Source organism: Pezoporus wallicus, unplaced genomic scaffold (assembly GCF_028554395.1).
Source record: "Pezoporus wallicus isolate ANWC-B61680 ecotype Strahan unplaced genomic scaffold, APGP_CSIRO_Pwel_v1 contig_749, whole genome shotgun sequence".
Lineage (NCBI taxonomy): Eukaryota > Metazoa > Chordata > Aves > Psittaciformes > Psittacidae > Pezoporus > Pezoporus wallicus.
The window spans coordinates 5,339,561-5,411,649 of record NW_026641327.1 but is presented as its reverse complement, the minus strand read 5'-3'; the positions used below and the strand labels follow the sequence as shown (position 1 = coordinate 5,411,649).

The 72,089-nt window shown below is 39.9% G+C and overlaps 1 long non-coding RNA gene across 1 annotated transcript; it reads right to left on the bottom strand.

The window, feature by feature from the left end:
• Positions 1–26,310: 26,310 nt before the first annotated feature.
• LOC130606605 (uncharacterized) lies at positions 26,311–70,616 on the bottom strand. The gene is made up of 3 exons (XR_008974024.1): positions 70,438–70,616; positions 34,486–34,651; positions 26,311–26,348 (listed from the first exon to the last, which is right to left on the bottom strand). It is a non-coding gene; the product is annotated as an uncharacterized LOC130606605 (long non-coding RNA).
• Between the last annotated feature and the right edge of the window lie 1,473 nt (positions 70,617–72,089).

Below are 72,089 nucleotides of genomic sequence, written 5' to 3'. Positions count from 1 at the left end.
ATGGTTAAACCTCATGAGGTTGGCATCAACCCACCTCACAAGCATGTCAAGGTCCCTCTGGATGGCATTCCTTCCCTCCAGCGTATCAACCAAACCACAAAAGAAAAAGCTGTTTGGGAACTACCTGATTCTCAGTACTGTAAGGCACAACTTTTCAAAACAAATATTTCCAAATTTCTTGCTGGACTGAACTTGCCAAGAACAAATAATCCAACCAAACAACAAAAAACCCAACTCTTAGCCAAGTGCTGCCAGCAGCAGTTACTTAAGCAGTTCAGATATCTGGTAGTTCCTCTTATGATTTGTCCAGTCATGGTTTAGGTCCCAATCAGTCACCCAGAGAGACTTAACTACACTCATGAAGAGTCTTTACCAGCAACAGTCCCTCAAATTCCAAGGGAAGAAAGAAAAAATGTTTTTTTTAGTTGGAGCAGAAAGAAGCTGAGTGGGAAACAAAATAAACTTGGAAAAGCCAATGAGTGATAAATTAATATGATCTCCTAGGTAAGGCAATCCCATCCACAGGATCTCTTGGCAATGTGTCAAACCTCAGCCTTTCTCTCACAGCTGTGGTTGGCTATTGAACCAGCATTTCGGTACAGCCGTATCCTTCATTCTGTGCTGTTACAGTTGCAGTTTGCTGTTCAGGTTCAGCTCTTGGTGCTAAGAGATTAATGGCTCTGAATGTACTACTTAAGGTTATCTCAGCTGCAATGCACATGCTTTTATTTGCTGATAAGTAAAAAAAAAAGGAATCCCTCACTGGAGGTCACCTCTTGATTCAATTGCTGCCTTCCAGAGCTTCAACACAAGCAATCTGTTTCCTGACAGCCCTCTCAAAAGCGCAGAGGCTCAGAGCTGAATCTGCAAGGAGGAAACAACAGGTGTATGAAAACACTTAAACAGTCCTTTAACAGTGGTGCAGATCCAAGGCAAAGAAAAAAGCAAGAGCTACTATATTTTTTCTTCACTTAACTTGCTTTCCCATGGAAATAAGGCCAATGAAATATTTGTTTCTGTCTATTTCTTCTAAGGTTTTTTGCCCCTTTTCTTTCTCTTGTCTTTACCCACAGTAACTTCAGAACCCAAAAGTATAATTGCAGCATAGTTGAGGTCTCTGAGGTTCCTACAGACTTCTTCAAAAAAGGCACATGAGGAGAGCAGGAATACCCTACGTGCAAGGGAAACACAGCAATGGAAACTTGTACTGTTTAAGGCACCAGAAAATCCACAGAGGAAGAAGCTCTTAGCCATAGTGACTAAAGTTTATAGTCACAGATCAGGGAACTGTAGGAAATCAAATACCTCTTGATTCTGGTGTTATGGGCATATTTTGTTCTGCTTTTCAATGGCTTATTCTGAGCACATACAGGACAGCACTACTTCCTCAACAAGGAGAAATACTGTTTCTGAACCAAGTCTGACATGTAAATGTGTACAAGGAAGAGAAATTGCATAGGTGCCAGCAAGTATAACCTTCCCTCCATCTCCTTTGTTTCATGGAGCTACAAAGCTGCCCTGGGTCCTTCTCCTCCCTGCTCTCGAACAAATGCAAACAGCAACCTCCCTGCTGTTGAGCTTCAGACCACACATCACATTCTGGAGGAAAATACTCTTTTTAATTAGCTACTTCACTGAAAAAATAAGGCACAAATGCACCAAAATAGAATGTGCCAATTTGAGAAGTACAAATAGCTACAGAGGAGTTCATACTAAAAAGAGAGCCAGACACAGACAGGGAAACTTGGTGCAGTTCAGAAAACATTAGTGACCAGTATTCATAAATAATAATGATGCAACAGATCTCCAGGATCCTCCACTGACCTAGTGAGGCAAAATGGAAGACTCATTCCTTTGTCCTGTATAGGATAGAGATCCCACACACAGACAGAATTAATCACAGAACGTGGATGTTGACAGTGCTGGTCACAAATTTTAAGAGCCAGACTGTGGACAGGCATCTCAGCAGAATAAGAGAGGACAACCCATTAAGAAGAAATACAGCTTCTTCAGGGTGACAAGTCAGCACAGGATTTCTATTTTGGGCCCCATAGTCAGCTATGCAATATGTCATGATTACCACCTAAGTTGTAACAGTGTCTTGAGTGAGGAAGCATGGTTTGGCTAAACCTCAGGGAAGTGACATTGTGAGAAGCAGTGCTTAATGGGGGTCTGAATCAAGTCTATGCTTCATCAAGGGCCCACAGCCATAAACCATGTCTAGCTGTTATGATTTGTGTTGGTTATCTTTTTTTTCTCCTGGAACAGGGCCCTTAGATATACTTCTGCAGCACACCATGAGTCAGAAGAGATACATCAGAATTTTTTCAGTAAAAACTTACTAAAAACATGCAAAAGAAAAGAAAAAAAAAAAAAGAAATGAATACAGACTGCATTCTCAGACCCTGATAAATAAATCTCTTTCTCAGCGTTTGCTTTGGCAGTCTTACAGTATAGCATGCCAGACCAGTACCTCCTAGTAATCTGTTAGAATGTTTTTGTGCTTATGATATTTTAAAGGCATTGGTATTTGGGGGGTGTTGGGAAGGCTGAGGGAACCAAGAAGAAGAAAGGAATATGTACATCAGCACCAGCTTGAAGTGCCGTGGTGTGGCGAGGATGTTTGGGCTGGCACCAGACATGAACAGCCTTGCCAAATCCCATGCACTGGAAAAGCTAGACCCTTTCCAGCTACTTTAACTGGGACAAACAGGAACTGTGTGGCCTGGTAGTCAGTGCTGAGGTGTTGTCTCCACTGTTTTCTTGTGGGTTCCACTGTGGTTTTCTACCCCACATCCTACTGCAATTTTCAATCCTTCCCACAAAGCACTGTAACTCAAATAATAAATCATTTTACAACCAGATGTAACTCAGTCTGGGAAGGGTAACCATAAGCAGCAGTTTCCCTGAGCAAAAATGTTCAGCTGTGTTCACTGTAAAGCAAAAAGAAACCTTTCTGATCATCTGTGCCTGGGCAGCACAGCCAGAATAGTAGAACTCAGCTTCACACCCACAGAGCCTCCTTCAAAGACTGATGCTGAAATCCTAGTGAGATGTGCCAATGTCTATCTCCTATCTCTCCTACAGAGAGAAAAGGGGTCTCTTTGGCTGTCTGACAGTTGAAAAGATCCTGATGCTGGCTTTTTTTTTACTTGACAGATGTATGAGAGAGGCTGTCAACTCATTTTCCATAAAGAAATTAAGTCTAGCATCTTCCAGCACACATGGAACATGAACAACACGTTGAACCCCTACATCCTTTTTTAAAAAAACTATGTACTAATTCCACCAGTATGAACCTGCCAGATCTAGCCAAAATGTGGACTGCCCGGGTATTTTCTATGATGCTGAATGAATGAATTATTCTACTTAGTGCAATATCTCATCATGATATTTCACTGCATCAGGCCATTACATTTTATGCCTCTGCATTCAGGACTTAGAGAGAGTAACTATCACTGCACCTCAACCATATTAATACTACACAGAAGTCAGGACACTTCACTTGATTAAAAAAACAGCCTTTTAAGCTGTTCCACAAGGGAAAAGAATGCATTTGTACTTCTCTTGGTCAAAGCATAAGCTCACTATTTGATTGCAATTTGTGTGATAGCAATCTGCTAATATTTGTATAAAGGTCCTTGAGGAATCACAGAAAAAACAGCACAAAGAAAAGAGCAACATAATGCAAACTTGAAGACATCTGGTGAATACCCAAGTAGCAGGAGAAGTGAAAATGATTAATGGTCTAGTATCAGCACAACAGCACAGCTGAAGTAGAATAGCTGGGATTTAGAAAGCAGGGCCATTGACACACAAGGTGAAATGACCATGCAAACACTGGTTGCTGAAAGACAAGATATCAGGAAACAAAACAAAGTTACTGTTGCCTGTAACACCTGGTACTAAAAAGCCAGGGCAGGGAGACAACATGTAGATGAGAGAGCAAACCATGGTAATTATTCCTCCCCTCTCATGAAAATGCAGCAGGGTTAATTTTGTTCTGGAATAAAAACTGTATGCTATTGAAGGAGCATTACAGGATCAGCTCAATATCAAACCTAACATCTTTTTCCTAAGCACTTGGCAATAGAAAAAAAAAGAAAGATCACATGAGATTTTGCAAATTATTGAGTGGTTTGGGGTTTCTTTTCCTCAAATGGGCACTGAAATAGGGGAACAAACATTTCAAGTATAACCTTACTAATAAATAAAAGCTTTTGTTCATTCTAAAAATTATAGAATCTAGATGAAAAGCCATGAACTCGGACAAGTTCTGAACTTGGGCTCATACGCTGAGCAAAATTCAGATCCGGAACACAGGATGTGAATGCTGCCTCAACTGTGTCATTTCACGTTCTTCTAAAAAGCACACCTCATGAGTTTTCCATGAGGTGAGTTCAAACAGCCAGAGGCAACAAAATATAATTCACTTAAATAATTAAACAGCATCCTTCTAGCTCTCATTTAGAAGAAAACCTTCTAAATGCAAAACAAGTGGAACTGATGTACCTATACTTTACTATGCTGGCAGCCAGACTCAACATGATTCACAGTGGACTTCAACTTCTTTTTGGTGGCGAAGGTACGTAATGAAGATTTAAAGGAAATGGGACTTCATGACAATGCAAAGAGTGGAGAAGCTGCCCTTTTACACATTAGTTTCACATCTCTTCCACCACAGTTCTCCATGAAATGTTTTATCTGATGTTGCCATACATTTTTCAGACTGCTGCTGGACCCCTCTTGGATGTTACAGATACCTTTGGTGCGGTGACCATGGTAAGCTTCCTACAGAACACACAGGACTCTTGAAGAGGTGACACACAAACTTTAACACAAAGGGGCTTACGTAATTTAAAATTGCATCTTCTTTGTTACAGATGTACATACAGCAATCTACCACACAGTCCGTTTTCAACAACCTGTTTCTGTCTCTTGCTATTTTCTATGATACATTAAAAGAAAAAAAAAATAGATAATAAAGGTGTTTTTAAAATGTAAATTATTGACCATCAACAGCAATAGTTTTGTAACCATCACAGTGATTTTGTTACCTCAAAAGCTTTTAAAACACTTTTGTAATGCAGGCACTGTGGAAAGAGTTGCTTTTAAAGTGAAACCCAGCAGCTTATCTTTTTCATTTCTTATAATTCTGCTTTGGCCACTCTGCTCAGCAGGCCTCTCTGCCACTGCAGGCAGTGCAGTGCACAGCAGCACTCGTGCTCAGTGACTGGAACAGCCGTAATTACATCACCTGCTTTTATGCTGCCCTGCAAGCTTGTTAGACCCCTTAATGGTGAAGGACTTCTCTCCTTAAGACCTCTTCCTCCCTGACCTTCATTCAGCAATGTACCTGACTTCAAGATCATGAGTCACAAGATCCACCAATAAAAGAAACGGTCTTTGGAGAGACTGTACCCACACTGTGGGTATTTGCTGTTTACACGTCTATCCCACACTATTTAAAATAATTTTCCCTCTAGTGCATAGAATCATAGAATAGTTAGTGTTGGAAAGGACCTTAAGATCATCTAGTTCCACAGCCCCCCCCCCCCCCCCCCCCCGCTATGGGCAGGGACACCTCACACTAAACCATCTCACCCAAAGGTCTGTCCAGCCTGGCCTTGAACACCACCAGGGATGGAACATTCACAGCTTCCCTGAGCAACCCATTCCAGTGCCTCACCACCCTAACAGTAAAGAACTTCCTCCTTATATCAATATCTAATCTAAACTTCCCCTGTTTAATTTTGAACCCATTATCCCTTGTCCTGTCACTACAGTCCCTAATGAAGAGTCCCTCCCCAGCATCCCTATAGGCACCCTTCAGTTACTGGAAGGCTGCTATGAGGTCTCCATGCAGCCTTCTATTTTCCAGGCTGAACAGCCCCTATTTTCTCAGCCTGTCTTCATACGGTATGCATATTCATTTTATGTGAAGTCATAGGAACAAAGTGAAGTTATAAGTTTCTCATTTCTGTACTAAATCTGTTTTACCCATAAAGTATGCAAAAAAACATACGCTGAAGCCTTTAAACCAAAAGTTATCTAGGTTCAAACATTCTTAGCTTTTACCCACAAAACTGAAGAACTCAATAAAACAATCTTCTCTTTTGTAGCTGCTTGTGATTTAGATCCTGAGTTTTCTCAGACTCTTACACAGAACATACAACAGAGGGAAGCTAAAAAGCAAGGTCCGGAGCTGTTAGTGTGGTAAGCATCTCATTTGATTTAGTCTCCTATTCCATGTAATCCAAACACTATGAAGTACCTACCTCAAAGTAAAGGCACTGTTTCACACAGAACTGATAATTAATGCGATTTTTAGCCTGGGGTAAGGATCTGACAGCACACTCCTTTTCCAGACAAGAAGGTGACCTGTGTCTGAGCAGGTAAGAGCTAGTGGGGATCATGAGACAGTTGAGAAATCAAGTGCCTTGTGCATAAGAGCTGGCGGGCAGACCTCTCTGGCTGGCTGCACAAGGCTCCCCACCCTGACATTCAGCAATCCTCCCACAGTGCATTCAAAGACTGCTGAAGGCAAAAGCTACTAACATAGCCCTCTATTCCTAGGTTTTCTGGCAATCATCTTGTTGATCCAGTGACATCACTTAACACTAACAGGCTGATTCTCCCACATGGGGAGTGCATACACTAATTTCTGCTCTGTTTTTATAACCACTCAATCAGAAAAGGTCTTTCCTGTTTATATTTTATATGCTGTAATAGTAAACAGGTATTTCTTCGATACTGGCAGAGTTTCTTGCAGTCAGACTGTAATGGGGTCAGTTACAGAATAGTGTGACTACCCTTTGTCAAGGGGGATGTTTTTCACTTGGGCCGAATTTAACCTTAATCCTACCTAAACCCTGTCTTGCTTCGTAATTCTTATAGCTGTAACTTATCTAGATTTGATATTTTGAGTCACAAGGCTGTGATTATGGAGAAGCTAACTGTTGATGACAGAAATTATTATCATTTCCTTGTTTGCTTATCTTTTACATCAGCAAGATTTGAGGGAGAATTTTTCAAAGGCACAAAAACCAGAGAAGGCTTTCCTGCATAGGAGATACTTGAAAACTGCTGCTGCTGCACTTTAAATTTAGCTTGTACCCTGACTCTCACAGCTTTTGAACGGGCTTGGACTTGTGATCAATGGTTTTGCTTTTAAAAATCTCACCATCACCATATTTGGAAATCACTTTCCTGGTAGCTAAGGAGAATAGGGGTTAGTGCTTGCTTTGGAGCCTGGAGAGCAAGGTTCAGTGCCTGCCCCCTCCCTGACCTCCTACCTGATCTTCAGCCTGTTATTTGGGTCCTCCCTGTCAGGGTGGTATTTTTCAAACAGTGCTTCTAGGGGTGCAAGTTGCAAGGGAGGATTTCTAATTACCTTGAGGAAAGCACAAGGGCGGCATAGATATACTAAAAGCTTATGGTTGTAGTACAGCTTATATTGGTTCTTGGTTCCCAAATTAAAAACAACTTCAAATACATTGACATAAAGCTGTTTTAGCACAGTATCCACCAAAGAAATCTGGTAGAGGAGAGTCCTTAGCCCCACTTTGCTTCAGTTTGCATATATAAAACAGTGCTTTCTGCCCCATAACAAAAGCCACAACATTGCATTGCAAAGCTTCTCACAACAATCCTGGACTCAGGTATTGCCAGAATAATCCCTCCCCTTATCTACCCCTCGTTGTTCACTTCCACAACTAAGCTAGCTGCAATTGGAAGGCATTTCTGTGGTTCTGTTGAGAACTGATCTGACTTTAGAACATCTCTGTACTTTTGACAGATCACTTTTAAGAGTGACCAGCTTCCAGAACAGGTTCACAACTTGGCCACACTCTAGCTAAAAAGACACTCTAAAACAGAAGGATAAGTCTATCTGTCATGAGAGATATCAACATGTAAGAGAGTCTGCCACCCAAAATATTGTATTTGTGGGACTACAACCCTAAGCACTCAAGAAATGAGGGCCATACCAAGTAGTCTGTTGAGATACCCGTTTCAGGCTGAGAAACTTGAACTGCCATAACAAAAGATTCAGCTGGACAGGGTGCTGAACCATCTTGTCTAGACTGCTCTTGCCAAGAACATTTGAATCAGCTGATCCTCAAGGAGGATCCCTACCAACCTGGTATGCTATGATTCTGCGAATGATTAGCTGTTCTTTCCTATTTTTTTCTGAAACTAAGCATCATGTTCAAATAGGGATTGATTCAGAACCCAACCAGGTAGTTTCCAAAAAGCATTCTGAAATAACATCTGAATACCAAAGGCCAGAACTGATATTCAGATATTGCTAGGTCTTAGAGTTAAACCAAGCTAATCTCAACACACTCATCATGAAGTGATGAACACTTTAACCTCCCATTGGTATTCACAGCATGTGCAAGTTTCTTCATTTCTATGAAAATCTCCTATACGGGAAAGCATTTTGCTGCTTTCATTTTAATCATTCCACTCCCACCACCAAATTAAGCTGGGATTTAGACAAGCATTAATACTTACTTGGGATGTTCTGCATGAACCAATTTACCCATATACAGCCTTTTTCTCTTCTTTTTTTTTTTTTTATGGACAAAGGCATCTCTACATGAGATGTAGGCAATGCTTGCTTTGAATATAGGAACATAATATACTCATTCTCCATTTTCCACTACACCAGAGAACCATATAAAAAGAATCTGTTACGGCACCTATTCCAGCTGTGCTCTTTCTGCAGTCCAGAGAAAGTCTACAGTGTGGTATCTCCCCCTGTGTCTCTGCCTCATTCCTACAAAAAGCTGACAAACATTTACATTTTTCATTTCACAAGTCTGGCAAAATGAAAAAAACACTTTGCAAGTTCTTGATAATTTTTCTCAGACACAATGCCATTTGCTGAACACAAACACGGCTTTTAGAGAAAAAACTCTTTCTTACGATTACACTTTGCCAAAAGAATACTTAAACTAAAATTTACGTGTGAAACAGTTACAAAGCAGGACATCCATGCCAAAAGAAAGATAAAATGAGGAAAACAAAAACACCTTGATTCTCCTCATGCTCTCACAGCTGCACCAAGACTGTTCAGCCAACACTGAGCTTCATTAACAGCATCAAATCACTGCAAAATCAATTAAGGATGAAAATTGTTAGTGAATCCACCTGTGTGAATGTCTTAGGCGAGAAGACAAGCCAAAAACTGCAACACCTGCAGGAAGCATCCTTTCTGACAATCACTGGATGTGAGAATGGAAGAGAAAAAAATTACAAAAGATTAGATGTCATCACTTCAAACTAATCTAGATCACCTTAGTTATAAGGAACCATTCACCTTTTTGAACAGGACAGAGCACTGCTGCTTGCACTACTTAAATCCTTTCACAAACAAGGACAGTATACTTCCCGGTTTAACGCCTCAGGGAATAGCTGCCTTTTATACAAGATTTGAGGTGTGCTATCAACAGTCTTTTGATGTACCTGAAAAAATGTTGCACATTTCCTCCTACATTATCCTCTTACAGCTCTCTCTGCACTAACTCAGCTCCATTAGCAGAGGTTCCAAGAGACCCTCTTTCTACCTCAAAAAAAATCCCCTCCCTTTTAGTCTTGTTACCTGCCAGCCTTGCCTCTTCTTCAAAGTTTTACCTGAAACTTACAACTGTTCTCATCCTCTGCCTTCCTGTTTTGCCACTTAGCTGCTGTACTTATTTTTGCCTCAAAGGAGAGTTTTTAAGTCAGCTCTTGAAGTAAATCCTGTGGGGAATAGGAGTCATAGCTAGAGATTAGAAAGAAACCCTTTAACCAATCTGCCCTTAAAAGGTCAGTTTTCAAATGAGTTACAAGTGTCATAGATTTTCATACTGCTCATTCTAAACCCATCTGTATTTTCAAAACTAGAGCAGATTCTTCCTCTGATGGATGACAGGGTTTCTGCTTGTTTTGCAAAGGATGCCTGATGAATGAAGGCCTGTCTGAGAAAATATTATGATGATCCATAGCCACAAGAAATACATGCCCAGAAAATCTGATTTCTAGTGGCCAGCAATGCTACGCTGCCTCTAACACCGAGTCACACAACACTGTGCCTGGGAACATGTACCACCTTGGACGTCGAAGTGATCTGGTCTGTAGAAAGCAGCTGCACATAAACAACAATCCATAAAACACTCCAAGAGAGGTTTTACTATCCTAGGAAATCTGGAAGATCCATGCCTTTCACAGCTCACTTCCTAATGCTTCTGACGTTAAGTCTCTGCACATTGACTGCAATTAAGAGATCTTCCTGCCATGTCCTGCCCCCATGATAAGCCTGTGCTTGAGGCTAGGCTCACTACCACAAGGGACAAAAGTCTACTGCATTGTCTAAACAAGCAGAGACTATGGAAGGACTTGCCTCCTGTCCGTGTAAGATTATCTGTTCACCTCCAGTGTTTCCCAACAACTGCAGAGTACAGCTGTACCAAATGTATACATTTTTAGAAATATGGAACTAAATCAAATCCTATCTGGTGGCAAATCCTTAAACCATATCTAAACAAACTGCACTTACAAAAGCTCATCATTTCTAAATGAGAGCAGAATCCAGTTTGCCTTGTAACAGGAGACAGAAGAGTAACATTTCTCTCAAGTGATAGGAAAGCACCTCGCATCAAATAAACTGTTCCTCACTGAACACCTACATTTAAATTATATATATTAAAATGCCTTGAGACTGGTAATGCTATGTACGTAGCAAAAAAGATTCTCAGGCAATTTAAGCATAGCTCCCTGTAAGTGATGGGAAGCTTCAGAACTGCCTAGAAAATTTCTGATAAACAACACCGGAGAAAGAGAAATGATAACAGTATATACACATCCCAAACAACACTATGCAATATTGTGTCACTAACTAGGTATACAGTCACAGGTAAACCAGAGGAAAAAGTCTGCCTCCATCAACAAAAATCATGAGTAGAATTCGGAATCATGCACGTTCATACTAGAGAAGTATAGGTTTGCATTTGGAGTTTATCAGGGAAAAGTTGTCATCAATACAAAACTTTTAGTTTCTAATGCATGTGAATTTGAGAGTCTCACTGAATCCACCAATGTTTCCTTAAGAGTGCACACAACTCCTGAGGCCAAAGGCACACAAAGAAACTTAAGTAAAAGGACAAAGCTCTTTCCAGTCAGATTTTAAGGGATTACAGTCAGATTTTAACCTCATCTAGGGTCCCTAGAATTTTCCAGGCTTCTTTGAACATCTATAGTCCAAATAGTTCTATAGTTGTATAGCATATCTCTATGTTTTTGTTACATCTTCCTCCAGTTTTTATGTTGGTAATGCATAATCCACCATTATGTGTTATTTCACAGGCACAGCCAGACTCCCTGGTATTAACAAAGGACTAGAAGTCTCCTGGTAAGAACCTTTTCTTTCTGTCTACCACACTACTGTATGTGTGTATGTACGTGTACACTGTTTGACAACTACATTTTTAATGTAACGCCTTGATTCTTTCTGCTCAATTCTTCCTTTACCTGACCCAACTACAGTGATATTTACAATTTAGCCTTTTGCAATAACTACATTTCTAGCTTTTGTCTGCTCAATGGTTTTTCTTTTTTAATTATTAGTATTTCGCTGATACCCTTGGTATTGCACCTGCCAGAACACAGACAACTGTCAATATGTATGGTCCAGCAACTTGCCCTTCACTTTCTCAGTATGTCCTCTAGGACTACATTCCTGTACATATGGTTTCAGGTCATGTTAGTGAAATATTTATTTGCATATTTCATTGATTTTTTCGTACCTAAGGAAAATGTGCCATGGTCACACATCGATTTTTCCCTTTGGTTATAATTAGGAGAAAGCTTACCTTGTTATCATCTCTGAAATCCAGACATCTTCAATGATCTAGTGAAAGTTTTTCTGTGCTTATTTATTTCCAGATTAAAATTAAACCATTGGATAATTGTTAAGGTGGAACCAAATATCACTAACATCAGCAAAAATACTTTAATTATTATTTTAAAAGAAAGCCAAATAGAATTTATAAAAAAAAAAAAAAAGGAAAGCTTATGTTAAGGAAAGCCTTTACAAAAACATAAATTCTGGAAAGCATAAAAATGCTGTAATAGGGTTCTACACAATCGCTCATTTTTGCCATTTACATTCACCTGTCTCCCAACACAGACTACTAAAAACCATGATCAGTAAACTTTATATATTTATGATTAAACCACGTCATGGCCCATTTCAACCATGCTCTACTCTGTGTACTTTGTACATCATTTGCTGGTACACACCACAGACGTGTGCAACTAGACCCATGCTGCGAGTCATTCTCCAGTAGCAACATGAAGCTCCTTTACCCCATCTTAATACGTACAACAGTACAGCAGAAAGATAATCCAATCAAATACTATAAACCATAAACAAACACATAATGAACTAAAACTTCACCTACATTTGCCAAACACAGCTTATAAGGTAGAACAGTCAAATTCATTTTCTAGGTGTTTCAGCTGGCAAACACTGACTCAAGCTTTCCTCTGGTCTGTAAAATGGGAAACCTAGTTGTGCAGACAAGGTAGGGCTTATCAGCAATACTTCTTTGCTCACAGGTATAGAATGAATCCAAAGCATGAGTGTAAACAAAGCAGAGTTTCAAGGAAAAAGACAACGGGAAATGGAAAAAGCCAAACCAAAATTGTACCTATGGCAATCAAGCCAAGATCTCTACGTTCTTTGTCCACAGCTACAAACTCAGTCTGCTCTTCACAGCTGTAGAGGCAAATGTTCCCTGTGCTCCAGTTACAAATCAGTATTCTTCCAGCTGAAAGAGGGCCAAAGTTCTAGACAGGTCTGTTCCTCACCATTGAGGAATACACTGTTTCTGGGGAATTATCTGCTGGAACATTATCTCGCCTCTGAGGCTGGATAGGCACATTCTCCAGCTGCACCTCTGTTGCTTCCAGAGAAAAAAAAAACATTTCAGGTTCCAAGAGCCACTTATACATTAGCCTGATCCCACTCATCAGTCGAATGCTGACCAAGTTATCTAACCTCCTCACAGCCTCTCAAGTGTTGCAGCTCCCTAGAAAAGTTGGTGGCATGCAAGACTTCAGTAGCCTTTACTGTAGCCTCCTACAGAGGGCAGGAATCTCTCCCATTTCTTTCCTTCTGCCTAGGCCAAAACTCTTTAACACAGTCAGAGCAAGCTGTGTTCAACAGAAAAATTGAACAAACTTCTCAGCTCCTTGTCAGGGTCCATGGATGATGAAGTCTGATTTCAATTCAGTCTCTCAGATGCCTCATTAGCAAATAGGAAAAGAAGTATTTGTTATTCTGGGTAAGTCCAAGGAAGGAGCTCACACATGACAAAGAGGGTAAAAAAAAAAGCAAAGAGGGTAAAAAGAAACATGTTCATTAGAAATTAATGGGTAAATGAAGATGACAGAGAGGACAAGCCTAGTGGAAAATGCAGCTTCTTCCTATTGCTAGCTGTTTGACCATAACAACAATTGCTTACAATGCCTCCCCTGTGACTGAAGCTTATGCACTAACCATTTTCAGATTCTGCTGTCTACACAGCCACAGATACGATTAAGCCCAGCCATTACAGGGAACAGCAAACTTTCAAATATTCAGGTCTCTTGGTATTAACAAGTTTTGCACCTGAAATACAAAACAGCTTCTCATATTTGCCACAGACGTACAGCTATTTTTGCACATACTCGTAAGACCAGAAGTAAGATACATGAATAATGCCATATAATTTTGTTTGCTCCCTGTTTCTACATTCATTAAGATTTGTGACATTGGAACTCTTTGGGTTTTGTGGTTGGTTTTGTATTTTTTTTTCTCCTCTGGTCAACACCGTATCTTTCACACTGCCATTTGTTTCCCAAAATTACTCCCATTGTCATGGACTTGAGATTTAAAGCTGAAGACGACAGAAGCATTTCTGAACACTATGTATGAAGGGGAGGAAAAAAGAAAAACAGTTCATAAAGAAAAGGTGGCTACCACCTTAATTATTGAGAGCTGCTACTTCACAAAAACAGTGAGGGGATTTAAGAAAGTGACTAAGTCACAAAATTCAATTTCAGAAGCATCATGCATATTAAAACTCATCAAAAGTTGCACTTGACAGTGGGAATTGAATGTCTTCACAACTTCTGACTTTTTTACTCTGCATTTCTCAGTCTGGGATGATGGTTCTAGCAGGAACCTTGAGCTGATGTCAGGCCACCTGCCAGTTGCTTGAATTTCTTTAGCTTTTGAGACTCAAGGTGCCATTGTTTATAACTCATCTGCCTTTTTCTGTGGATGAAGACGTAAACATTCTCTGTGAGTTGTCTGGGGTTTGGGTTGGTTTTTTTCTCTATTTTGCTACATTACCTAGTACATTATCCAATCAAATTAAAAATCAGAGTACATGCTTCAAAGTCATGACAAAATGATCAGCACACTCTACTGCCATCAGACACAAGTTTCACTTACTTATCGCTTCATTTATTCATTGAAAATAACAGTCTGTGCTATCATTCAGCCCAGTTATATGACAAGAAGAACATTCAAAGATTTTTATTTCCCAATTCATATGAGGAATTGGCATAACCCACTGTGTATTGCATATTCAGACAGCTAAGCAAGTCTGAACACACAAACACATTTATGTATTATGTGTTTATATTATATGGACAATACTTGCTTAGAGGGTCTTACAGATACACAAACTATTTATCAAAATAGTTTTGTAATTTATTTCAGTAATGAGCCCCTTCATGAAATCACATGGAAGTAGAGAATTAAAAAAAAAAAAAAAAAAAAAAAAAAGTTAAAAAAAAAAAATCAAACTTCACATATGTATGGGCTTTTACAAACCACTCACAACACAGATACTCCAATCTCTACTTTACTTGCCAAACAGGGCAGCATTATGTACAATCTGCCATACTATAAGACAAGCAATATTCCCTCCCCCTCACCCATTTGGTTAAGTATCAAAATGAAGAACATTTTTGTATTTATCTTTTTGCTAGATAAATGCAAGCAGATGGAGAAAATATTTTTCTAGGAACTTCACTTTCACATGAGATCATCCTCATGTTAACCCTGCACTTCTAAGGTGTTGAAGTTTCTCAATAAAACTTTATCAATCTCATCTTCTTTTGTTAAACAAGGCTGAAGTCAGGTGCAGTGTATTAAGGTTCACTTACATCTTGAACAGGACCAGAAGCTACTTAAAAGTTACAGAATAATTACAAAATAATCATTTGTGAAGACAAAAGGAAATAATATGGACTCTTAATAATAATTTCAGGGACTACACTATGCAAATCCAAAGGGATCTGTACTTTTAGAATAAACTGACAAAAGCTGAAGATGCAGTGAGATATTATTTGGAAACTAACATCTAAATTCAACCACTGAGAAGGGCTTATCATGCTCTGTTTATGAGTGCTTTGAAGGCAGACTTTACTTTAGAATGGCAAGAAAACGAACAGGGAGATCAAGAGAACTAGTTGGACCTATACGAAGGATCCTTAAGGGGAGTTCAGAAGGATAGAGGGCTCTCTGGAAGAGCAACCTCAAAAAAAAACAGAATATATCATGCATTTTCATGTTCCAGCAAGTGCTGCAGTAAAGAAAGATGAACTGTGTTTATCATGCACCTATTTTAAACCTAAATAAAATGCCCCAGGACCACAGTGATTTGAAAGCACCAACTCCTCTCCAGCAAAAAAATAGGCTACGTATGGAAGACAGTTGTCTTCAACGGACATCAACATAGTAATTTGGCCTTGTGCTTTGAAGACACCCTCACCATTAGTGAACACCACCCTTTAAAAGTCTCCTCTTTCAGAACTTGCAGCATGAAAAGCTTCCACCAGATTCTGTTGTTGGTGATTAAATGTAGGTGAAGTCCTTTCTATTTGGCTCTTGGCAAATCATGAGTTGTAGATGCAGCAACCCAAGTTTCTGCTTTATCCATCTCCAACTAGAGCTGTTTAGAAGCTCCACCACCAATCACTTAATGTTGTGCTCCACTAACCAGCATCTTTGTCCTTCACTGATCTTGACCAGCCTGAGAAAGATTATGTCAACAATAAAAGCTTAACCATTCAAAAGGAGGTAGCAAGAACATGCTGAGTAACCACACCAAGAACTTGTCCCTAATCACGTCCACTTGGCTGCTCAGTCTCATCACTTGGTATGACAGAGCTTTTGGAGCAAGTATCTGTTTAGAGAAGCTAGTGTATCTTCCAGCTGCTGAATTTCATATGTCTGTTTCTGCACACCCATCCTTCATGCTGTATGCACTACCTTTGTGTATTTAAAGTTTGCATTTCTTAGGTCTTTGCAGGGGTGCCCACCTACTTTGCATTAATTCTTGTGAGGTAAAATTGTGTTATCCATTGAGCTCCTAACCATTGTGCTTGTTTTGTACTCAATAGAAGTGCTGCACAGAAGCATCCATGCTTGTTCCACAGCTTTAAAAACTAAAGCAAAGAAGTTTCAAATAAGCCTCTGCATTGGAGCACCAAAACTTTCTGGGTGTGGCTTCTTTCACATTAAAAACCCTACTTTTGGCACCCCATATTTTTGCATTATTGTCTAGACAAATGAACAAGCAACTTTAATGTACATCAATATTACCTTCAAAAATATCCACTAATCTTTCCCCAAACACTCCAAATGGTTTCATTAGCAAAGGAAAGTGCCAGTCCTGTAACCTGATGAAAATGTTAGCCCATAAACCCCAGAACCCTGCTTGCCAACAATGGTGTAGTCTCCAATCACCCTGTTGAATATGAGGACACTACTAACAGACATCCCAACTTGTGTTTTCACCAGAACTTGTGGGTGCTTTGTATCCTCTAAATCCTTAAACACATTTAGCGATGCATTAATTGGCTTGTACTCAAAAATCCCATAAACTTTGCATTACATATTATTGCCAGAGGAGGAAGCCTTTTTGGTTCACTAGACATTTGCAAAGTCATCTCTCTCAAGCAGACTTCTTGTTCCTTCCAGATTTTCAGTAGATTTGTCATAAAATTAGGTTAACTGATGAGGGATCAATGGAGCTACTCTGTGACAAAACCAGAGGATTTGTTTGTTAGTAGTACCCAAAATTATTTTGTTTTGAGAAAACGCTTCGATATTCAGTATTTCCTAAAGGGATTTAAGGATAAAAAAAAATGTATTTCCAATGGTATTTTGTGTTAGCCTGCTAATACATTGCTAAAAGGTGCCAGTAAAGTCTCTAGTATTTGAAACAAGGCAAGCAAACCAATTCAACTCACAGCATGGAACTAACACGTTGAAATGGCCACATTATCTAGACTTTTAGGAGAAATTAATGACACCAAACTCTTAGGGTTGTGATCTTAATCAGTTTTGTAGCTGGACACTTGCTTCCTTTTTCAACTCTGACAATGAAAGTATTTTCTACAAGTATTTTTTAATACATGCTTAAAAATACCGTGGAGAAAGAAAATAAGTGCTGCTGTCAAAGTATATGAAATCTTACGTGGTTAAATCACTTACTATTTTCAAAATTATTTGTCCTTATGTATTGATAACCAGAAAGTGTTGTCATCTAACAGCCTAACACAGTGGTTCTCATATTTAATTTTTGTAATAACAGTGCAGTACAATTATTGCAACAGGGTCAAGGCACTCATACTGGCAATAAAGCTAATACTTGCCAAATTTATAATGATCTTACACATGTATGCCCAAACCTGGCAGCTGTCCAAAGGTTAAGATTTGACATTTGGTCTAAGCCATATCATTCAAATATCATTCTCATATAATGCTGTGAAAAGTAAGGAAAAAAAGTGCAAACACAGAAGAGAGGCACAGGAAAAATGGATAAAAGGGCACAACTGTATATGTGACTAGAGGAAACATAAGGCAAGACTGGCAAACTGGGAGAAGAAGCGGTAATATTTCCTTTCTGTATGAAGTCTGTTTCAATAGTAATAAAAAAACACTCCCAAAAACCAGTCCAATGGTGTTTGCTACATATATGTGCAAATGACTTGAGGTATTCTGCCAACCAAGCAGTGCACTGCTGTAGTTATTCTGCTAGCAGCACTGGTAAGAGCCACTTCAAAGCCAGACTTCTGTTTTGCTGTGCATGAAGCCCTTTTGAAAGTATTGATGTTTACTAAACACCAAAGGAAAGCACAGGATCTTCTCTTGTAGCACACAGGGATGCTCAGTATTAGAATGCTTGCAGGATTTGTGACCTCCCAACAAAACGTTGTCTGCTTGATTTGATGTCACATCTTCCTTTCATAAATACAAAATCATTAACTATTACAGTTATAATACTATAACTTTCTGGCAAGTTTGCTCACAGGCAGGGCATGCTGATGCTTTGTAATTTTAGTGGTAGTCTCCTCAGCGTTGCAAGACAAGCTTTTCTGTTGCAAGACAGAGCTCAGCTAAGCCACCCTCCAGGTACGCCTAGTGCAGAAATAAAAAGTTAGGTATAAATATGTAAGGAAGGGCATTGTCTTACCAGAAAAGTAGGACAGGTCTCCAGACAGAACTCTTCCGTGTCACTATGGGTAAGTTAGAGCACTAAGCCCTAAAGCCACCACTATTTTGAACAGGCAAAAACACATTTACTGTAAATAAAGCTAAGTTAAAATTTGGGGAAATCTTGCATTCTGCAGCTGCCTACAAAGATTGAAAACAAGTTCCTGCAGTGCTCAGAGAAACCATAGATGCACCATTCCTGGAGACAGTCAAGGTCAGGCTGGATGTATTTCTGGGGAACCTGATATAGTTCAAGATGTCCCTGCTTGTTGCTGGGGATGGGGAACTAGATGACCTTTAAAATGTCTGTTCCAACCCAAGCTATTCTACGTTTCATAATCTTGAACAGCCTAGGGAGTGGCTTAAAACAAAAAATTGTTGTTTTTTTTTCAGTGGAACAGTTCTGCTGGGTTTCTCCTCACTAATATTTAAACTGAATTAAAACATTATTTTTATAAGAATTTCAGCCAATTTGATACCAAAATAATTCTTTCTTCCAACCCACTTTCCCCTTCCAGCAGCTAGGGAAAATATTTTCCTCCCCTGAAAACTGCATGGGTGAGAAACTGTCTTTTCTACCCAGCATCATCTGGATGTAAAGCTTAAAATGTCAACAGGGCACAAGGAGAACTGCAGCAGACCAACAAGTAGATATGGAAGGCTAATGTTAATTTGCATACTCATTAAAATTCAGCATGCTTCAAACAGATAGAAGAAAATTGAAGTAGATAATATATAAATGCAGTAAAAAGTAACAACAGGCAGAGATGGCCTAAAACCAGAAAAGAAAAAAAATTACTGCAGACATCATGGGAAAAGAATAAGTTCAGTACTTCCAGTTGGAAAACTGAACAATTTGAGAAAGGAACTTGATATAACACTTTAAAAAAACCCACTTTATGTGGAAATCCTGGAAATGCGTCTAGACCAGCAGTTCTCCAGCTTATTTGCACTGGAGCTTCATCCATCAACAGAAACTATGTCTAGATCCCAGCCCCATCATTACTCAGAAGATGATCAAAGCTGCCAAATACGCAAGACTCTCAATGAACCATCACTGCCCCCAGCACTCCAAAAATTCTTTCCCAGTTTGACTTTATGCATTGAGACAATACGAAACAGTAAGGGCAAAAGAAACATTCTTAGTGCAAAGGTGCCCTGAAGCTCCTCTAACTGCTCTAAGAAACATTTCCTCAGTTCAGGGGGAAGCATGCACCAGACACATTCATTTTCATAATTACCATGGAGACCTAAAAGGCATCTGGTGTTCTTTCACATACATGAACATGCAGGCAACCTTATAATGTGACAGTCCCAGGTTTACAGGCACTTCATACAGGTTTCTCAACCTTTCTGCGGTATTTATACCAAATTCCTTCACGCAACTCCAGAATCAGGCACATGGGAAACATTTTTGTTGTCTTTCTCCATGTCACTGAACTGGTCTGCACAACAGGAAGAGGAGAGGTCACTGGGATCTCAAAAGTATAATGAAGCCTGACTAGAATCAATTTTATCCTTCTTACTTTTCATATTGGAATCAGTCCAGAAAATAAAAAAGTGCACTGTACAAGAATTGTACAATATCCAACAAGGAAGAGTAAATTTATTCAATCTCTACAGTTTTATGTAAACTCTGCAGCTAAATAATCACCAGAACTCAGAAGAATATGTAGAAAAGTTGGAATGAGTCTGATTATACATGTGGTCTGCCATCAATGTCCAAATGTCAAGTGTACAGAAGCATAAAGCCATCCATTACAGAAGTACAAATCTTAACCGCAGAAGGAAGAAAAAACCAAATCCGACAGAATGTGCCAATATCAATATTTTATGCACTGAACCACAGGATACAGCAACAATGTTCCACCAGCAATTCTCACCAATATCAACCACACATTCCTTCTAAATCAAAAAAGGATTTTCTGCATCTTGTTTTATTATTGCAATGCAGAACAGTGTAATGGAGAGTGCTTTACAGGCTTAACAATAGGTAACTTCTGCAATGCACCATCTAAGATACTTCTATGAGATAGCTATGGTAAATCCAAGAATTATTTCTACCTTCAATGTATTATACATGGCAAAGTCTCCATAAACACATGCTGGTGCTACAGTAAAGATAAAAGATGCTGCTAAGCATGTGGTAGGAATATCCTTGGGTAGGTATACAGAAAAAGCAACTGACACTACAATAAGGTTGATTGGGTCTTTAGCAATTATTTACCCATCAAGAAACATGCAACCAGCATCTACCCAATGAACTGGTACCTTATAAATATTCGCATAATCACGAAGTCTCTCTGATGATGCTCCTCAGGAAAGAGTCATGTTCTACAACAAATCTAAAAATGTGAGTGGGCCTTCTCTCTGCCTTTTCCTTTTTCAGGCCTTCCTCCTTATTTACAGTTTTCTCCTTCTTACCTTGCCCGTCTTCCCTTTTCTAGATACAAAGTTAAGACTTCATGGTTTACTTTTAAATCTAGCTTTAAATTATTAAAATTTCATTCTTATAATCAATATTAATGCCATCCAGCAAAAGAAAATTAACACTGATCTGTGTACTACAGGTAGTGATTTGGAGCTTGCTATTTCCACAGAGGGCAGAGGTTTAATTTTGTGCTGTAACCTTTGCCATGAAAGTATGTAAGAATTAAACCAATCCCATGAAATTGTTTCTCCTGGCAAATATTCTTTACACAGTAGGTTTCACTCAACTCTAGCCTAGCACCTTGTAAAAATCACACAATCAAGTGGCTCCAAGCAGATACACACATACATACATGCAGTCACTGAATAGAGGCCTGAATCAGGTCAAGGAGGTGTCTGCACTTCACAGCAAGATGCCCAGTGCCAGCTGGAAACACCAGGTCAGCTGAAGAAGTGACAGTTGCTGCAACTACAAGTTTCACTACCTTTCATCTCAACCCACTTAGGAGTTTTCAGGATCAAGACCCATATTCAAACTCCAGGTCAGCAAAACAAATCTTCTAAAACAGAGATCCTTACAGGAGATCATCAAATCTGTAAGATTTGGGAACAGCAGATGCATTTGCTTATAGAAGTTTTCAGAGCAACTCTTAACAGAAAGTTAATCCAGTGTTCATTTTACAAAGGGCTTAAGCACAAAGGGTTACATCCTAAAACACCTGTGTTTAAGGATGAAGCTACAGTGAGAGTTCAAAACATGGTAACTCTCAAGCCTGTAACAACAAGGTACCAAATCAGCAAGATTCAGATCAAGCCTACACAAGCCACTTCTTAATTTGGCAACTCTTATGACTTCAACCTCATACTCCTAAGAAAGTAATATCCCCACGTCCTCATTCTGTCACTCCAGATTTTAATGGCGTACACAGTTTTGTCAGTTAGATTCCTGACACACACACAAAAGGCAAATGGTTTGAGAAAAGCAAAAAAATATACGTCTGTCTCTCCCCCTTTTCTCAGCCATTATTAAACAAAAAACTAACAAACTGAATCCTAGGGATTTTATTTTTATCATATTGTTGGGAGTCCTGATCTCTTCAGAACTCATTACAACAGCAGAAATAAGACAAGGTGCTCTGTTTCACAAAAACATGCACTTAAAGACTATGAAGCTTCATTGATTTATTTCTTATCCAGGAAGATGTTCCTATAATTACCATTAGTGGTACAAACAATACTCAGAGCCCTTGGCTCCCAAACATAGTAATTTTACTGTGTTGGATGACCTGTGCTCTAGCAGCTATCACCAAGCCTGTAACAACTTAGGGGTAGATGCAGCCCTGCTGTCTTAACACTGTAAGCCAACTGCAGAACTGACACATTGAACATCCAGAACATAATTCAATAACCTCAAGGGCATGCAGCAAATCATAAATATGTATAGCAAATCAAGCTTACAACAGTATCAGCATATACAATCTGAGCTTGGTTTCATTCAAAAGTCAAAAGCAGCTTATTTATATTTTTCTACATCAGTAGAAAGATTTTAGCCTGCCAGAGTATTATAAGAATCTGAAGTTCTTTCACAAGAGAACACGTTCTAAAACTATGTGCGATAAATTTGCAAAAGTGTGTTTTAAGAGGTTTAATTCTTGAATTAATCAAAGCAAGTGTATCACAGAGAACTCAGAAGTAGAGCTGCAGAACGAAACAAATTCTTAGTTCAGTATTTGAAATGGGAGGGTATGGGGTAGGGAAATCAGTTTCAGGATGACTCAACCCAAATTTTAACTTTCATCTGATATAAAAACATTTTGGTTTGGGTTGAAACATGATTTTTTTTTTAACTTTTGGAATGTTTTTCCATTTCTTAATATTACGTTTACTACAGCTTTCTATTAAAAAAAAAGATTGTTTAGAAAAATAAACCATTTTTATTTCCTCACTGTTCTTGTCATTTTGACTGCAGATAAAACTGTTCAAGTTTCACCAAAATCCACAGGTGGTTTTGCTGAACTCGAAACTGCATCTTTTGGCAACAAAGCTCCATACGAATATTTTTTTTTTTTTCTTGTCTTTAATGTTCACCTTGTGCTACCAAGTCATAAATTCCCAGTGACAACCTGCCAACCTAACTCACTGCAGGCAGCATACACACAGGTAACATTATCGGCATAGTGCACTATATCAGTTATGGACTCAATCTGACGATGTGTAAAAGCCAGTACTAGGGAAGCAATAGGATTATTTTTTCCTCTCTCTCTGACTGAATTCAATTTATTTGTGTAACCAGGATGAAAGAGGAGAGGAGTGAGGAGAGGAGTAAGGAGAGTTCCCCAATATTATTTTAGCCAAACTTGTTGTATATCTGAATTAAATGCTGTACTGGGTGGAGGTGGGAAGGAGAGGAGGAGTGTGGAAGGGAAGGCATGAGAGAGTTATGCATATGGTATCTGGCCCCAAAATTTGGATTTTGGCTGTGCAGTTCAACAACAACTACTGTATGTTATTCATTACTTTGCACTCTGAAAACATCTTCCCCCTTCTCATTAAAAACCATACTAAATACAAATAAATACAAAGAGCCTGTTGAACGGAAGATAATCCAGTGGGGCAAGACTGCACTGAAGTGTGCAAACCCCTTGATCCAAAAGCAGGTCCAACATCCCTTAGGGATCAAAATCAAATTAGTTGCCAACAGCAGGAACATCTGCACCTTTCAAAATGCATCATGGTCCTTTCTGATGTTTTGCAAAATGCCACAGGCTAGGCAAGGTCTTGACTCAGAGGCCTCACAGAGAATGAGGTGACCTAACTGGTGAGCTGGTGATCACATGGAGGGGATTGTCTCCTGTGAGTCACTCCTGAACTTCCTTCAGTTTTGGGTGCTGACAGAGACATTCTTGACTATGAGATCTGAACAGCAGTTGACTTACCTGAACTTTAAAAGCCCATATTATTTTACAGAGGTCATCATTTTGTATTGTTTCCTTGGCCAAATGTCACACATAGGGAACTATATTTCTCTGACCCAAGTTCTTGCTGCACTTTTCAACCATCCGCTCTTGAAGACTTTCTACCAGTTGACCCAGCTGTGACTGCTAACGGTGATTCCATGATTCTTTCTGGAAATTACTGTGGCTCACTACTCAGTAACAGTTACAACACTCTCTCAATCCTCATCAAAGAAAGGCACCTCTATACAATTAAGATGGTTTGTGTGAAAATAGATGGAAGCTGTTTGTCACATCTTTTTCTCAAGAATATTCATTGCTCCAGGAGTTAATCCATATGCCCTGTTTACAAGATGAAACACCTTCTCTCATTCTTTTTCAACAAATATCATGAAAATATATTAGATTGTTGGGAATTATACAGAGATATTTGGCAGACTTTTCAGGGCTGTCAAAGATAAATTGAATATGTGGTTCTTCTACACATTGAATTATCTAAATAAATAATGTATTAGGAAAATTTCACTTCTTAGCTATGTCTGATTCATTCTCTGATAAATATATATGCATTTGCACTGATGACGGTGAGGTTGCAGAACACACAGAAGAAAATATGTCCTTAGGCTGTTCCTGTAATATTCATGGTAGAAAACTGACCAATAATACTGATATAGTGAAACAAGCAAAAAACACCTCTTGAGGTACAGGAAAGGGAGTAATTTATTTTTCTTGTTTCAGCTTTTCATTATGTTTGGTTTTAGTTTTATCTTGTAAAGTTTTAACATGGGAAATGCATAAAACCAGCAATAAACCCTTTATCAATTGCTTCTCACACAGCACTGCAAAACACTTTCCAATAGCTTATAATTTACAGAAAGCCAGCACTAGGTTTAGAAAGCCAGTTGGGTTCCTACTATTTCTGGACATGTATCTGGCCGCCAGATACAAAGTCACAGCATTCATACAGCATGCAGAAACCTGTTTATATATGTGGACATCTGATCAGTCTTAACATACACTGGTCTCTGTAAGCTAAGAGAAACTACAGAGGTGCTTACCTATAACTTTGAAGGAGAACTTCATGATCTTCTACAAATTTTACCTCTTTTAGACATGGGAAAATACAACCTTTTGTATTTGTGTAACTGGTATCACATAGAAGTGTTCAGTCTCACAAGGAAGATATACTGCCCCCTGCACTGGAACTACTGTGAAGTCACTGATTACTGACTGTTCATATCATGAAAGAAAAGTAAAACTACAGTTGAGAAGACTGGTCCTTTTCAAATAAAGGAGGAGGGGGATGACACCACACCTTAATACCTTAATTACAGCAGAGATTAAATGGTCCTCTCAGATGCATTTCGTGATATAACCATGCAACATTCAACTAATACTGAACTCACTGTGTTCCCCTTAAAGATGCGTCATGCAATTAACACAGTAGATCCCACTTTTGCCAAAGAAAGATCTTCCTTGAACGTTTTTTATTTCAGTTTTTCAACTGCAAGTGATAATAAGGTATTTATGCCTTTGACCTGTAAGAAAGGGAAGTATCGATGCAAAGATGGTTTTAAAAACAATCTCTTACTACTCACGAGCAGATGACAACTTTCTTTGCTGGATGACATAGAAAGACTTTTCATGTTCATCAATGGCTGTTGCAAAACATGTTCCCCTTACCCAATTGGCATACCCATAATGTAAGTAACAGGATTAAATGGAAAATTCAGATTTGACAACAAAGATTTGAATAAGCAAGCATAGCAAAGCACTGCACAGATCATCTGTCTTTAGTCTGTGAGACCATCTTCAGATTTCCAGGACAGAAATCTGTTTAGTTTTGCAGCAAAGCAAAAAAGAGGGTAGGTCTACAACAACACCATGCAAATATGCTCTGGCCAGGCTTCCTCTGTGTTGGTGAAGTATCTACAGTCCACAACACCTTCCTGAACAAAAAGTGTTGGCAGGAAAACTGAGAGGTATCTTGAAAAATTCAACATAAGCTAGCCCAAATCTCAGTGTTTCAGAAGCCAAAATAGCTTTGATCAAGCAACTCACCAGCCAAGACTCATCTGGCTCGGCCTTTTTGTCTAGTGTGAGGACTGTGAAAGATGGAGCTGAACAGCAGATGAGATCTGATTCTAGGTGTTGCTCATCCAGCATTAAGATAAAACCCAAACATCTGGCTGCACCTTCCACTAAAACACACAAGAAACATGAATGCTTCTAACAGAAAAAAATTAAAAACTAGAGCTCCAAAATGTATTTGCATTTCAATTGCATGCAAAACTTACCCAGGTACTCACTGATTAACTTTCTATTCCTTTAGCAATTAGAAAGATGAAGTGTATTCGTGCTGCAGCACTGACTCATGAAGCCAGTGGTGATAAGACCCTTGGTGGAGTAAACTTCAGCCCTTACTCCACATGCCAAAGACACAGAATTTGTCACAGGTACCTTATATTGAGCATACAACAGATGCCAAATAGCTGTTTTTCTTGTATTGCATTATTTCCCATATTCTAAAAAGTTTTGTTATGCCTCAGAAAAGTAGAGCTGTTCCTGATTAAAGCATCTTAGACTGCTTGCCGTGCAGAAGCCTAAAAAACACCCGACCCCCCAAAACAAACAAACAAGAATTTGAGTAACTCTTCAGTGTTCAGTTTTCTTTTTCCCCATCTGTAAAATTAGAACATTGATTATCTGTCTTGAAGGATGACCATGAGAGTTAGCCATAGATTTAAAAGGATGTGCAGAATACCACATTCAGAAAACTAGAATTATTAAATTGATAAATTGGCAAGATAATTTAGGATTGTAATAATTTTATTTCAGATTAAAAAAAATAAAAAAAAAAAATCACACTACTTAAAATTCTCTCTTTCAAAAGAATTCCCATCACAAATTCCACTTTCAAATTTTACAGCAAGGCCTCACCCCTGCCTACATTCAGTACGGATTTAGAAAAAGCCATATAGAAGAGAAAGAATCAAGATTTCCTTTTCTTCTGTGGAAACTCAAGTTGCGGGATTTTTATGGAACGCAGAACTAAAGGAGACACTACTATTTCTGGTGCAAGTTTCCCAGAATAGTACTTCAAATGAGACCTTGGGCAATGCTTTTTCTTCCAAGGGAAACAATAGAATCAGATGCCTACACATGTGCTCTACCACTTGAAAGAGGGCTACAGATTTATTCACATTTTGGAAATGCCTTTCAGATTTTATACTTTTTTTAAACAACATTGCCAATGGGAAAACACACGAAAGTGCTGCCATCTTCAGTAAAAATCCCCCGCAGCAGCCGGGGCACACCTGCTTTGGGTACAGACATTTCAAAGCTCATCCAGCCCAGTAGGGTAGGCTTGTAGTCTGAGAAACCTATCAACCTCACCTATCCACTTTTTGTCATCCAGTTAATTAGCTGCCAGCATGAGAGTGAACTAGAGAGATCTTTTGGGCCAGAAACTGACATAATGTGGTGGCTTGCCAATGAGAAAATCTGGAGAGGTCCCATTTTCTGTCATTCTTCCTGCATGGCTATTGGAAGTGGGAAAACAACATCATTTTAACAAACAAATTACCAATACGAACCTGAAGATAAATTTCAATAGGCCAGCACTGGTTGGGACTGTTCCCTAGCATACAATTATAAGCTACCATCAAAAAATTGTGACAACCTGCAGGTCTGTTAAGAATTCTCCTTCCTGCTTAGACCATTGATTTGTCCATAAATAGCTGAAATCATCATCAACATTGTTATTTACTGGACATGAGGAAACACAGAGTGTCTGTCTCTCAATTCACTCAGTTTTCATGCTCTTTCCATGAAGGATCCTATTGTCTAAACACATTTACATTTGAAAATATTTAACATATTGTCATGATGACATTTAACAGAATTCTTGCTTTCCTTGTGCCCATGCAAGCCAGGCTGCTGCCATTCCTGCCCCACACACCTCCCTTCAGCCCAATAAGCTGACCAGTTTCAAGACAACACGAAAGGAGACAGAACCTGTGAGAGTGAGGACAAGACAGAGTGGTTAGCAGAACAGGGCAGTAGCCTGTTCCTCGCTGAGCCTTCCAGAGTGACAGAAAATGAGCACCAGTGATGGCAACAGCCAATAGCTACATGTCATGGGAACACGAAAGAGTCAGGCTTGGGTGTTTGTTACCTGGCCCCAGGAAAGACAGGGTCTTCAGCCACTGCAGGAAAGTCTCTACTCCTCAGGAACATGTGAGGAGACCCCCCAGCCCAGTCCAGGAGTGTGCGCCTCACAGCTGGATCCACTGCACTGACGTGCTGGGTTCTTGGCTGGAATAAGGTCTCCCTCCCACCTGACACAGAAGTCATGCCTCTCACTAACATTAGTTGAAGAATAACCTGTCCTAAACCATGGAAAATGCCTGTCTAGTATAAATGAGACTACCACTACAGCTGAACCTGTCAACCTAGTGGTGCACTCTTTAGACTGATCTAGACTGAATAACTTTTTCAAACCCTGAATAGCTATCTAAACTGAATGTCCACGGGTGGTTTTTTTTAGTTTCCCTAGTCTCTTCAGGATAAAATATGAAAACATGATTCTGGCAAAAGCGGATTAGTCCAGCACTAGGGAAGTAAAACCTGTACACTGAGTGATTGCTTTGGCTCTGAGAAAATTTAATCCTCTCCCACCGATTCCTTTCCTCTTTTTTCTCACATTAACCAAAAGCTTCATATCTGACCACACTTTTTCTGTAGGTTTTGAGCTAAGTTAAGTTTTGGCAACCTACAATTAAAATTACAATTAAACAGCATGATTAATGCATGTCCATGCCTGTAAATTATCTAGAGAATTACTTCAATTAAATATCCACCAGTTACAACACAAGGAGTACTACAATTAAACCTCTATCAAGAAAAGTTTAATCAATAAAAAAAGGATTTGTAAAAGAGTCTGAGTAACTAAGATTTATTCCCCTTGTAATACTTCTTTTTCCCTCCTCAAGTGACAGATGCCAGACAATTTAGTCTCTGCTTTAAGAACAAGAATTTTAATTTAATTTTATGTTTAAATGGTCATTAATTCCAGATTTTCCTATTCACAGAGGAGACGTTTTATGACAGTGAAAGAAAGCCTTCAAAAAACTGAGAAGGAAAACACATAGATATACAGATACATTTTAAAAGGATGACTAGCACTGCTTTTTGCCTGCTGACTTTTTCTAAAGGTCTTTCTTAGTTATATTTGCCTTCCTACACAAATCTTTGATTTTTATCTAGTTTTAAATTATCACATCTTAAAATACACTGTGAAACCTCTGAATGCCCATTTCCTCCTAAAGCCATTCAGATTCTCAAGCAACATAGACATGATATTCAAAGATGTATATATTACCAAATATATGTGTTACTTAAAACTGTTAGCAAGTTGGTAATTTTTTCCAGTTTGCTATCACTTAATAGGAAAAACGACAAGACATATCAAAACTTCATGCTTGCACTGTTGATTTTTAAGCTTTTGGCTGTGTACCTCTACTACACTACAGCTACCATATCCTGAAACTCCTACATAAAAACTATGAACTTCCATCTCCTTCTGGAAACATACTCTACAGAACTTACTGCCTCTTCTACTGTGAGATGGTGAACTGCTCCAAGGGTCAGTGTCCAAAGTTTCCAGTATGGCAGATCATATAGCTTCATTCCCATCACAAAAGCCACAGTACACACACTGTGCAGTAGGTCAGACTTTTTCCAGAAATGCAGTGTATGAACTACAAGTTATACCTTTGATACAATAGTACCTTTGAAAACATCAGTAGCCAGGAACAAACCAGGTGTGTTGTACCAGCAGAGGATGAACAACCCAGGAACCGGCTAAGCCTGACTACTGCAAGGCCATTCTTCATGAGTTGACACCCATATTACTTTGTAGGTATGCAATTATTGGTTAGTAGCATAGAATCACAAAATGGTTTGGGTTGGAAGGGGCCTTAAAACTCATCTAGTTCCAACTCCCCTGCCGTGGGCAAGGGCATCTTCCTTAGACCATGTTGTTCAAACCCCATCCAGCCTGGCCTCGAGAAGCCAGGGCAGCCACAGCTTCTCAGTGCCTCAGCACTCTCATAATGAAGGATTTCTTCCTAATATCTTACCTAAACCTACCTTCTGTCAGCTTAAAGTCATTTTACCTTGTCCTGTCCCTACATTCCTTTTCATAAAGTCCCTCTCCAGATTTCTTGTAGCCCTCATTTAAGTACTGGTATTGTCATTGTCTGGCACTTCACTTGGCTGAGGAAGCTTGCAGTGCTGAGAGACTTGGGCATGGCTATGATTCTTCCCTAGGTGGAAGGAAAGTGCTATGTGCTACACAGGCAGAAAGACAATCTAATAGTTGTTGATAATTAGGTTTTTCTAACCCTGACTTTTCACAGGTAACATACTTTATATTACATATATGTATATATCATATCTGTGTTTGACTCATTTCATTTATATTTATTTTCCCCAAATGAAAGAAACTGGATGTAAGGATTCGTGGTAGTGAGGATAACATTTGTGCATTCTCCTGGTGAGGAGAGGGGACAAGGTGTGAATAAAACCCTAACACAAACCACAGCTCAAATCTCTGGAGAAAGTAGTAGGCTTCTCTTCATCTCAGCCCTTGAGTGAGGATGAGAGAGAACGTAGATTATTGTCTATCACAGAACAGGAATACTTAGACAGAAAAAGGGAAAACCTTTACTTTTCTAGGGAACGCAATCAGTCACTGTGTTTTACAATGCCAGAAAGGGTGAGTCAGCAGAACTCTACAGAGGAGAACTACCTCTCATTTTTATGGTCAAAAGTGATAGTGACCAAGCACAGAGTTTATACAAAGTCTACCAAATATGTGTCTCTTTCTCCTAGAGCTCCTTTTCTGAGTTACCGGCTGGGCTTAAACCATGACACCCAAGTAGATCTGTTCATCACTGATGTGGGTGAACTGGAAAACCCCAAAATCCTTACAGGCAGCTGTTGCACACTCTGCCTCACTCTTTCAGACTCTCATCTAAACATCCAGGTAAACTTGGCAGAATATTTCATTTCCTCCTTTAGTCAGGGAGGATATACTTTTCTCTATTTACTGAAAAGGGACTGAGGATTTCCTGCACTGCTTTATGCTAATGACCAATCTGTAACCAACCCTAAAAATGGCAAAACACGGTAATGCCCAACCAGAACCCACAAGGGTGGGTTTCTTTACATTTAACAGTGAATGAGTTATTCCAGCTTTAGTTGACAATACCTATTTCAAAAGCAAGCATCTCAATGGCAATATTGAGTATACCAAATAAAAAGGATTTTCTGAATGACATACCCATTTTTCAAAGCTCTCTCTGGAGGGTGTCAACCCTTATACACCGTTCAGCAAGTACAAGAGCTTGCTGTTCATTTCAGAAAGCAAAGTGCAGACAAGGGGATCTTGGGATAGAGGAGATGTATCCATCAGGCAAAAAATAAGTGTTAAAAATGGTGTATGCCTAACAAATAAAAAGGCTTCCGAGGTATTTTACTGTATCATGGAAAAAAAAAAAAATCACAATTAAATTTTCATGCCATACATTCCCCAGCTGCCATAAATACAGGAGAACTAGTGGGATTTGGGAGTTTTATTTCATTGCTTTGGAATAAGAAGTTTTAAGTCCAGTACCCGCTGCTTAATCTGCCCCAATGCATATCAACATGATCTCCTGCGCTGTTTCAATTGAATCATAAGTAGTATTTCTACATCTCTAACAATGCTTTTGTTTCTAAAACAGACAGTTCCAGAAGTTTAATAAAAAAAAAGGCCAAAATCTTGCTACTTTTTCATACAGGCACACCAATGTCTAGAACAGTCTGGAAAGGACCCACCCCATTCCTCCATGCTTTGCTGGGTCCTTAAGTCATTTGCTGTATTGATGGCATGGGCAGACAGCCACCCTCGAGCCTTTCTGCAGGGAAGACAAGCACACTGTAATTGGAGATGCAGATTAAAGGTCTGGCCCCCCCTGACAGCTCCACACACCACCTATACGTGGTAGTGAAGCAGAACATTTGCAGGAAAATACTCTTTTTGAGGGATAACATAATTGCAACGATCAGACCACAGCCCTAAATTTAAAATGTCATTGTCATCATTTCTGAGCTCTTCAGAAACAACTAGGAGCTACACAATAGGTGACAGTTCCATACCAAGAGCCTAGAGTATTTTTCCCATTCACTGTTTTAGGAGAAACACTCCAACCTCATGCTGTAAGGAACAGCGGTAAGGATCCAAAACCTTACGTACTGAACAGACATACCACCTTACTGCAAGGCAGACACATTCAAAGGAGCAAACAGGGTTGCAGACATTGGCTTACCATCATTTTTCCTTCATTTGGCTAGAGTACAGTCATTCTGCTAATTGAAACTCCTACCACAGTGTCAAACAAACAAATCAGACGAAACACACTTTGCCAGTATTTTGACACATTCCAGGCCTCCTGCTGTTAGTTACTGTCTGCATATCCTGGGGCACCAACAGATGTAAGGTCTCATAAAAGCTGTTTCCCTGATTTCATGTCCAAGAAAAATTAATAGGCTTTATCCTGCAATGTATGCACACCTGGCAGATTATAAAAAGACCACAACCAACCAACCCATCCCCTTGCCCACACTGGATTTTGGAGTCTATAAAGGTTTTTAAGCTCCTCCGCACTAATTCTCACCTCTCACAAGCTACATACCTGAAGAAGGGCTGTGAATGTCAGTTTTTCCCTGCCAAAGATGCCAGAAGCATATATCTATTCTTCTCCTCAAGAGGATAACATGGGGAGGAATATACCCAGATAGCTAGTGCTTAATCAAACAGCACCCAAAATTGCTGCCACCAAGCACTGCTCCAAAATAAGTTCCGTTTGTTGCACACACACATTTCAAACACTGAAGAGTACCTGGACAGGCTACAAAGGTTCTCTTTTAAAACTGACCATGGAAACTAGGGAGGATTACAAAGTGTCACCAAATAGCAACTTTGGCCCACAGCGCCAAGTCAGAGCCGGATCCAAACCTACCCTAAAGGTTTAGGATTTCATTTCCTCAAGGACACCTTGAGATGCTAAGCATTCAAGATGAGCATCCAGCAGCATTTACTCCTCCTAGTAAGGTTAGGTCCTGGCATATCTTGTGAGGAAGGAGTCAGCCTACTTCAGTTGTGCCAGCTGAATTTCTTTCTCCAGAAAGACTGATTTATCTGCCTCTGGAATCAATGTGTACTTTTTCCTCTCAACATTTCTGATTAAAACAATGCATATACATGTCTACCATTTAGTGTTCCCTTACGTAAGTTTTCAAGTAATGTAGCACAAGAAAACTCAACTGAAAAATTATTTTCCTTCTTTTTTTTCTTTTTTTTTTTTTTTTAAATTTGGGAACTAACTTAATGCCCCCATTTGGTCAACAGCTATTCTGCTTAAAGCATAGCTTTGATGCGTGTCACAGCTCCCTTCTCACACAGATCCTGACACAATTCATTTAGATGTCGTCCCATAGAATACCAGGGTTTCACCTTTGTTTCATGTATTCTCACTTGCTACATTGCAATAAAAATCCAGAAGGCTCCCTCAAAGTCAGGATTTGGACACTTAGCAATGATTCTTCATATATGCTGACCCCAGTTTTTCTTACGGAGCCATCACTGTTGACATCACTTTACCAGGTGATGCTTTTAGACCACTTGGGCCCATGAAACTGAAGAGAGCAAAAGACAGGTATGATATATCAATTTCATGTGCAGGCCTGAACATCTGAACGTACTATTCAATCCTCTGCTCTCAGGTTTTCTCTGCTTCCCAGCTCCCAGGGATTCCTTTTTTACTGTACACTGTGAACATAACTGCACTGAGCCATTTCATTTGTAACCAGCCACAGCAGTAACAGCTGTTCATTCCAGAGCCAGCACAGACACGCTGCACCCAAGTGGCGCTCTGAGCACTGGCAATTTTGCTACCCAAATCAAAGGCAATAATAACATACAGTATGTGTTGGGGAGATGCCAGGAAAGGTCTCACCTGATTCAGAGTGGTTCAGGATTGTAACAAACCTTATTGTCCATTGCACTAACAATGAACATACTGTAGGGCATAATTCTGAATTAAAGTAGAATGAAAAAATTATGAAGTTTGTCCAAACTAGGAGATCAGAAAAGTACATGAAACGTAACAGAAAAAGTGGCTAAAAAAGAACGTGAAGAGTGCCTTGGAAATACTCAAAGCTAAACAGTAAAAACTCTCTTAACTATACTAGGCCAGCAAGGGAGCTGGGAAAATCTTGATTATGCTATAAAATGGGGACTTGGGAATGATAAGACCGCAGCCAAGAAGCTCAATATGCTCTTTTTGGTCAGTTGTTACTACAGAAGGCATTGGAAGTATCCCACGTTTTATGGCATTCATCACAGCAGACAGCTCGGAGGAGCTAGATCAATTTAAAGCTAGTACACAGGAAGTACTAAACCAAATAGACAAACTGGATGTTAGTACATCACCAGAAGTGGATGGCATTCACCTGAGAGCTCTGAGGAAATTCAGATGTGGAACTGTAGCACTGCTGGCCAAGTCTTGTAGCTGATAACCACAGAGCTGCTATGCCAGAAGACTGCCAATGGACTCACATTTACAAAAAAGGCTCCAAAGGCATCATGGAGAGTGATTTCCAGCAGCAGTATGACAGTCTACAGTAAACAGAAAGCATAAAGGGAAACTGAATCTGTGTCAAGGAGTCACCATAGCTTCTGCAAAAAGCAATTCTGCTTCTTCAGCTGTCTGGATTTCTACAGGATGTCAGTAAGCATGCAGGTAAACGGGATCCTGCAGATAAATGCATTTAGATTTCCAGAAGGCCTTGAGTGGGCTTCCACACCAAATTAAGACACCATACAGCTGGTTTATAAAGGCTCTTTCAAATGTGAAAAACAGTTAAAAAGATAAGAAAATTAAGAGCTTAGTTAACAGAAAGTAAAAAAAAAAAAAAAAAAAAAATTAGGAAAGCAAGTCTCCAGCTATTGGGGAAAGGAAATGCAATCACATTTAGATTACAGACAGTTAAATTACTTAAAGAAACTGACAGCTCTTGTTAGAACTAGCACTGTGAAACTGGTGAATTTTCCATTCCGAGTGCTGTAGAAGCAAAAAATATTTGCTGGTTTAAATCTCTGGATTAACATTTACTTTTCTACTTACTTCATCAGTTCCATTAAGAAAGGTGTAAATGACTCTAGAACTGGGACATCACAGATAGATTTACATCCTGTAAATCTTACAAGTACTTATATAGGTTGATCTATTGTTGCTGTTGATAGCAGAAGACACACTTAAGCATTAAAGCTATACAACTCTGCAAAGTAATACACTCAAGCTGGGTCACTCCGAGTGTTACCAGGCTTTGCATGCTGTAACACAATACTACCTATCCTGCCTCCTTAGATTCAGCCAGAACAGTAACGCACCATTTTGGCAGTGAGCTAACAGATTCAGTAAAGCTTTTGAGTGGAGGTCATTAACAACATCAAGTTCATTTGATACTTCAGTCATAGCTATCCCTTCGGAAGAGCTGCAGCCATCTATCTTTTTCTCACAAGTAAATAAAAATGAGGGACTACAAGCTAGTTCTGCCAGTCCCAACCCTCAGTTCTTCTGAAGCCAAGAAGCTTCCTGATGAGTGAATTCTTGGACTTGCCTCCATGCATTACCACTTAATAAAAGACCCCAAGAACTTCATTAGAGCACAGCAAAATGGCAAAATGTTTAGGCTGGACCCAAATAGTCTTTCTTATTCCCCAAGTATTTTCCAGTAAAACATAACAGTGCAAGAGATTAAAATGAAACATTTCAGAGCTCCTGTTATCCAAATTTTCTTAAAATTTGTATTTAGTTACCAATTTCAACCTCTCTTTTCAGATCCCAGAATTTTTTACAAATTGCTAACTCTAGCTCCAAACCAGTATTTGGATTTGTAATTCACATCACATAGTAGGAAAACAAGTAAAAGGAAATACAAAGGCCCAATTCTTAAGTGTCCATGAATTTCTCTCCTAACTACTTCACATGACACCTAGGGTCAACCGCCCAGTTTTAAAGCACTGAACAGCACAGGTTTATTGCCCTTAAACAATTATCCTAAAATCAAACTGCTCATACTTTATGGATAATTCTGAACAACAAAGTGTTTGTGACTTGTCCAAGACCACAGAGAACGCCAGTGGCATAACTGGAAATACAACCCATCTTTCAGATCCCTGATCCAAAGAAAACTCTTTCTGAAAAATCCTTTCTCTTTCACAGAACTTTTTTTTTGACAAGAAATTTCACTCAGGAACGTAGAAACTTTCCTGACAAAGCTCCTTTACAAAAACCTCTTACTGCTGACAGTAAGCTTAAATGAACTTGCATTTTCCAAACAAATCTGCTTCCAGCATAAAACAGCTCCACAGTGCAATATGCTCTGCTGGTACTTTATGACAATACTTATCAGATTACCATTTATCTGAAGAAATTCAAACACCTTCACCCCAGACAGATAAAGTGACATCTTGAACACAGAAGATGCAAAATTACCTGACTAAGAGTTTGAAAAAGTGCTGTGACTTGGAGAAACAGGATGTACTTTTCCTCTTCTACTCCTTTCATTTTGACAGACATACAATTTTACTTGAAGGATTTAAAAAAATATTTTCTTTGAATAAACTTTTAATTTTTTTTTTACTTTTTCTTTCTTTTCCCCCAAAGTGTTTTTATATGAAAAAACAATAGCCAAGACATTTTGATTGATGAAACACCCTAGCTAGTCATGTAGTATGAATCAGACTGCAATGTTTGGACCCCTTCAGGTAATCCAAGTCTTGGCAGACTGTGGCCTTTGGTTTCTTCCTATTGGAGGGGCGAGGAGCAGAGAGAAGCCCAATTGCCTTGACCCTGCGAGGCAAAAGCTGCCTCTTCCATCTAGCAGTTTATACATACACATGTTCTGGCTATTACCCAGGTACATCACACTACAATTAAATGCTACAGAGTTGTTGTGTATCAAGTATTTACTCAAGCTGATTTGACTCAGATGTTCCGTAACTAAGACTGCTATTTAATTAACATGTGAAATAGAGGTCAAGAAGAAAGAAAATATGCTCTTTGCATGGTCACCTTTCTTTTTTGCCATTTGAAGCTAAATCTGGGCTTGTGTCAAGCCCCAGATTCTGTAGACAGATTACAGTTTGTCTCCTGGTCTTCCCAGCTCATTCTCATTGCAAGAGCCACCAGGTCAAACATCAGAGCCAAACAGCCACACTACTGTAACAACTTGTCTCTTCCCATTCTTTGTCCAGACTTCCCAGGCAAGGCCAACCCTTTTCTCTCTCTCTTAAGGTTCTTTTTATTTCATTCCTTATCACCCTTACTCCTTTGGTCTCCCCGTGAAATGTGTATTTCCTACATCTCTCTCACTGAAAACAGGGCAAAACAGCTCCTCCACTTCTACTCACACTCAATTGCTCAAAGCATAATTGCAGTTCAGTGCTTCCCCTTGTCTTTGGTTTGATATGTATATGTTAAACTCTGCAGCCAAGCAGCATACACAGAACTGTTTCAGATTAACAGCTTCACACATATCAACTACATTTTTAAATTGTGCCCACCCAGAGTCGATAGTGTGTCACACTATCCTCTCACAGCATCCCTCAGCTTTCGCCCACATTCATGTATTAACTCTAACATCGTAAAATGACTCTCTCAAGCAACGATAACCGCCAGGAACAGGTGACTACCCAAACACCTTTCTCTTATATCTTATCCAAAAAAAGCATCTGTACAATTACAACCTCGCCCACTCAGAGCCAAGATTTTTCAATACCCTTGAAATGCTATTTAATCACAAGAGGCTAGTTCCATTAAAAGTCAGTTGTGGACTCAAAACTCAGGATAAGTGCTAATGGCAGTTTAGGGGCCCCAGCTGGGTGCCAGGTAAGTATGTTTCCATTCTGTTACAATGTCACATACTTTTAAGCTAGCCCAGCAGAAGTACTTCATTAACTCTCTTCAAGATCAGTGCTGTTAGAGTAAGTAACGCCAATTTTCATTTGGCTCTCTGCTCACAGAGATCAAGCACTGAACGTAGAAAAAAGGGCCATTTTTCTTCTCTAAGAAGACCTTTGTAGATCAAGGATGCATGTAAGTGCAATTAGTGAGGGTAAGAGAAAGGTAGAGGGCCATCAACCTCTAACTCCTTGGAAGTATTAAAATGACTACAATGAGGAAAAGGAAGAGGAAGAGGATACAAGTCTTCGTATTACCCTTACATGCAGAGCAGCTAAACAATCACACAGTATAGCTTGGTAGCCATTTGGCTTCTGAGACAAGAGAACAAAATATTGAAGCACTGCAAGTCCTGACAGCAAAAGCATGCCGCTCTATCTTCTTTGCAGGTTAAAGAATCAACAGCAGCAGCCTGCAAGATTGAAGATTCACTAAAGCTCCTGCGACATGACTTTAAAGTATCTAGGCCATTCTCTCCTAGCCGGTAACAGTGATCACTGCAGCTGCTTCCTGCAACACAGCACTAACTTTCCCCCTCCCTCCACTGAAATTGTGTTGGCTTTTTTTTAACAGCCTATTCACCCAAAGGCCAAAAATCAACTGACCTGTCTGCCAGAGTTTAAGATCTGCCTGTTCTGCCAGGTCTTTTTGAGAGAGAAGGAGCAAGGCAGTTTCAGCTCAGTCTCAGCAGCTGTTAATCAGTGCTTCCATAAATGTTAAAGGGAAACCATTTTATAAGCTATATAAACTAATATTTCAATAATCTTTCAAACATCTTCAAAAAATATCCCTCTCTCTGGTAGCTACTGAAATATGTGATTCCATCTATTCTCATTGAAGCAGGTCTTAAGGGCATGAAGACACCTAATCAGGCTTTCTGGTATTCATACAGTTTGTTTTGCTCACAAAAAGGCAAAAGCTATCTACAAAAATCCAAATATTCTGCTTCCAAGAAACTGCCTCACATCTTGAGGGGTGCCATGAGGTATTCCTCCCTGCTATAGAGGACATCAGCAGGACAACCACAATCCCTCAAGAGCTACAAATTCCTGTAGCCGCCCCAACAACAGCTATCAGGAAGCAGGCTACCATTCCTGTTTGGCGGCTGTACAGAATCAAGAGGAAAAAAAAGAATGCAGTTTACAACCTATTCAAATTGCATCCATTTATTTCAAAGTGGAATTTAACCCCAGGGTACAAGAGGAAACCAGAAGCCTCTCAGAGAGCAGGATAACAGGTCAATCTATGAGATGGAGTGTTATCTAGCTCCCAGAAACATCTAGGTGGTATGACTGCTTTACAATCCACCCTTTCTCAGAAATACAAGTGACCTAAACAGAACAGAAAGGTGGCAATAATAACAAATGGCTAAATATATTTGAAAAATATTAGAGAGTTCAAGTTGTTTTGTGTATTAAATTCATTCAAAGAGATCTTAACTTTAAAGGTCACTTAATTCCTAAAAGCTTTACCCCAAATAATCCTTACAGCTCTCACAGGTCAGTCTTTTCCTTCCTTCCTTTCCAGCATAACAGAGAAACCTCTCTTGTAGTCATGACAGAGCTGTGTATTGTTTAAACACAAATGTTTGTGGCAAGAAGCAAGTCATCTCTTGGCTGGCACAGTGAACTACAAAACAATTACAGGGAAGTGATAATACTAGTCTATTGGTGCTACAGCTGTATTTGTTGTTTCAGAGTATCAGAACCACCCCAGAAGGTTTCAAAAGGCAGTAACAGAAGGGGCCTTGCAGCTGTGGATACAGGACAGAATGCACTTTACTTACGTGCTGGTTTAGATTAAAAGAAGAAAGGTGTGGTAGCTTGGAAAAGACACCCCGTACTTTTGGATCTCCTGCATTTGTATCCAATTTCTCCCCTAGTGGTGCATAAAGACAAGCAGAACGAGGGAAAATTAAGACATTCCTGTGACTCGTGTCGCAGGGTGCCTCATAAGATATGGCCTGTGATGGAAGCACTAGGAATTGAGGCCACAACCTCAACTGCACTTTCTGGCACTACAAACAAAACAACCCACAGGCCAGTTCCTCAGCCTGGACTTCAACACTGCAGGACTGCCAAGTGCCTGAAAAGTAAGCAGTACTAAAACTGGTGGTGCTCACAGACTGAAGTCAAACATCCTTTGTTATACTCCAAGATAAAGCCAGAATCCAAAATCCTTCGATATTTTGGTATGGCTGGTGACAGTTTCAAAATATTGCAGAGCTGGTCAAATATCCAGATAGGAGTAGATGTGATGTCTGTCATGGTTTAAGCCCAGCCTGTAACTCAGAACCATGCAGCTGCTCACTCACACTCTCCCCGTTTCTTCCTCCCCCCACTCCAAGGGGGATGGGGAGGGCTAGATCACTGCTCAGGTCGGGCTGGGTATCGGTCAGTGGGTGGTGAGTGGTTGTATTCTCTTCCCTTGTTTTTTCCCTTATCATTATTATTATTGGTGGCAGCAGCAGTGGTTTGTGTTATACCTTAGTTACTGGACTGTTCTTATCTCAGCCCCTTGGAGTTACATTATTTCAGTTCTCCTCCCCATCCCTCTGGGAGCTGAGGGAGGAAGGGGAAGGAGTGAGAGAGCAGCTGCGTGGTTCTGGGTTACAGGCCGGGCTTAAACCACAACAGTGTCTCATTCAAACAGTGCCCTTACAATTGCAAAAACCCTCCTAAATAGCTTACACAGCTGTGACCCAGGGCAAAACATCTGAACAAGCTATCCCATTTGTTTCTTCTGAGAAAGTTTTTCCTGGTAGCAGAGGTGACTAATTGGGTTTTCTGGTGTTAGGTTAGGAATACCTAACAATGTATCTATGCTAGCAATTACCAACCACACAGGAGATCAGGAGATGCCTATGGAACTGCAAGTAGTTCTAGTCCTCCTTCCAGAAGCTGTTAAAAATGCTTTCTACTATTCCCTGAAATACACTTCACACCACTAAGAGAACTATCATAAAACCGTAGGACAGAATACCTTAGCTTTACCTGCTGAATTGCTTTTTGAGCAGATTTGTGGGGGGTTTTGGGGGGCTGCTGTTTTTTTTAAGAAAGAAACACAAACTGTGTCAAACCAAAGTTACACTGCAGTGCCTATAATGAGATTTTCTTAGCTACCACAGCCATGAAGCAAAGGTCACCATGTTGGTATTCCATGAAAGCCTGCAGCATGTAAGGCATTTTGAATACTATAAGAATACCACTGCATTTGCGCAAGTCTCCCCAAAATACCCAATGACACTGTCAGCATGAGGTGGTTAGTCAACATTTCTAACATTTATGCAAAGGTCAAAACAAATAAAATATGTTGGAGTGCTGAGCCCAAGGGCACTCTGAAATGTTGTTTGAACACAATCCATCAATATGTACTTTTTCTCTTCTATTACCCACATAATCACCAGCCTTGTTTCACCATAAATCTGTTGTTCAGAAGTGTTCAAAAATGTCACAGTTTTGGTCATCTGTGTCAGTTGCCCAAGAGTGATTTATTAAAATGCTTGGCTAAACAGGTCATCATCCCAGTGGCACATAATAAATCAGGGAGCACTTGACAATATTGCTGTTACAATAGGTGTGACTGCTGGTGCTGCCAAACATTAAAGTTGCCAGGCGTTTCCATGAGAAAGCCCTGTTTTCAGTTACTTGCAGCTTTGTCAAACTGCTCAAGCTGAAGTTTTCCATGTTAGACTTTGTATTAGACTGACTTTTATTTTGTTTAATGGAAAATTTTAGCCAAAACAGTTTGCTTGTTGTGCAAGTAGGCCAGAGTACAGTATGTTTTATTTCTGCTAAGAAAAAAAGAACCAAGACTCTGTTAGAAGCTTTAGCACCCTTATGTTTTAAGAAGCCATCTTGATATCCAATGAGGATGGACTGCATTTGGTTGCGATTCCAGCTACCTAAACATCCCCCTAGATTAGGTCAAGCTGCCACCTTGAGAGAAATGGATTGTACTTCAGTTTGCTAACTGTTACAAGCACCATAATAGTACCATCAGCATCCCATGTGTGCCTCCTGACCAAGCAGTTAAGTTGCCCTTAAGGTGCAGCTCCCAGTTGCTTTGTGCCAGCCTGAGCCAAGGCATTGATTAAAGACAGCCTGGAAGGGAGGAAGTTTCTTCTGTCAGACCTTAGAGAAACAGAATTCTTAAAGAGAGAAATGCGAGAAGCAAGAATCAGCCCTGTGCTGCTGCCCACAGAAACATCCCCATCTGAGGGATCTGTAAGCTATAAGGCAGGCACTGACCATGGTCTGCTGCAGCTGGGTTTGCAAGGAGGCTCAGAAGCCATTGGAGACTCTAAGGAACCATTTTCATCTTCACAAAGTACTTGTGAAGTAAGCTCATCAGGAATGCAGCTGCATGATAGCTTTACAGATTTGGGGGCTTGTTATAAATTCAAACAGAAAGCTGATTTCCTGGCCCCTCTGTACAGGGATCAGCATCATCTGCTCTTGTATCTCACACCCAGAATGGCAAATGATTCACATTCCCAGGATCTGTGGTTATTGATTAGAGTAAAATCTTACAAATCCTTCAGAAAACTGAGGTATCAAACAGCAGTCAGAGAATTAAAATGGCCTTTTAAAAATTAATCACTAAAACAAAACCTGCATTTGAAGTGACCAGGTTAGCAATTCCAGACACATTACCAATCCCAAAGCATAAACTGACAATCTGTTGCAGTCCAAGAAGGGCAACATACTAATTCATTACTTTGCCCCTCAAAAAATTACAGGTGAGCAGCTCTGAAAAATAAAGTCTGTACACAAACAGGCTCGCTACAGTACAGAAAATAACACATCTGCCAGACCTTGGGATTTCGTTAGTCAAGTGCCTCAGCCTCTGCTGATGGAAGTGATAAAAACCCATTGGCAACCCTGCTCAAATACACACAAACACCTCCAAACTGTGCTGATATCCAAACTGCCTTCCCACAACTACACAGACAGGAGGGATCATGAAGACCTTGGTCACGATTAAAAAAAAAACAAGAGCATAAGAGGCAAAACAAGCCAACTGACTTCCCTAGAAAAAGCTACTACCTGTATATTTAACAGTATTCATTAAAACCATCTTAAACCAAGAGCTGAATAGCCTCAAATAACTTACCCACTAACACATCACAAGGAGGCAGTGATCTGTGGCAGGGCTGAATGACTCATGCCTGAAGATAGAACTGAACATGAACTCTCCCACAACAAAGTGCCTACCCTTCATACAGCAGTTCTTCCCTGCATCTAGAGCTGGTTGCAGAAAGCCTTCATTGCTCATAATGGAGCAATACAGGAAGAATAAGTTATATTACACTTAAGGAGCATCTAGAGTAAACTTGCAACAAAACAGTTCAACCAACCAGTCAAATATTGAGAGCTGGGGGGCCGCTAAAATTAAAAGTGTTGGAAGTACATTCAACATCAACATCAAGAACAAGGCACAAATTCCAAAAGCTATGAGCTTCCAAACGTGTCCTTAAATACAGATTTTGAACAAAAATCTCCCTCTTCTGTTCCGAACACTACGGGAAACCACAGTGAACTTGCATTTTGTGTTGATTAAATGGGCTTTCTCATGTCCAGGAAGAGTACAGTTAATATACAACACAGCAGTTGAGAGAGAAAATTGTAAAGCAGCAGTGAGTGTGTTTCAGGGTTTCCTACTCCTGGGAGCGGGTTTGGGAGAGGAGAAAACCCTGATTCCCTAAAATCACACTCTATAGAGCACTGGGTAACACTCTTGTACAGTCTTCTCCCTCCAGCTTAGTTAACAGCTAGCGTCCCCCAAGCAATTGCTGTGTTGTGGCTCAAGGTTGTTAGGGCTCTTTTTCCACTATCTAGAAATACAGAAAGTGAGTATACACACTGTGAGGGAGTATAAACACTGAAGACAACACACTACAAGAACCCACAGTGTAACAGTATGGCTAATTTACAGTAAAACACCAAGACCATGACTGTGACAATACGAGTCAATAAGCACAAACACATGGCTATTTATATGGAAAGTATTGCATTCTAGGCACTGGTATGCCATTTCATGGAAGTGAGAATTTCATCTGCACAGAAAATAGAAATATGAAGTTTTGTTCTACTTGTAGTGAAACATTTCTAATGGTCAGAGGACAAGCTATTAATGTGCAGGTATCAGAGATGCACATTTAAACAAACGGGTATCTCAATTCTCAGGTAACTACCAAAACCACATTTCAACATTTCCAAACACTGTGGACTCCCTGCATTTTCCTCTTCAAAAGCTACCCAAATATAATCCTGACTTTATCCCTTTAATCACCCCAATTCAAGCTAAAACTTAAATTGACAGACTGTGACAATCACTCCAATCTTGATAACACGCTCTCCTGTGGAATCCAGTCACCCAATGTGTTCATCACAAGTTGTATTGCCAAGCTTCTCTGAATCAACATATTGAGGCGCTTTGGTTCCTTTATTTAGATAGGTTATTCTTACCTAAGGGTAAAGAAAATTTTAGCTGGAAAAAGTTATTTCTGTTAGTTGTGATGGTTCTTTCAGAAGCTGCTTTATAGACCATAAATATGTCCCTCGTCTCTTCAAGTATCACAAAAAAAAAAAAAAAGCTTCCAATATGTCCAAGAAAAAACAAACCAACAACAAAAAATACCCTATAACACCCAAACAAACCCCACCAAACCTGACACCAGTCCCTCCCTCCAGACACTGTTATACATTAAAAACATAGTTTCATGTTAAAAAGCTTTAAAAATTCATTTCATGCTTGCTATACTTTATTTGAAATAGCCTCTCTCTGTATATGTGTTCAGGAACCTCATTAAAACGCCCTGGTTGTTAGAAGTCAGGTACAACACATTAATGAAAAACAGTGTGAAAAGATAACAATGAACAAGTCCCATTGCACACTACACCAAAAGGGGCAAATTAATCAAATTTCTGGCAGGATTTAACCTACAAAAATAATTGCAGGCACTTATCAGCACTGCTCACACCCTTCCTCCTCTCTTCTGTTAAGATTAGAAGTTGCAGAGCACATGCTGTGGTGGAGTATAGAACACAGGACAAGGACTATCAATTTGATGGATGGACCACTCAGTGGATAAAGAACTGGCTGCATGACCGCACACAAAGAGTTGTGGTCAATGGCTCAATGTCCGGCTGGAGACCAGTAAGGAGTGGCGTCCCTCAGGGATCAGTGTTGGGACCGGTCTTGTATAACATCTTTGTCGCTGACATGGAGAGTGGGATTGAGTGCGCCCTCAGCAAGTTTGCCGATGACACCAAGCTGTGTGGTTCCGTTGATACGCTGGAGGGAAGGAATGCCATCCAGAGGGACCTTGACACACTTTTGAGGTGGGCTGATGCCAACCTCATGAATTTTAACCATGCCAAGTGCAAGGTCCTACACCTGGGTCGGAGCAATCCCAGGCACAGCTACAGGTTGGGCAGAGAAGAGATTCAGAGCAGCCCTGGGGAGAAGGACTTGGGGTGCTGGTCGATGAGAAAATGAACATGAGACGGCTTCAGTGTGCGCTTGCAGCCCAGAAAGCCAACCGTATCCTGGGCTGCATCAAAAGGAGCGTGACCAGCAGGTCAAAGGAGGTGATCCTGCCCCTCTGCTCTGCTCTTGTGAGACCTCACCTGGAGTATTGTGTGCAGTTCTGGTGTCCTCAACATAAAAAGGACATGGAACTGTTGGAACAAGTCCAGAGGAGGGCCACGAGGATGATCAGGGGACTGGAGCACCTCCTGTATGAAGACAGGCTGAGAAAGTTGGGGCTGTTCAGCCTGGAGAGGAGAAGGCTGCATGGAGACCTCATAGCAGCCTTCCAGTATCTGAAGGGGGCCTATAGGGATGCTGGGGAGGGACTCTTCATTAGGGACTGCAGTGACAGGACAAGGGGTAATGGGTTAAAACTTAAACTGGGGAAGTTTAGATTGGATATAAGGAGGAAATCCTTTCCTGTTAGGGTGGTGAGGCACTGGAATGGGTTGCCCAGGGAGGTTGTGAATGCTCCATCCCTGGCAGTGTTTAAGGCCAGGTTGGATGAGGCCTTGGGTGATATGGTTTAGTGTGAGGTGTCCCTGCCCATGGCAGGGGGGTTGGAACTTGATGATCTTAAGGTCCTTTCCAACCCTATTCTATTCTATTCTACAACTGCAGCCTAACTGCAATCTTTTAGTCACCATGCTAATCCAAACAGAACACACCCAGAGGTGGCTGTGCATCTCCTGTTCACTGAAACAGGAAGATAATGAACTTCCATTCTGAGGTTTTTCTAACATGCACTGGCCTTAAGAGGGGAAATGGCATTGCTAGTGGCAGACTTTTTTTGGTACCTGCCACAGAGCCTGCCTTGCAAGCTTGAGACACACCTGGGACTACTGAAATATTTATGTGAATCATATCTGATGTGCTTAAGGGCCTACTTAAAATAAACCCTCCCTCTCAGAAACTTTCCTAACATCCTCAAGTGAATAAACCACTTTTGAATAATAACAGATACTCTAAACCAGATACTAAATGACATTATTTAACATCACGCATTGGCATGCATGAAGCACAAACAACAAAGACAAGTGCAAGAAAACAAGAAGCTGATGCTCTGTTTTTTTTTTTCTGTTGTTGAAATTTCCTCCAAGATTTCTTGCAGGACACATGGATCCTTGAAAATTCATCTATTTGTTGTAATGGCTAAACAAATATTCAAAAATCCTGGATCCTCTGTAAGTCAGCAGGAAGAGAAAAATCAGACCAGTTAGAGAAAAGCCTTAATTATACCTTTTTTCCCTATAGAACTACAAAGGGAAGCTACCAGTGCTCTTACTACAGACACAGTAATAGTATATAGGGACTCTCATTTCTTCAGAAAAAAAAAATATATTTTTTAAATTATCTGCTCTAGCTCCCCCCAACTAATAGAAACTTTTATAACTTGATGCCATTCAGTCTATGAACACTGTGTACAGAAGAGCTTGTTACCTATAGATTTGAGAGATTTACTAAACCTTGTAAGTCAAATCCACATCTTGCACTCACACATAACTCAAGGAAACCATAACAATATGAAATTCAAGCTGTATCACAGTCACCCACTTCTTTAAAGGTTACAAAGTATTGCTCCTTTGACAGCACTGGTGGCCCTGAACTTGCCTAGGCTGTCACTAGCAAAAAAACAAACCAAACCAATCCCCAAACCAAAAAAACAAATCAAAACCCACACACCAATCTCTGCCTTGATTTTTGTGAAACAGACTTTTAATATCTCTGATTCAAACAGAGCATGACTCTGCTGCAATGACTCCTACATGAAAACTGCTGAGGTTTGCATCACTTTTCCTCAGGATCCTGCCATCCTGACAGGGTCCCAGCAACATACAAGCTCTGCCTGTGATATGCTACTCCTATCTTTCCCATAACATATGTACTGCCCCTCGCTCTTGTTCTTGGACAAATGTGGACTGTTTCTCTCTCTTGAAGATCCGTTCTGAATCCTTTACCCATGATAGAAAACCACCCTTCCTTCCTTTCACGATTCACTGTACACAAGTTTTTCTTCAGGTAGCCACAGAAGTATGACTATCTCTTACAGTCAATGTCAGAAGAAAGGCCTGTTCTTTCTAAAGAACCTGCCTATATTTCCTTTTACAACCTCAGGAGGTGACTACCCAGTATACAGTACAGACTTGCAACAACATTATGCTTTACTTCTTAAAATATTCATTTTGAGTCATGCATAAGGATATGCATGAAAAACACCTTCATCTGCACTAGCAATGCAAAGGATTTCTCCAGGACTTGAAGCTAGAAAAACTGCATTAGTATTTAAAATCAGTACCTTTCTTTAAAGCCATATGAGTTTTATACCACTAATTAAAAATAGAAATTAAAATTATTACTGGTTTTATTTACATATGGACACATTAAACCAGATTAGTTTGCTAAATGTTATGTAATATTAACCAGACCTGATAGCAATGGTAATATCTAAGAAGATCCCACTTGATTTCAAACATTCTTGCTGATGTTCAAATGAAAAGCTATTTAGAAAATGATGTTTCAATTACAATTAAAAAAAACCAAAACCTTTCAAGGTAACGTTTCATGTTTGAATAGCTAGCTGGAGGCATCAGCCTAGTCGCCTGTGGCTGTAGAGCTACTCATGCATTACCCAGAAATTGAGAGTATGTGTTCAGCAAATTACCTTTTATGGTTTAATGTGTACATGAATAATGCAAGAATAAAAGGTTAGCAGGTTTTGCTTCTTTTTTTGCTATCAACTCTCCATCTGTATTTGAATTCCAGAGTAAGAAGGAATGCACCATGCTATACACTGCTTGTGTAATTGTCCTTTTTTTTACATGGACACACAGAGAAAAGACCTCAGTCTTAAGAGAGCAACAGGCTACAGCTAGCTGCGAAGCACCATCCCAGTTCCACAGCTCTTCAATTATTTAATGTCAGGCTCCCTCCCGACTCTGCCAGGAACATGCTAGAAATAGAGCTGCTAGATTAGCCACAAAATATGCTTGAACTATACCAGTTTATATCTCTCCACCTGGAGAGATAAACGAGGAGTGATATGACACAGCAGGGCCTTTCTGCAGTGTGCAGTAACAGTGTTTGGAGACTATTCACAGGTCTAAGAGGCTACCAGACCGTCTCAGACAGCCATGGACCATTTTACTTATGGTTCCAGCCAAACATTATTTGGGGACTTGATTTTTTGTTCTTTTTTTTTTCTTAAGGACTGAAAACATAAATGTTAATTACTACTAAGAAAACACCAGCTTCATGTATCAGGGGAAATCAGCATAATATAGCTCTCCAGGGATCAGATTCTTTTCCCTATTTACTGTGTTTCTTACAGCAAAGGTTTTCAACCTGCTATGAGAGACAAGCAGCACTTGGAGAATAACACAAACAGTTGCATGGGGCATTCTCTAATACGGAGCTGCAGAGTATTCAATGCCTCTGGAAAAAAATAATTTGTGTAAGGCAGCATCTCCCATTAATTGCACAATTACTGTCTCATGCCCTAGGGTATCTTTCACCATAACTACTTTTCCCAGATTCATCCAGTAAAAGGCAGACAGTGTCCTGCTAGGATGACAAGGCTCACATTAAAAGCATCTTTATTAAACTCCATGGCAGAGGCAGAGTAGCTCTCTGTAAAAACGAAATACTGATTAGGAAAACTGTCAGCAACTTGATTACATAGAGGACAGATTACCCGCAAGAGCGGAAAATCTTGCATTCCTGCACTCTTGCTCAGTCTTCCCCACATAGCCTTCTGCACACCACATTTATTACAGTCCCACTGAAAACAGCAATCTGGTATTAACTGGACATTAAGCCAGCACTGCAATATTCCTGAGGCACAAGACCTAGGGCTACATCTGTAAACTTAACCCTGCTTCTTTGAATGAATATATTACAAGGCAGAATAACCATACAAGACAGCATTAAAAAGCAGTCAGTCCAGTATGCCTGTCATACGCCTCCTTTCCTGGTTGTACAGAAGCACAGAGCAGCTTCCCATCAGATCTATGACCTAATCTGTCCTACATGCAGCCAGCAGTCAGGAATCCCAAATGTCCATCAATTCCTGCCATTCTGCCATGTCTCAGTAACAATGGACAAAGGAGTTTATCTCCTCTTGCTTTCTAGCCTCTCGCACAGGTGTACAGACAATGGCAGTCATTTTCTTTTAGCGTCTAGTCTGACATACTCACTTTACTTTTGGGCTCTGACATTTTAACTCCACGATCTCCATCTGTTCCTCTTCCAGTTCAGCTGTGCGTCCCTGTCCTCTTCCTTACTAGGCTGAAAATTATTTCTGTATTATTAATATGTCTGACAAAAACACTCAACACCTGCCTGCCATTCTCAGCTCCTAATTTACTACTAGCCTGTTTTCTCTACCAGAAGTTGCACTCTGGCTAAAGGAGGATTGAACCAAATTTAACAGGTAAAAGAAAGAAGCAGGATCCTGCAGATCTGATGTTTTAAACAAATGCAATTCTTTTTTTAAGAATTAGAAATATGTTTGATGAATGCATTTTTACTTCTTCCACTGATCACCTCCTTAATCCCAAACAGTACTTTTAAATATTTAAGAAAAACTGATACTGTAGAAGTCAGCCCAAAATAAGCATGGTAACTTTGCAGCTGAGTTCGTAACATAGAATCATGAAATGGGTAGGGTTGGAAGAGACCTTAAAGACCCTCTAGTTCCAACCCTGCTCCTATGGACAGAGACACCTTCCACTAGACCAGGTTGCTCAAAGTCCCATCCAAGCTGGTCTTGAACACTGCCAGGGATGGAGCATCCATATGCAGAATAATTGTCAGTTTAAACTGGACAGATTAGCAAAGCATCAGTCACAAAGAAAATAAAATTTTGACCTAATCAGTTTAGATAAGAGGCAATATCTCTGTTGGCATTAGATTATCTCTCCACTGGTCAGCTTTCTACCCTTGGAAGTCATGTGAGTAACCCTACCCCTTCAGTTTCTTCATCTGCCAATACTGTACCCTTTTTCCTCTCTATTTTGCAGCAGTGCAAACTAGAACATCAAGATGTCAAAGGCTCTGGTTACATAGGGTTATCTTAAGTTACTTAGCTATCACTGAAGCATAAAAAAGTAGTCTTAAATTTTCTTTGATGAGGAAGCTGCTAATGCAAAGAACAATAATGTTTCCATCCAGAGATACTACATGTAATAACAGCACAAGACACACAGCAAAGAGCCTGATTCTGTAAGCAAAATGCACTTCCCAACACACCACTAAATGTAATATCAAAGCATAAAAAATGGTATTGAAGTGCTAAGCACCGAAGTATCAAATACCTCCCTCGTGCTCAGTACTTCAGCTCTGTATCATCATTTGAGAAAGTCTCAAAACTCAGCATTTGTTAATGGGTCATAAATACCCAGCTGCTCAGGGACAGTTAGTTTGCTTTGCATACAAGCTGTTTCTACAAATGTCCACAAAAATGTATCAGCGCCTATTCAAATGGCTGGAAAACAACAGCCTACAAAGCTATCTGCCATCTACACAGGACAGAAGGAGGTCAAATTCAAACCATTGTAAGAGAGAAGAAATGGATAAGTGCCTGGCAGTACTCTGAGGGAGATGGAAAAGTTCAGTCTAGTCCCGCAAAGATAATCAAGCAGCAAAGAAAAATGTGGAGGGAAGGATAGAGATCCTATTGATCTGCTAGGTGACTAGCAAGAAGGTGAAGAGGAAAGAAAATGAAAACATATCTTGGACTCTTCAGGTTATCTACAAGAGAGAGGAGGATCATGGCTCTGCACACACAGCTCCAGAGACTGTTGGTTCCTCTCTCCTCACAATGCTCATTTCAACAGTATCCTACAGTTTTAAAGTGCTTTTATTTGAAAGATATCACCCAGAAATATACAAAGAAATGACAATTTAGATATTCTTTAAGTTCTCAGAACACAGTAATATGACAGAACTCCTCATACTGAAATCAAATGTGTTTTTTTCAGCATACTTCCTATATAGAATCCTCCAATTAGGTTTCCATTTCAGAATATTTGAAAGTTAACATTGAAGGTACATACAGTTAATAGTGAATTGATTTAAATAAGTGCAATAATGAGCTGAAAAGTAACACTTACTACTCTTTGATTAAGAAAAAAGAATATTGCTAACAGAGGTTGCCTCAAGTCGTGCATTTAATAGGAAAGAGATTAATACTAATATATACATATAGCTTTAGAAAAAACACCATTTTCTAAACTGTATCAAACACAGAGAGGAAAAAAAAACAACACCAAACCATCCATGAAGATTTCATGAATAATTCTTTGTTGTGAAAGTACAAATGTCAGAGTAAGAAAACTAATTTTGCCCTATTATTAAAATTGGAATAATGTGAATATCACAGTAAGCAATGGATAGAACTCTTCCACTGTTAATAACTTTCTGGATCCTCTTTAATGAATCACAAGGACGTACTCGCTCTGAAAAATCAAGAAACATAGAATTACAGAATAGAGTGGGTTGAAAACATATTCTTCTTTCTCCATTACAGAAAACAAGGCTGATTAGTAATGACTTGTGCTTAAAAATCTATTCAGCAAGCAGCCAGGAAAGCAGAAACTGAGTTAACAAATGTCATGAGTTTCAGAATAGAATATTGTAATTAAAAGCAGAAAAGAAAGTGACACAAATAAGGCTTGAAAAGTTGTTAGTTTTCTTTAAAGAAACCTCTAAGTTCTGCCCAAGCAGACCAGCCTTCCTAAAACATAAACACTTCATTCTAAAAGATCAAGGTTATGTCCCTCACACCAACACCTCCTGCGACATTTTTACACTAGCATATTTAGGTTACAGTAAGACGGGATGTAACCAAAAATCAACCTCTAACAAGCACAGTTGTGCCTGATAAGTGTATAACAGCTCTTTAAGTTCATCAATAAAATAGTGAATACAGGAGAACCAGATGACACTTTCAATTGCATTTATTCCTAGCCATTTTATCTGGCCAAAAAGAAAAATAAAATAAAAAATAATAGCTCTGTGGGCACGGAAGAAGGCATAACATGAATATTGTTACCCCTAACAGTTCTATTGTTGCACCTGAGGTATGATATTCAATTCAGATAGCAGAATAAGTTAAAATGCTGGTCAATGACAAAGAAGGGGACTTTCCTGTTTGCTGCATTACAGAATTGTGAAATTTCCTTGACAACACATTTACGTGACTGATGAATGGGTTGGAAAAAGGGACTATATTACACTCATCCCACAGAAGACAAACGGACAAACAAAATCAAAAGGTTCTTTAGTCATTCTCAACAAAAGAAATCATTATGAACAAGCCACAGAAATTACAAACGCTGAAAGAAGCAAGTCAGGCACTTCATCCAGATGGCTACACTGACTAGAATCATGTATCGGAGAACAGCACAAGATACAGGAGGAGCTGACAAAAGAGCACCTCTCCCAAACTGCACAAGGCATTTGAGCTGGTGAAGTTCTCCTAAGGAAAAGTGGAACTACAAACTAGATACCACTAAAAATCTCTAGCTGTCAGAGTGGGTGAGCCAGTGCAAGATGCAACAGCAACAAATACTCTCAGTACATCCATCTAAAGATGCCTAGTAAAACAAAACAGTCATTTTCTTGTTGTTGCATGAAAACAGGAACCAGCACACAAATAAATATTTGCTCCCAGCAGTGCACATGAATTAACCTATTTTATAGCAAACTCTAGCACTAAAGGTACGTTATCTTCAGTTATTAAACAAATCAGCCACTGCAGAATCATTTTGACCTCCAAAGGGCTTCTGCACATATAAACAGATCTTTGTACAGATAAATATCCTTTAGCCTGTAGAGCTCCTCAGTATATGCAGTAAGTTCAGACAGACATTTTTCACCTTGGATTTTGGAGCCACAGTAGAGCAAGAAAACCAAGCACCTTTAAGAAATGCTAGTGGGTACAAAACAAAACACCCCCCTGACAAGAGAGCCATAAGCTTTTAACCTCAGCACTTGAGTGTATTTATTCAGCTGAGAGACAGGAAATGCTAAATATTAAGAGTCCTGCATAGATGTTTCTGTATTAACTGCACTACACTAGAAGTACAGATAGGAGCATTAACGGTGACCAGGCTTGCTCAGGCACCAGAGACTGTGAAATCTCATCAGTTCGCTGCTTTATCTAAAGCAATTAGCTTTGCTGAGAGGCAAAACCTATTAGCTCAGAGAAATGCTGTGCTTACAACATCAAATTGCTTCAAGGCCTCATGTGTTATCTCTGCAGAGAACTGTGATGAGCTGCATGAATATATAAATCTACTCAGGAAGCACTGTATTGTACTATGCTACAAGATTTAGACTGACCTCAGAGGATACTCATTCTTACCATTGTAGCATCTTCAAAGTAACCACACACCAAAAGCACAAAGAAACTAGCAACAAAGAAAAGAATGGAGCTGGCTTTAGACTGAAGAAATGGTGAGGAGCTACACACAGACAGTCTCCACAGAAATAATCATTGTTTCAGCCTAACATTTCCCTCAGCAAAGCCATACATACATATATACGCACATACACACAACCAATATGCTCAGATTAAGACAGGTAAATATTAAACCTGATGCTCACACATAAGAGCTTGCAGCTTTTTTCTGTGCTCTAGAAATTAACAGAAATGCATGCGTATATAACTTTCTTCTCTACTCCATGCCTCCTACCAGCCAGTGACATTCAGAGGTGACCTAAACAGACTTGATGTATTTCTTGTAACTATGAATGCTAGACTGTATTAATGCTGAGGCTGTTCATTGATTTACTGTAGCTTACTAAAACAGAATGAATGTACTGCATACGAGGTGCCTAGAACAGCAGAACTGGGATTCAAGACAGATCTAGAAGAACAGCTTTCAAAGGACAGAAAGACATAAAAGAAGTCAAAAGAGTTCTCACTCTCTTGTCAACTAGTTGTTAGTTCTTACTTCAAATACAATTCAAATTTTACATACTAAGGTACAACATACAAGGGTGAGTAGATTCTTTCAACTCTTTTTCTTTTTTAAACTATTGTTAATAAGAGTTATAATTAAAGCACATTTCCTTAAGTCCTCATTCTGTATTCTCCACAGGCAGGAGTGCCAGGTGGCACTACCTATAAGGTCAGCAGAAGAGACCAGTGAGCATTTTTTGAGCTTTAGTAACCCATACCTGATATGATGCCATATGTTGCTCACAGAACAGGTTTTGAAGTACAGTAATAGGTACCTTCCTATAGCCCCAGCTTTGGATGAGAGAAGTGTTAGGCCGCTCAGAGTGTTAAATAAATAATTCTTCATTATTGGTCTGAGATTTATTTATGTGTGTGAGAGAGAGAGAGATTAGTGTGATTATGAAGCTTTCTTTAAATGATACATAAAGCAGGAAGGAAAGACAGTCAACTATACATTTTGAAAAGAATCACACCTGACCCAATGCCTCAATCAGGAATCACTTTCCCTCTGATTAAGGTTAATGAACTTCTATAGTCAGAAAATAAACAAAAAGCTTTTTCCATGCAAGAGCCCTGAAGGCATTTTTGCTACTGCTCCAATTATTCTGAGATTAAAAATAAAAAAGCAGCTATAGAACACTCCATATATACATGGGAATCCGCCACCTCTTATGTCCTAAATTTGTGCTACATGTCTATAGTAGCACAAAAACATTCAATCTGGAAACAAGGCATGAAACTACCACGATTTGCCATACAGGAGACATAAGAGTTGACATAATTCCTTCCTGTTGGAGAGGTTTTCGCCTGCATTTGTATTGCATTATTACTGCCTGTCATGAGAATCCGGTTGAATATTTTATCCAGGCTCTAACACATCTTCAGTTGCTCCCTGAAGAACAATTTTAATAACCCATCCCACAACATCTGTCAGCCACACAGATTGGAACAACCATGCTTTCAACACTCAGCCTTGCAATCACATCTGCTGCAAACCAGCTAAACCGAAAGCCATTACTTGATTTCTGAAGAGCACCTTAGTAGTTCTCATAACGTCTTAAGAGAGCTATGTGGGTCCACATGCAGAAGACTACTCATGATGATGATTAACATCCATTCTCCTGCCTGTTACAAAGTTTTCCTCCCATTGCCCCTATCCTAGGTGAGGAGCTAAAAGCAATCTCTCAGTGCAATCTATGCAGATGAAACATACACAGGAGCATGTAACTTGTTCACACCAAGAGTTTATGTACACAGAAATCTTGAATGCAAACTTACACACCTGCAATACAATGCAAACAAACTATCTTCCTACACAGGGAACACCTAGGAAAGTACAGTTATTTATTGTTGTTAAGTTTTTTGCTACTGTTAAAATGTGAATTGTACTATGAGTAAATATAGTGGATGTTCCCATGTCCACCTGCTCCATGAGCTAAATTAATAAGGAAATAAAAACCAACAAGCTACAGGACTGTGGTATGTCATGGGATACTTAGCCCTGCCAGGAAGCCTAGTCAGTGGCTAATACAAGCATAAGCAACCCCACCTAATAAGGGGGCATCCTGATAGCATTTCCACCACAAAAATAATTTTTGGCCTGTTTCCTATTCACTTCTTTCTCATCAAAAGGCAAGACTGTCTTCAGTTATCTTTCCTGATTAAAAATCAGATCCAAGTTTTCTGGGAAGAAAAAAAATGAAAAAATAAAATAGAGATCAAAGATTTTCCAAGAGTGCCGCCATTTTACAGTGAGCCCCACTGTTAGCACTGAAGTCTTACACCACCCAGAAGAGCCATTGGCCCTAAAGGTCGAAACAATCCTACAAGACCCCCTCAGAAGATAAGGAGGGAACTGGATGTGCTCAGCCTGTGCTGACCTTTGTGCAGAACTGATCAGCAATTGAAGTACTCAAGTTAGCTACATCATACTGCACTGCACATTGCACTGCTTCCCCAGCATTAGCCACATCCCAGAAAATCCAGAGATTCAATCATGTTGGGGCACCAACAATGATGCAATATTGATGAATTACGCCTTCACACCACTGTGTTTTTAGGGAACTGTTACAATCCCATACACATATTGTGTTGCTCTGCCCTTATGCAGATTCTGTAACAGAGCATCACATGATGCTCTGTTAGAATTAGGAGCATTTTCCTCTTTTACCAGATACCATAGACTTGCCAAAGAGTTAAGGGGAGCGTGCTAGTACACTCAGGGTTTCTTCAGCACTAGTACACCTTCATCCATGAAACAATGAAACAACTCTAACATCCATTTCTGCACATGAACAAGCTTTAAATAAGCAGTTTCTCTGGTCTATTACCATCTTTTCTTCCATTTTTGTATGACTCCTCTTCCCCATCAAACAGTAAGAACTTCCCAGAGACATTTTATCAGATGGGCTCAATATCCAGCAGAACAGAACGGCGGGGAAAGCACACGTATAACAATGTTTTGCAAAGTCTGCCAAATTGTAGTTTGTGGAGGAACTTACCAGAAATTCATTGGAGTAATAGGAATCACAGAGGCTTTCACTAGCAAAAGCAATGAAATTAGTGGATTTTTTTTGTTATTGTTCTGGGGGTTTTTTTTAATCGTTCAGTCTATGCCTGAGAGGGAACTATGCCAACTGGGGACATGCTACACAAAGTTGATAAATATTGTAACAATTAGGTTTGCATACATCTGATTACTTCTGGTATCTCCTTGCCTGTGGGTACAGAAGATGCAGCAGAGGATAAACAATAGTTTATTTGCTTCTTTGCTTCTCCCTTCCTATCCTTTTCTCTCTTTTTCAAGGGCTGCTGAGCTCCTGCCCCAGATGTAATGCCAGCATGGTTCCATGAATCAAACAAAGAAAGGGTGTGCAGACAGCGTTTTGCAGCAGCAACATCAGAGCTCCCTGCTCCCATCTCTCCCACAGGCTATGAATGCATCAGTCCTCTAACCTACTTTGTTTTTATTGCTCTGGCAGCTTATCAGCTGCTTTGCTCCCAGCAGACATTAGAACAACACAGGACTCGTTGAGTATTCAGAGAATCACAATAAAAGGCCTGGGAGCTTGCCCAAGCCTATCCCACTGTCTCAGGGAAGACCAATGAGACAAACCATTCATGACAGATTTGTCTCACCTGTTCTTACCAGCCTCCAATAAGGCACTCACAGCTTTCCTAGGCAACCTAATCCAACACTAAGTTATCTTTCTGGTTATTTTTCTCACTAAGAGCACAGAAATCACTTATGTGGTTCAGAAATAACTTAATGTGGTTCCATTATTTCTTGCCCTGCCCACCACAGCCATAGACAACAGACTGGGGTTTTTTCTCTTTCTCATTATCTTTTCTATATTCCAGTCTTCTGACTTTTTCTCCCGAGAGCAAAAGTCAGTCAGGACCCCCTCACTGGTCATGCTCTGGATTCTCCGTATTCTATGATTCTATTTTAATCCGGGCTCAGAGTCCTAGACAGGACAGCACACCATAGAGAACATGTAGCAATGCTGACTGTTGAGATTACTATTCCTACTTTGCATACACGCCCCTATCTATGTCTTGATTTCACCAGTATGAATATCATGGTTTGGCAGCAGTCATGAAAGCATACTTTTTTTTAAAAAGAGGCACATGCTTCCCTCACAGGAAATCAAAGTATGTTAGAGGATGGGCTACCTGTTTTATCACCAAAGTTCAGAGGCTGAACAAGCAGAGTTTAAACTTATAAAAAATGGGCATTTTGTTTTGGACTTATTACTAACAACTCCTTGTTCTTCAGCAGCTGGAAATAGAGCCAGCATGCTGAGCATCTTAACCTAACAGTTAAGATTCCAGTCTGGACCCTCACTATACCAACTGAGCACATTCGTGATGCTTCTATTGCTGCTTTTAAAAATGGACAAACCAGCATAGTTGCATAAGGCCAGTGCCAAGTCCCACTCTATGACCACATCTTCTGAAGCGTGATCAAAATCTGTGAAGTAGCAGGGTACAAACAACTCCCTGTTTCTTATCTTCTCCAAGAGCGCATACCACCTTGCATAACAACTGTTGTCAGCAGTGAAGCAGCAAGTGGAATATAAGGCACCTTAAGTCATAACAGAGGGAACTGCAGCAGAAGGAGACCATTTATCACTCCTGGTGCACAGTCAAAATTATTTACTGGGGTAAACAGAGAGCCTGCTGAATGCTTTGCCGATTCTGTACCTCCTGATCCACAGCACTGCAGGGCAGCAGTGCCTGAAACCATGCCAACAGAGGCTTAAGTCTTAAAAATAATAAATAAGTCCAACTGAACGGTTTATTTACAGAACTCTATCACCTCCACTTGCAGTGCCTCCCTCAGCCAAACAGAACGGCTTCCATCATGCCTTTTGTTTCAATTACCCTTTCATCCTTCATAAAGCAAAGTCTCTTCCCTGCCTTAGGCTGGGATTCCAACCTCCTCTCCTCATTCTCCTATTTTCATCACCCCAAGGGCTCCTCAGGCTTATCCCTCTTTTCCCTGGGCTATGTTTACAACAAGCACCTACTTCCTCAAGCTGTATCCTCAGGGGTTTTGGAGACAACTGACAAGCCCCGGGCAAGGCTCTGGCCAGCTCTCTCACCTACACTTTCAATGTTAAGGATGTCAGCCACTGAATCACCAACCACTCTCCTCCAGCCTTCTGCAAACCCTTTCCAAGACTGGAATGGACAAATGTATCAAAACCATTTTACCACGAAAACATTGGACATTACCCCCATTGGCAAAACGCATTTTAGAAGCTACTTATGCCCACCTAAGGATTTCTAGCTTCAGAACTGGAATAGTTCAACTGTGTAATACCCTTCCCCCCAAATTTAAGGACAAGTTCTGCTCAAAAGATCATTTATAAAGGCTTATCATATAAGCTGGGAAGATCACAAAGAGGAAAATATTAGAGGACCAAGTGTGTGCACAGCATCTAGAGCTTGTTTGGGTATGTCTCTCCAGTTTCTAGAAGATCCTGTACTAGGACTCTCCCATGGCGCTCTAATGCTCAGGCTCATTTCCCAAATACATGAGGCCTAAACCACGTTACCTTTCTGTCTGGAAGAATAGCAAAACACACACTTCAGCTTAGGAGCACTTCATTTCCACAGGTCCATTAAGCAAAACTGAATACATACAGGTACGGCAGGGGGGTTGGAACTAGATGATCTTAAGGTCCTTTCCAACCCTAGCGATTCTACGATTCTATTTTAATAAAGGGCTTACAGGAAAAATTACCTTTGAAGTGCTTTTCTGTAACTTCAAACATTGCACATAAATAAGAGCTCACTGTTCTGCCCCCAAACTTGAGAGTGCAACTGAGTTGTTCATAATCCAACATAATTACCAACTAACATCTTCACATACATAGCCACCCAAGTGTCTTTTGCTGTCTTTTCCATTTCCTGTCCTTAACTGCTGGTATTCAGTGTAAAAGAGCAGTTGGTTTACTCTGAAAGTTACTGAGTATCAGTGCTACCTGTAAAACACCTTCATACATTACTCTTCATTACACTCTACTATACATTACTGTTTCCCCCAGAGATAAGGCATCTGTTAACCAAGATCCAAATTCCTGGGTATAAACACTGCTGGATTTTGGGGTGCATGTGACATGCACATATTTGCATGTGTGTGCATGTCTTCATATGTATTACATAGGCAGATTCACATACACAATCTATGTATCATACAACTGTAAACAGGTACAAGCTAGAAAAATATGTCAAGGAAAAGCATCAATTCTTTGAAACACAGAGCTAATACTGCTATTAACAGAATTAATATCAGGCTGTAACTAGCACAGGTAACCGAAGGGTTAAACTCTGGTAGTAAGCCACTAAAACATGAGTGTGAACTTTTGTCATACCAAACAGCCAATGACTCCTACAAGAAATCCCAAGCAAAGAGCACCACATCAGCTTTAACACAACTTCCTGATTTCTGCCTGTTTCCACTGAAATGGCTGTCAAGCAAAATCCCTACAGGGTGGAGCTTGGAAGACCCAGCAGGAAGCTTGGTCCGCGGTCCATTGCTTCCTGCAGTCAACAAGCTTGAAGATCTTGTACAGAAACAGTTCTTAGTTGTTTCAGCAGCTGCCGCTGAATATACTGTTACAGACCTAGAATTAAAGTACGCTTTAAAAACACAGGGGGATGGAATTGGGAAAAAGCCTTCTCAGGCAGTGAAGGAAACATGCTGCACTGAAGGAAGCATTTGCTCAACTGGAGCAGGCCAATACACACATCTTGCTTGCTCTCTCAGTAGAGTTCCAATTTGTAGATATAGGGTTTGAAAATGGATCTTTCAGTTTTCAGCTATTCTTAGTTCACCTGTACAGCAACAGCATTCACTGGCTTTTATTTTGCAATGGGAGAGGAAAAGTCAACAGTACTTATTTTCCTACACTGCAGATAACTAAAAATACCAAAATAAACAGCCAGACGGAGCTTTAATGAAGCTAAAGCGGTACAGATTCAAATTTCAAATTATGTTTTATGTTGAATCCTGCTTTGTAAGTTTCTCACTGCAGGGAAATTTTTACATGAGAAACACTTAAGGGAAGAGGTTTTCAGTACCTGTGCAATAAGTAAATGATACATAGGATACAGAGTAGTGGGGATCCAAACAGTTAAAAAAAAACATGTTATGAACATCTAGAGGAGGTGTTTGAATTGCTCAATTTGAATTGCTGTAAGGTGAACAAGATTTCAAGATTTTGAGTCATTCAAAAGTTAATTCTAATGTCTTATTTAACCTTATAAAAAGAGATGTAGTAAAGCACTTAAAGATACTAAACTTCGTAAGTAGGGCTTCCAATATTTTTGATGTAACAGAAAAGGGATTTATGGTATGCGCTCTGTACCTCTAAATCAGCACACCCTTCTGAGTTTTTAGGCAAGTGAAACAAGAAAACATAGAATGGGAAAAAGAAATGGTAAATAGTAATAGACATCTTTCCCAAATTTTGCTTCCTGGACCTCACCGTTATCCATCACACAAGTGACAGGCATGCTTCTGGTTTTAACACATCCATATAAATGAAGATAAATCATGAGGAAAAGCCAGTATCAATATTGTTATAACATGGGTCAGGATTCAGTGGTCTTTTCAATTACTTTTTAGCAAATGTTTCTCAGTAACTGGAAAGAATGGTGGCTTTAAGGTCAGTAGTAATTGGGCTTTTAAGGTCAGTTCAACTCCTCTAGAATTAGTACTAATTTTCATCCTCTGAAGAAATCTTCAGGAAAAAAGCCATTTCCAAACACTTAAGTATATTTATTACTCTCATTTCCACTCTAATTATGCAGACTACTGACTAGAATAAACCAATTCACAGCATATTCTAATAAGGGTGCTGTTATTGGCAACCCACTTCAACTGAAGAACCTACACTGGCAGCTTGCCCGCAAATGGCAGCGAGAGAGCATAAAAGCCAGAAGATTGCTGCTGTCACCTTTCTAGCACAAGGGCACAATCTATGAAAGGTACTAGCCTCAGCATGCACAGACTAAGATCCAAACCTGTGTGTAACTTGTGGTCTACGCGTGACTTGCCAAACATATGTGTGATCCTCTAATTCATTAAACGCAGTAAATGCTAACAATGAATCACAGAATCATACAATTGTTTAGGTTGAAAAAAGATCATTGAGACCAATCATTAACCTAACACTACCAAGTCCACCACTAAACCATGTCCCTAAATGCCACAGCTATGTGTCTTTTAAATCTTTCTAGGAATGGTGACTCACATCCTTGTAGTCCTCCTGAGTCGCCTATCCCTTCCTCCAATGGTCAGATGCTCTCCTTTTTCCCTCCCCCGAGTGCCAGCCAGAAAGAGCATCCAGTTCTTGTCTGCTGCAAGAGATGGGCCTTTCCACCTAGTTGGTTGGTTTTCAGATCTCAGAACCTTCACTGTAATACAGGGTGAAATGAATTTAAGTGGTTTGATTTGTGTTTGTGGGAAAACAATTATTAGGCTGCTCAATTCAGAAAAAAAAATGTACCAAATTCAATTTAGGTGGGATTTGCTGCTTGAGGTAATTATCCCTTCAAGAGCTGAACTGCTGTGCATTCAAAGGAACCTAGCAATGAACTGAGAAAGACAAGTTCACATTCCTTTACTAGAATGACTCAAGACTTCAAGCAAACAAAACTGCACCAATACCTGCCACATTTCAACAGGGTCTATCTTAGAGCCTAAAAGTTTTTGCCAATTACACACCAAGCATCATACCTTCCTAAGTCAGCAGGATAAACAGTTAAATAATTCAGGTTAGCATAAACAGTGTCTGCTCTGTTACACAACTGAAAGGAGGCAGGATGGACACTTCTGAATACACATTGTGATACTGGGATTCAACCTCAAACGAATCGTGGAAATTGAAATCAACTTTAAATCTAAATCTCACAAGAAGTGTTCCTGGCAAAAAATTATTCCTACTATACATCGTGGCAATGCAGCCAGGGAAAAGTAAGTGAAAGTCTACAACTTGTTTGTTCCTGTATGTGGTACAAGAGGAAAGAAAAATACTGCACGTATAATATACATTCCGCTTTGAAAGTGATCTTTTGAGAAAACATTAATCAGATCTCTTCCTAGTCAAGGCAGGCCATCTAGTATTTTATGCACAATTAACACATTCAAAAAAGCCAGGTGGCTCCAACAAGACTTGCAAAAGTTTAAGTCTGGAATACTTCCTGTTGCAATGTTTCAAACTAATGCGTTAGAGTGCCGTAAACAAAAATAGTGTCCACGAGCAGCACCGTTACAAGGTAACTGAAAAACAAAACAGAGATTCAGAGGTTTTAAAGTTGGAAAGGGGCTGTTACTATCCTTTCACCTTACTCATGCACTATTACATGAGAAAACTCAAGGTACTAAATAACCTCCAGTTTGAAGACATGATCATGAAGGCAATACACATTTCACTATAATTAAAGCAGCAAACATCCACAGAACTTACTAAATTGTAAATAAAAGCTACAATACATTGAAAATAAAATAAAATAGGGTGTATGAGTCATTAAAAAAGCCATCTCCTTAAACTAACAGATTCTGTTAAAGACCATCAAAACCAGTGAAGTAGAAAGCAAGTCAAGAGCTGATGAAAATGCAATAATAAATCCAGGGTAAAGACTGAGAGCAGACACACAGCTCCAATACAATCAGTATTGCTTTTGTGTGTGAAAGGACTCACACACAATGGAAAAATAGAGAAAAAAAAAAGAAAAACAAACTGATGCCGTAATCAGAACAGAGTTTTGGAACAAAAGTGGCAAAAGGATGAAGAAATCATTTCAGAAAACAATAACAGAAGTTAAATCCACATTGGTCCCCATTTTGTCACAAACACTACATGCATGCTGCAGAATCCCCATGCAGCCTACATGCTGCTTTGATGATTTGCTGCCACCTAGAAACAGAGCTTCATCTATGTGATCACTACTTGGTTCGTCAAAGACTTTGATTTCCAAGCAAAACAGTTTGGCTCTTTATTAATGCTAACATCTTTTGTCAAAAAAGGTGAAGTGGTTTGCATATTAAAAAAATCCAGCCAAATAAATTAAGGCATGAAATTAAATTAAACCAGCTGTTAGTTGTCTTATAATATATACCTATTGTTCCTAACTAGCATCTATTTGCTTACGTACACCTTGCAACTACTGTGTATCTTCATTGCACCTCCTCATATTTCAGAGGATATTGAGCATCTCTACTCAGCTCATTCTGGTTGCTAACTCCTGAACTATTAAACCAACTCAGTTGGGTATTTTTAAAGTGGACAGAACTTATTTCTTAGATAAACATCATCATCCATAGAAAATTAAGAAAGGGATTTCTTCTTAGAAAATTGCACCAAAGCCCCCCCCCCCCCCCCCCCCCCCGCCCCCCAAAGTCACAAAGATAAGTGAATAAAAGTGAATAAGCCAATGGATTAGCACTCTCCTACTTTCTAATGCAAAGATCCGATTAAACATCAGCAGGGGGTTTCAGCACAGCACAAAAGTAGTAACTTTATACATTAAGGACTGGCAAACTGAAGTTAATTTTCTCCCGACTAACATGCCTTGCCTTGTAACATGGGTCTTATTAATGGAAGAAGTTGGGTTTGGCCTCTATTGCCAAAGCAGAATAATTCCAGTGCAACATATTTCTCATTCCTGGTGTTTTGTGGATGTTAGGAGCAGGCTTTTAATGTTTATTAAGCAATGAAGAACGACATTACTCAGAGACAGGACTGTGACATAAATCAGCCCAATTTATAATTTAGAAGCCAGGCTGTTCCAAATCAGAAATTTTCTCTGTTCTTGTCACAGCTGTGAGAGTCTTACAAGCACAGCACTTCACTCTGCTAAGCCTTTTCTTGGCCCATCCTTACTGGGAGGAAATGGTGAGTTCCCGCAGGAAAAAAAAAAAAAGTATTAAGTATTTGGGGAAAGTAATTCAGCTTCTCCTGAGGCAGAAAGAGGGACCGAATCATTCTAACACAGGCAGCTAAATGACATATAAGTGTGAGCTCTTTCCAAGCCATGCTTTATAGTCAAAGGAGACAAAAAGTCACCTGAGGAAAAGTCATTTCATCCCCAAACTGGTTTCTAAAGCAAGTCAGAGGAACACCTCTCTAGAGGTGCCAGTTTCTCCCCAGTGACAGTAAATAGAGGCTAGGGCAGCCAGTCACTTAGATGCAGGTGTGTAATTTTCAGCTCTCTGAAGTCCGAAGATAGATTACCAGTCTAAGAGTCTGAAAGAAAGCCATAAAAATTTTGAGAACGACCACTGATTCACACTACGTTGGAAAGAAGATCAGACAGTGGTGGCACCACCCAGAATCAAAGAGCCTGCATAGAAGGCTTCTTCCTGCAAGTGCTGCTACTTCACAGCATCTCAGACATTTCCGTAACTATTATTTTCAACTCTGCTTTGAGGCCTCCCCTATGAGGAAAGCAGCCAGTTGCTCAAAGCAAATGCTATTTATTCTATCATGCTGCAAATCAGTTTCATGAGGCAGTTTCTTTCAAAATATTTTTATATAAAGTGCTTCAGAGTCCAGGGGAAAGAGCAAAAATAAGAATGCTCAGCTGAAAGCATTCAAGCAATAACTGGTACTTTTAAATAGAAACTTCAACCATTACGGAAACTAATCTTTAACTCTTATTACTAAATTATTTACTCCTATTCACTAAAGCTATTCACTAGTCCAAGCACTGTTTAGTCTCAAAGGGAAGACTTGTAGGAACCTGATGTCCTCCTGTGATAAGGTGACCCACCTGGTTGATGAGGGAAAGACTGTGGACATTGTCTATTTGAACTTTCATAAAGCATTTGAAGTTGTCTCCCACAGCATTCTCCTGGAGAAATTGGCTGCTCATGGCCTGGATAGGAGGATTCTTTGCTGGTTGGAAACCGGCTGTATGGCAGAGCCCAAAGAGTGGTGGTAAATGGCATCATATCTACTTGGCGACCAGTCGCTAGTGGTGTTCTTCAGGGCTTGGTGTTAGGGCCAGTGTTGTCTAACATCTTCAGTGATGGTCTGAAAGGGGGGATCGAGTGCACCCTGTGTAAATTTGCAGATGACACCAAACTGGGCAGGAACGTTGATCTGCTGAAGGATAGAAAGCCTCTGCAGAGGGATCTGGACAGACTGGGTCAATGGGCTGTGGCCAGCGGTATGAGTGTTCAGAGACCATGTAGAAGAGGCCCTCAGTGACACAGTTTAGTGGTGGTCTTGGCAGTCCTGAGGTAATGGTTGGACTTGATGACCTTAAAGGTCTTTTCCAACCTAGCCGATTCTACAATTCTAAGTCTTTGCTATAAAGATGATTTCTCTTTACTAACAGTATCTTTTAATGAGTTTTAAAATATTTCAAAACTAGTAACAGGGGTAGAAATGTGCTACACCAGTACTGTCCATAATTCCTTTGAACTATTTTTCTAATTGTCCCTCTACAGCACATTCACTGGTTACACAAAGTACATGCACTTTGTCCTTTGCACTGTCCTTCCTCTGCCAACTCCAACCCAACTGAGAATGAAGGGGGAAAAATATAAATCCAAAACTAAACAACTTTGATTTCAGAGAAACGAAGCTGGGCATCTGATGCTAACAGAGAATCTTGAGATGAGTACCATTCTAATTTTACCACCGTGTTTTAATGGGACTAAGCAGGCCCCCAGCAATGTCCACAAAATTCTCTCTACCTAGCAAATTTTATCTTCTACATGTACCATTTCCATTCTTCAGCTAAAGAACTGAAGTAACAAGGCAGATTAAATAGCATTGATAGCTCTCATGGTGTTTTTCAGGTATTTGTAAAACACCCTCCCTATCAGCTTCAATACCATGGCAAATACATAAGAATCACATCTTGCTTCATAGCTGCTGAGGCCTGGAAAATGTGAATGTAAAGCTTGTACATGTTTGTGAATATTAAAACATTTCATAACGTTAGAGAATTTGACAGGCCTGCAGCAAAAAGTGAGTTGTCTAAAGTTATACCACAAATCCGTCCTCGAAATCCCAGTCAATGGATCAACAGAAAGAGCAGACTCTAAATTGTATGTGATTTAGGAGGAACCCCTTGAATAATAGCAAAAAAAAAACCACGATAGCTCGAGGGGTTTTTCTCACCCCATCACCTACAGGCCAGGTTAAAAATGTGTAACACTCCCTTTCAAGGTGCTATGCCACGCACTGAAGTAGATTTACAACACAATGAAGAGCACAGTTTTCCTCCCAGGCACCTAGCTGAATTTATAATTGCTACTTCAAAGAGCAGACAGCAAGACACCTTAACTACTATAGCCATATTCAGGCAAGACAAAAAACATACTAAAAAGCTGAAGCAAATTAGGCATAATGTTGTGAAACTGTCACAGTAATAGCAAATGCTCTTACTTAACAAGGATCAGTAAGAACTGTCTGTTTGTCATCAAAAGTTCCCCTCTCCTCCCTGTCTTATCTACTGGTTGTAATACCTGCCCCCCCACCCCAACCAACAGATAAATGGATGTTATCCAACAACTGAATATTAACTATGCATTTCTACAGTGATGCAAAAGCACTTTGTCCTAAGAGTGCGATGTCTGAAGAGCTAATCATAGACATGAGAAAACAGAGCTTCATGCTCCCAGATTTTCCTTTTACTTCCATTATGGCAGTGACCAGCTAGCACTGCCTGTACCCAATATGGAACATCAGTATTATCCTTCCATAAACTTAAAAAAGTCTTACAGACTAGGAAATGAAATTCAATCTCCTACCATCACTTTATTAAATGGTTTCTGAAGTGATCAATGGGACAAGGCTAATAACAATGGGTTAACTAAACCACTGTTTCTGAAAAAGCAGCTGGCAGAAGTGGAGATAGTGCTTTCAGCACTTACAGATTTTTACTTCATGCAAGCACTGGTGTCAAGTGAGGCTGTCAAGGATAGATTCCCCCAAGCTACTGCACATAACATGAAAGGTTTTCCAGAAATTATGCAGGGTATTTCAGTGTAGATGTCAGAGAGATCAAGTTGCTAGAAAAAGTCACTCCAGATATGGCTCCTTCTAATACATGATGAATATTTTGGTTTTTAAATCGATCCACACCAAGGGAGGCCCCTTTTAATACCCTGGTTGACCATACATAAACTCTAAGCTGTAAAACTGATCCAAGAACACACAGCAGCCTCAGAAACAGCAGTTCTGTTCTACCTCAGATCAATGCACAGCACCCATCACCCCAACAGTCTAGTGCCAGCACTTCAGTTTTCAGGGTCAGTGGCTAGAAGCTGACTTGACTTAAAATTAGCACTTCAGGTTTGGTTCGCTTATTTTCAGTAGGGCTATTTTTTGTTTTCAGCATTGTTACATTGAATCTATGAGAGAAACAACTCTCTTCAGCAGGCACTCTTGCTGCTAGCTAAATTTCACTGACAGCTAGACAGGAAACTCCACTGGGTTCCAGAGCAACCACATGAGAGGGATATTACCCATACCTATTAAAACTTCATGACTAATAAGAAGGAGGGTAGGAGCAGGCGCATACCTTCGACTGAGATGAATTTCACCCTGGAAATTGCCTTTTATTTCCATTTGCTGTAAAAAGAGGAGAGAGCAAGCAGCTCAAACATGCATGTTTAACTTCGAAAACTCACTTTCCCTAGGTTGGCAAATGAACAGACAATGGGGTTGGTATGTCTCTTCTCTCATAGTACTCTGCTTTGTTCTGCTTCCCAGTTACACTTCAAATACTTTTGGGTTGGATCTATCTGTCCCCATCTTTTTTAGGTGCCCACACTGAGCAAAAGTTAAACATGTGACCAATTAAAGGTTAGATACGCAAGTTAAACTGTTCACCCTCACCTCCTTTTACAGCAAAGTCTTCACCAAGAGGAAAAAAACAACTCAAAATGTATTCAAGCAACATGCTTCTTAAAACAAAGGTTTTTGTAATGCAAAAATGCCCAAGAAACAAAGAAAGATCACAGTGCCAGGTAGGACTTTCAGTTCTTATGTATTGGAACAAAGTAGTATCTAGATAGGATGGGAAGCAAAGTCTGAAGATTGTGATGTAGGCATTTTGTTTTTCTGTGGGATGAATGTAAGATGTTTACTAGATTGATGGACAAATTAACACTAAAATAACAATTATTTGCAATAGAAATACTCCCCCCTCTAGCTATGGAAAGTAAAATAAAACTGAATTTGGCTCAGTAGCCAGCTGAGGATTGAGCGAGGCCAGATAAACTGGGTTGAACAGAGTGGTGGATTTACACAACTCAAACACAGGCCAGGCAGACAGAACTGGAAATTATCAGTAAAATTTTCAAAAGCACTTTTGAAGCAGACACATATTCTTCAGCTATTTGCATGCTCTCGTGGCCTGAATATAAAGCAGCAACTTTAGCTAGAGACAGAAGCAGCACAAGCCAAAGATTCTGACACATCACATATAATAAAGGCAATACACAAGCCAGTCTACTTTTTCTTTAGAGTAGGCAGATTTTTATGCAATGTGCTGAAGGAAATGCTGTAGGACCTGAATTAACCAGGTACAAGAGAGTTTTCAATCAATGTGCTCTCTCTGAATCTTCCAAAGAAAACTGCAGGGACACTTTTTAATGTGTTCTTCCGATATGTCAAAGGAAAGAAAAACCCCAGAAGACTTAAACTGAGTAAATCTGAGGCTACACAAATAAGGGAAATAAATCAGAGAACCTCTTCCTACAACGTGTGAAATCTCTATAAAACCAAATTGCTGATGACTGGAAATAAGACCAAAACAGTAACTGTGAGTCTGTAGAGTGCTGCATTGCCTAGCAAACACACAGGAACATTGTAAGACAGCAGGATTCCTGGAGGCCTGAAGAACACTGCAGCATTTACAGTGTTCAAGCAGCAAGGCACACCTTTGGAGACTCAGGCACAGTGACATCTCTGAACAAATTTACCCTCAGCTGGCCATAATTAGCTTCTCAGTCGGAGAACTGGCTGAGGACAGAAAATGTTGACAAGGAGGAAAACAGTTTGGAACTTAAGACAGAAAAGGTGTACACATCAATAGTCTGAAGGCTGAATCTGATAACAGGTTTGGGAGTGAATGTACTATAAGTTACAATCTCTAACTTCCAGCACCTGGTTCTCAAATTGGGAATGAGAGCTGGATTGAGATTTGACAACGCATTTACAGACCAGTGTTGCAAAATGGCCTGCCCCTCTACCACCCTTCCAGAGCTTCTCCTCTATACAATCACATGTTCGCTGTTCCTACCTGACCTCACAACAGAATTAATAAACCTGTGACCACAGTCCAAAAAAATGCATTCCTACCACCATCTCCCATTTGATTTTCTATCAAAACAAGGAGACAACACTAATTCTCACACATTAATATCACTAACTATACTAATAGAAGGAAGCAAAAACCTACCTGAACAGAAGAATCAGGGAGCAGCAAAGAAGGACAGGTGACCCCTGCACAGGCAGCATCCTCATCAATCAGGGCCACATTCCCACAGCATCTGAACACAGCAAGCAGAGAGGCAGGTTCTGAACAGATTCCCCTGACAGCCCCAGACACACTGAGGGAGCAAACCAGGTGTAAGGCCCATGTAGGGATCCAGGCAAAACCCTAAAGATGAGGCACAAACAATCAGATACACCTACAACATAGCTTAAAACAAGAGTAAAAGCCCAGGCCTGAGCTTGAATGGAGAGTCTTGGGTGGAGGTCCCAGGTGAGGGTAATTAATGCCTGGTGATGCCCTGAAGGCCCTGATAAGGACTTGTACAGCAAAGTCTAAACACCTGTACTGTATCTTGGTAGCAAGACTTTGATAGAGGAAATGCTGCAGAGGTAGCCTCTATCGAAAGATGTCAGGGGCTGCCCTTGTGCTGAACGCAGCCAGCTCCGCCATAGCCTCACTCCTGGCCAAACCTGAACCTGCCAGCTGCATGTGTGGTGCTGGGAAAACATGTTTAAGTAAAGGTAGAAAACATCAGGCAGGCAGGACAGCAAAAACAAGCCAACAAAATAAAAGTGAGAAAGAAAAGGGGGAACACCAAGGTCAGAAAAGAATGGGGAATAGGTGCTCCATGATGCTGGAGCAAGTACCATGGCATCTGTGGAGGAGAGCCCACCAGCACAGGCATCCACACTGCAGACCATAGAGGACTCCACATCAGAGCAGGTGGATACTTCCTGGAGGAAATTTACACATGGAGATAGCCCATGCTGGAGCAGGTTTTTCTTGAAGGATTTCAGCCCATGGAAAGACCAGTGCTTGAGTGAGGAGGAAGGAATAGTAGAGACAAAGTGTTATGCATTGAAAGCAACCCCCCCACACATACACCCTGCACTGATCAGGGTGGAGGGAACAGGAGTTGGAAATGAAAGATTGAAGTCGAGCCTGTGAAAAGGAGGGGGAAGGTGTTGTTTTAATATTTGTTTCTTGTTTTTCACTACCCAAATCTGTTTTAATTGGAATGAATTAATGCTCCCCAAGTTCAGTCTGATTTGCCTGCAACTGTAACTGGTAGATAGTCTAACTGTCTTTAGCTCTACCAGTTAGCTTTCTCATCTTATTTTCTCCTACAACCTGCTGCGGAGGAGCAGTGAGTGAGCAGCTGGCAGACATTTGGCTAAGCCACCACAACACCAGAAATCAATTGTCTCCTCATCGCCAAATGCTTTCCAAACTTATCAGCCCTCTTCCCCAAAACCTACAGTTTGTGCAAAGAGCTAAAAAGAACTAGCTTACATGTAATGGTGAGCAAAACAATTACTCCCCTGGGAAATCAAAATAAAATGTAATTAATTGAAATAATTAGATAATACCATTTAATGTGTTAATGAGAATAAAATTAGGCAACAGGATTAAGAGCTCTGAGCAACCATCTCCCTCCTCAGTCTAGAGTCCCAAATCCTCTACTGCAAATGACATACAGCTTCAATTTGAGAAAAGAAAAAAGAACACTGAGCAAGGCTTGTTGGCTTCTTTGGAGAAACAAGAGAGAAAGGTGTCACAGTGGGCTTTAATTGCCTCCTTCTGAATACAGTAAGCCAGCAAATAGGAGACCTGAG